This window comes from Erigeron canadensis, chromosome 4 (assembly GCF_010389155.1).
Source record: "Erigeron canadensis isolate Cc75 chromosome 4, C_canadensis_v1, whole genome shotgun sequence".
NCBI classification, from domain to species: domain Eukaryota; kingdom Viridiplantae; phylum Streptophyta; class Magnoliopsida; order Asterales; family Asteraceae; genus Erigeron; species Erigeron canadensis.
Window position 1 is genome coordinate 40737080 of NC_057764.1, and position 69480 is coordinate 40806559.

The window sequence follows — 69480 nt, forward strand, 5'->3', positions numbered from 1 at the left end:
AGTAACCTAAAAACAAAAAAAAGTCTATTCCGTTTACCATTTTCTATCAACTATCAAGAATTTCACATGCTGTTTCATTAATTACGAAAGCAAGTACCTGCATGTTGCTGCGGTGAGATGATGGGGTGTAGACTGATAGATCATAGAGTGTGATAGGTCATAGGAAGTGATAGGTTATAGAGTGTGATAGCCAAATGCCTTAACCGTACGAGATCCGCCATTGGATTTAAAAATTCATCAAAAAGTATATCAAATGACATTTCTAATGAAAGAGCATGAAATTTTAAGAATACCCATATAAATTTTATGATTTATCGATGTACGGTTTTTGAGATAAAATATTTTGAATGAATTAGAGGAATAAATGATTTATGAAAGAGAGAAAAAAAAATGATTGGTTGAGATTTAAGAAAAGAGAAAGAGTAATATATATAGTTATTTTATATAAATTTAGAATTGATAGGGGGCATTTTGGAAAGATACTTAGAATTGATAAGTCTTTTGCTTTATAATATACTATTGATAAAGCCAATTTTATGGTATATTATACAAAATCAATTGCTCTTTATGTTAGTATTTTGTTTGTAAAAAAATCAGCCAATTGTAACGACTAAAGATATAAAAGCTGGTAATGAATTTAAATTCATATGATGGACATGTCAAAAACAATCAAATACAACTACTTAGCAAGGGATGAAGAAAAATGTAGTCATGAATTGATGTGATATGTGATCTTCCTTAGAGCACTTATAGAGTCAACCACTCATCCTGCAAGAATTAGTATTTGTCAGCACCATATCAATTTCACATCAGCTCAATAACTAATCCTCCAAAACACCCACAATGCCGAAACTAGTCTAGGACTCACTATTTATTTAAGTTTACTTTTTCAACCCAATATTCTACCATCTATTTAATTATACACTTTTAACCCTCTAACTTATACAACTTCAATTTTTTAATAAAAACACACTTAAAAATTTCATTAATAAATAACATACAATACAATAAAATAAAACATTACTACATAATACGAACACATTAATAAAAACATAAACACACTTAACACTAACACATGGTCTATAAAACCCACTTAATACTAACACAATACATAAGATTAACACTCGGAGTAGTCCGAGTCCACAGTACTGTCGCCGTCATTGCGATGAATGTACTGATATGGTTCAGGAGACCCGACACGGTCGCCGGGTTGCGGATATGCATACTCCTCCCTAGGGTCAGTCAGATAATCATCAGTACGACCACCACCGATAGCGCCTTGTTAGTATAATGCGTGGTCTAGAGTGGCGTTTAACGTGTTAGTAGCAACGGTAAGCTGGAAAACAGTTTGTGTGAGCCAATCGATGTGCTGCCGAAGATAATTAATGTACTCAACTTCGATGGCGTTATGAGCATGTTCTGCAGCTTCAAGTCGTACAATTTTGGCTGTGGGTGCTGCTTTGTTGGAAGTCAAGTTGTCAATGACATTGTTAATTGCAGATCTATTTGTATCATCTTGAAGCATGTGATCCTGCATCCCCATTATTGCAGTGTGAACGGTCATGTTTGGTATGTTATTTGCCATGGTTTTTTTACAAATGTGTGTTATTTGTGTAGAAGAGTTTGTATTTTTTTAATAGATAAATGGTTTGTATGGTAAATGATTTGTGTAGAAAAGTGTTATATATATATATATATATTGATAAATAGGAACCAAAAGTGTAAAATTTGTATAAATATCAAGTATGGCCGTTAGGGACCATTAGTGTAAAATTTTTGAAATTTTGAAAGTGGTCCGTTACATTGAAATAAGAAAAAAAAAAAAAACGTAAATCACTCGTTTGTGGAGAGACGGGCGCACGAGAACAAGCCGGAGGACGAGCACACCTAACCGTGTACACTCGTCCCCCATAACCGAATAAGCAGGGCCGAGTGCGTTGTGACTACTCTTATGGTATGGAGGTGTGATAAAGTGATTATGTCTTTTCATCATTCATTTCATATTATAATGGTCACGAATTCAATACAAGTTCTGATTGAATAACCCATCCTTACGTGTAACAAGCAATCCACTCGCATCATAAATCAAAGTCTAACTATATATGTATGGCGTGTCCAATGGCTTAAGTACTTCTTTTACCTCCATTGAATTGAATGGACATACAATTAATAATTGTTGTATGCCTGCTTCTTATTGCCCATTTCAGATGCTATCCATCAATGAAAAACTAATAAATTTCACTATTGAAGGAGTGTTTACCAAATCACATAATACAAAAGACCTGCACCAAGTAAAACATAATATTAGGAGACCAAGGCACTACATTATTGCGATTGAACATTCTCAAAAGACTAGATATCTGGTTATTATAATCCGGGTCCACTATAAGCATGATATACCAAAAAGCAGTTTTCAAAGTCTGTCTTGACAGTTGACAACAAAACAGGAAGTATGCCTAAAATCATTAAGATGTGAGTTCTTGTTCAAACGTTACAATAGAACGCCCAAATAAATTTGCTCTCAAAACATGTGCAGCCCAAATAAATTTGCTCTCAAAACATGTGCAGAATTCTATCCGAAGTATATGCAAGTTGTAATGGCTTATAAGAGCATAACTGGGTTTTGACCTCAGCATGTGGACACAGCCCATCAAATGAAAATACCACACATCAACCAAAAGGGCATTTGGCCTAGAGATAACAAGGTGACCCAAAAACTTAGAGGATGTGGGTTCTACACTCACTCAAGAGTTGGGACAAATGTGTGTATATTTATTTCGAAAAATAACAAGAAACCCTGCACTTAAGGCTTTTTTAGACCAAGTCAAACTATCGTTCAAAACTTTCAGCCCACATTAGACGGATCACAACCGTGCCCCAAAATTCTACATCATAATATATTGGTACACTAAGAAGTCTGTTCATCTTAATATACTTGTTACATTACCGAGAACCGGAATATGGGTATGGGTGTAACTTTAGAAGGTGTTATGTCATTATAAATTTCAACAGTGGTGCACAAGAACCCTTATGTCGTAAATTATAAGAAGAATTCTTAGGATCCGCATGAACCAGGCAAGTTGTAGAAGTAAAACATAACCAGTCACTTTCTCTTTTTCAAGATTAAAAAAAAAAAAAGATCAACTACAATGAGAATGTCCTAACTAAATGTTACTATTAGAGGTCACATTAAAAGCAGTTAGCTTGTGTAACGTACCTATACATGACATGTGCCCTCAGCCTAAACTTCTTCAGCCATTCTAGACAGCTTTCTTAAGAGTCAAGCAGCTTGTTGACCGTTGAAAGTTCTTGCCTTCCTCTCCATTCCTCACCAGGCTTTAAGGTAATTGGTTTTTCAACTACTGCAGCCTCCACACATAGCATGTGTTTATATTCATCGTCTCCAAAATCAGCCATAGCCTTTGCCTTCTTATCCCATGGATTCCACACCACTACATGACCCAAAAATGTGAGTGTTTGAAGACCAAATAAAGTCAAGCAAACCACCTAGTTAATCATCTTTTGACTCAAAAGAGTTACACTAAAATAAAAGATAAAGAATCAATGAAAGGTGCAGTCTCACCAGCATCTGGAAGTCCCTCTTTCCGGATGAGAAAAGTTCGTTTCTTTTCATGATCCATAACTGCAATTTTGGTTGGTGTGCTAAGATAGATTTTGTCAACCTGGTAGAAGATAACATCAACTTAAGCTTTAACCATGACCAAGTTATGAAAATTGAGGTTAAGGAAGAGGTGACCAAAAATTACTTCTGATTCAAACGTTAATGAATCCCCTTGTTCTGTAAACCGCTCCCTGTTTTGGCAATTGTCAAGATAATCCAGTGTTTCCAATCCTTCCACCCGAACTTCACTGCATAGGCAATATTTGCAACATATACATATAAAGAAAAGAGTACAGGTGTATAACTGATCCCGCTAAACCATTTACAAACCTTGCTTGAGATGATTAATCGAAGGTAATATGAAGAAATTAATAACTACCATGAAGTACTTTAACATTGACCTCATCAAAAAAGCAAGAAACGTACTACTTTTCCCCAAGGATTAGAGCCTTTTGCTAAAAAAAATGCAAAAAATCTAAAAACATTATGCTACTATCGTGTATGTAAACTTAAAAGGAACCATAGATACTGGAATACTCCGTTAATCCTTAAATCTATTACTCTGTATTTCAGAAAAAATGGCAGGATTCATAGAAACTTTCATCTAGTATGTTAAACTTGAACCACTCTTTGAGTAATTAATGAGAATTATTCATATTGTTAATTAAAATCATTTTGTGTTACTGGTTCACCTAAAACTAACAGACATACTGCCACGAGCTTCTGTATGATCACAAGTCCAGAAATTAATGTCATTTAGCCTCTGGTGTTTAGTTAAAGACAATGACAAAAAACAACAAAACTTTATCTCGAGTGAAAATAAAATTGCAAGAAATAATAATACATGATACAGTCTTACAACAATGATAAAGGATATTCGATCCTTACAAGATCAAATGCAATGATTAGCCAAAATGAGCACGAAATATACCTGATATCTGAAACTGAAAAATAGGTATGATATGCAAACGTAAATGTAAATGGCTTCCCATCCGTGCCAGTATTTCTGACCCGAGAAGTCAACATCAGGTCTCCACCAGGCCCCAAAGTAATCCGCAACCGGAATTCAAAGCTAAACAAACAACAAAAGCTAGTTTATATGTTGGATTGAACCAACAAATAGAAATGTGAACGGCATAGGATATACCTGTGAGGCCATATTTTCAAATCCTCCTTAGTGGGCCGAAGGATCAAATCAATGAAAACTTTATTGGCAGCATCAGGTGGGAATGGAGGGGGGTCATCATCAAAGGTCCATAACCTGTTTCTAGCAAACCCATGTGTTTCAAGAGGTCCTAAATTTGAAAACTGCATAGAGAAAGCAAGTTCAGATACCGATTAAAACAAACAAACAGAGGAAGATGAAAAAAAGGTTTAATTACCTGAGGGAAACATATAGGAATGCCCCCGCGAATCGGCTTTGGAGGCTTGAAGATCGACTGCAAAAGGATTATAATCATATTAATGTACATGAAAAAACTACTAAGAATAGAATGGACTTGAAAAATTAGAAGCATGAATGACGTGGCGGAATGAAGAAACACCTGCAACCAGATACCAAAACTAGAAAAGAAAAAAAATCATCCGAAGATGTAACAAAGATAAATTACCTAAAAAAATACTTTAAGATCAGCTGACAACTGATACTCAGATACTTATTCATTGGCAAAAGTAATTAAGTGTATAACTGTATCTAAGAGTCAGACACCTTACTACTGACAAAAAGCAGCTCTTCTCCGAGCTCATTTTTCCAAGATGTCACATGAGCGCCATACAAATAGACCTAAAACATACAAAGGGTAAGAAAAATAAACATGTGAAGTTTTGAACTTTCATGACAGCTATACTAATATAATGCATCAAGGAGAACATTCAATCTACCTAAATAGTTAAACTATAGGCGAACACATGATATTTCATTATTATTTAACAAAAGCAAAGACAACTATGAGTAAAAGTGTTTGAAAATCAGAAGAATCAACATATGCTTCACATTTTTTTCACCTCGATAATCATTGGACATAGAATATTTCCAAACAGCGTAGATACTAAAAAAGTATAGGCGATATGTAATGTAAGATACAATAATACCAGATTACAATTTTTATTATCTGTTTACAATAATAGCTACACAAAAGATGAGCGGCAACTACTGCCAAATATATATTTGTCGGTCATAACTCATGTTTTGTAGATCCACCCGTCTATACTACTGTATAAAGCATATAAGAAGATCCCACCCCTTGAATCATGCTTGAAAATTCTAAGACCATGGATCTCAAAAACACACACACACACACAAACAAATTTTCTAAAATGTTATCTTTTTCTGATAAAAACATATCCAGAATTTTGTAAATGTGTTCAAATGTTATCATTTTCTGAAGTACTTTTCTATATCTCTTGAGACGGGTAACTGGAGACTTGGAGAGGGATCTCTGTTCAGAAAACCCGGAAAAGGTCGAGCCTTCAGTCTTCGGCTCTAATGTACACGGCATAAACGCTACTCTTGTGTCTGTTTCTTAACTTTTGCCCCAAGGTTTTTACCCTACGTAGTTCGAACTCAGGTCTCGAAAGTTGAAACGAATCTAGCTACAAAATTGAAACGTGTGTACTTTTTGGGTAAAGGGTTACCCCGATGAATATATACAAACAACAATTATAGTGTTGTGTTCTCCCTTTCCTACAAATTGCTTTTCTAACTCTAGTAATTTACAATCTTAACTTACAAGACCTTCCTTCCTATCGGCGTTTAACTACGACATAAATGCAAGGCGAACCTTCAAGGTGGCCTAATCGTTATTAATTTGGACCTCTTTACAAGAGGTCTCAAGTTCGAATCCCCGCAAGGTACAATCTCGGAGAGGGTCAACGAAAGGTTTGAAAACGATCACGTAATATGCCAGTTAGGCCACATAAATCATATTCAGAACTAAAAAAGAATCACCTTTTCCAGATAAACTGAATAGGAATACGACGTAAATTAAGATAAACCTTGTAACTTAAATATTCGCTTAACAATAATAATATTAAACTAAATTATCCATCAATAAACACAGTAAAACTATAACCTAATTTTCACAGCCTCTCAACTTAGATTACTGTCAGTCTGTCACTAAGAGTAGCATCCACATACAGTAAAAAGAAAAAAGGGAAAAAAAAAATTACAGACCTCAACACAAGTGCCATGAATTCCACGAAGAACAACTTTTTCAAGGCCATTAATGCCTTTAATCACTTCTATTGGCTTTCTTTCTGAACTCGACATCTTTTTCAATCCCCTATTTCCATATAATCCCAAGTTTTGCAAAATTATATTATACACACACTATAAAAACATCACTACTTATTCTGTCTGTGTGACTTTTTGCTCTCTGTAGTTAGATAGATATCATTATCTCTGTGATTAATTTCTGGACAAAAACAGTTTACTGAATAATCATATATTTTCCCTGAAGTTTTCTGATCATACACTTTTAGTCCCTTCAGAAGAAAAATGATCACACTCAAAATAAACTTTCTTTTTTAAATAATTATTTATTTGTTATATGTTAATCGACTTAGGCTAAACGGAATGGCGTTGCTGGGGTTCGACTATATACACCACGTCACATTATGTGGCATCCTGGGTTGTTGAGGGTTGACTGGAAAAAGTGAAAAATGAAGTTGCTTGGAAGGCATGGTAGACTTTTTTTTATATTATTTTTTTCATTTAATATTAATTAAAAATACATTTTGTTTCATTTAATACAGGCCTATGTTCTCTAGTTTATATGTAAATGAAGGGGAAAGAAGAGAAAAGGGTTGGATGGAAGAAAAAGAGTGAATTTTTCTTCATTCCAAATCATCCCAAAAGTGGGATGAAAATATTAAACTAACTCTATAGAATTCTCCTTCCAAATTTTTTCTCTTCTTTTCTCTTAAATAAAACTCAATAACCCAAATATTTTTAAAATCCTTCGCAATTTTTTCCTTTCTTTCAAAACAAAAGTCAAACAAAAAGACAAAAGAAAAAGAAAACATGGGAAAAGAACAAAAAGGAAAGGAAAGCAAATTGACAATCTATAGGAGGACCGTCCACCGAGGTGGTGTGCCCGGCGATCGCCTTCTTTATCCCTCCACAGTCCACATCGTTTAGCCTTAAACAACGGCATTGGATTCATAACCAACCTCACCTCAACTACATCTATGACCGTATATACAATATCAGTTTCTTTGACAATATCATGTTTTTAACTATAATTTTACGTTGATAAAATACTCTTGTACGCCTCTATCTTTGACTTTGACCTCAACTACATCTATGACCGGAATTTTTCAAAGTCAAACTTCTTAGAATCTAAACTTACAAAACTTGATAATAATATATATATAATTTGGTAATCTCGTTGTCACATGATCGGAATTTCAATCATGTAACGAACATATAAGTTTAGGGTTTTAGAAGAGGTTTAGATACGGCTTACTTTCCAAACTGTCCTCTATCTGTTTCATTATTTTTAGTAGGCTATTTTGCAGTGATATTAGAACTTCCAACCGAATTGTCACTCTAGAATTTCATGAGTCGATTTACGCTAAAGCATCTCACTATTCTGGTTAAATGAACGACTATCTACACTTGTTCCAACTGACTAATTAAACAACGCGAATATAAACAAAACAGAAAACGCAAGTACAAGATAACCTTTGATCGATCATAATGAATGCCAAAGCAGGTCTGATATACAGAATGGAAGTAACTAAGTCCTAGAAGAACGGAAAACTATATATCTGGACCTGAATAATTTAGACTTAACTGATATTTTCCATCATATCAGCCGTACAATAGGCTTCTTCGAAACAGAAGCAGTATATATTTTCCTATATCATACTAAAACAACAAGAAATGTCCTGATACTACATATAGAAAAACTGCAGTTAGACTAATTTATGGGTTCCAACTCGTGTACAAGATATCGATGAAAAAGGTGATCTGTTGTTCATACTTTCCTTCATATGAAATTGAATGGAAGTGTACATAAACTCAGAACAACTGTAGTGAAATCTTCATCTTGTTTTGTCTCCATTGTGGCATTTTGTAGAATGCTTCTTTAGTCATATTGAATTTCTCCCTGAACTCGGCCTTCGATAGATATATCTGCATATAATAGTAGTTCGTTTATAGTTATCTATATAGATCTAACTGTTGCTTTTTATCTTCTTTTTTTTTTCTTTTTTTTTTTTTTTGAAAAAATTATACCTCTCGCCTAGTTACATCAATATCTGGAGCAGGGTCAGTTGATGATGTTGTTAGACGGTCATATGGGTATGTGACTCCTTCCTCGACTCCAGCCTCCTTCTCGTTTGCATCTTCTTTTTTTGTTGAGGACTCCATTCTACTGCTCACTGGATTAACCTTGGGGGCATCTGATTTTGCAGCGGAATCCGAGCTCACTGATACATCATAAGATAGTAATAACTATCATCAGTCCCCCATTTTGACTTAATTGCTAACTGATTGGAAATGTATCTGACTATAGCTCAAAATCAATTGTATGTATCTAATGGTGTTTCTGCTCACATGACAACAACTTATAGAAGTTGACACGTCAGCAAAAACACCACCAGTTACATACGATAACAGATATACACCCAATAGATGATTAAAGTCGAATAGATACCCTAACTTAAAACAGTAAGAAAGAAGCATTACCTTTAAGCGAACGAGGCATAAGTTTTTCTCGTGTTGGTTTGTCAAAAGAAGCGGTAAGTGATGCTATAGCCTTAGCCTTGGAAAGAGCTTTAGAGGTATCTGAACCACCGCCGCCGCCACTTCCACCACCACCCCCACCACCGTCTTCATTAGCACCACCAACTTTTGGATAAAGTTTTTTTACAAGTGGTGGTGGAGTTGAAAGATTCCTTCCTCCGGGATTATCAAACTTAGAAGCAAGAGCATTAAAGGCTGGAGATCTTCCTCTGGCACGTGGTCGGTCAGAGCTGAATGACACACTCCTTGACCGTTGCGGTTTCTCTGATGCTGACCTTCCTCCAAACGATACAGGAGCTCTTTTTTTGGGTTTCTGATGATGCAATAATTATCTGATTAGAAGAAATAATTATCTTCAATGTTTTAAGAACTATTCCATGATGAATCCTTATTGCATCAATCAACATTAGTCAATAAAGTTGCACACCATGGCCAAAATTTATTGAACATCAAGAGCAACTGCACATTAATATGAAAGAATTTAGAGAAATTGTGGCTTACAAGATTCATAGTTGAACGACCTCCGTCTTTTATCATAGAGAGCTTCCTTTGGAATGAATTTCCATGCATCTGTAGACATCTTAAAGAGTGAGTACATCCTAATTCCTAACCTTTGAATAGCTGTGGCATGCTCCATTTTATAATCAAAAGGAGATAACATACCCCAGATTTAGTTGAATCCCATTTGAAGAAACGTGTTAAAAAAGGCGGCTCGCTTGCTTCCATTATGATGAATATAGGAGCTTGAGGAGATATTTTCTGGAGAAGAACATCTTGTTCTAAAAATTTCTGCCAAATTCAACGCAAAATATATTTCTGTCAAACTACACAACATTGTCAACACTATACAACTTCTAAAGAAACTATTACATTATTTTTTAGTTGTTCTCTTGAAAGGTCACAATTTTTTTTCTCTAATATCAATCTTTGTGACTTATGCTGCCAAATGCACTTTTCTTTTATCTTCCTGTAAAACCCAAAATTTACCGTAGAGGTTAAAATTATACCTCGCCAATAAGTAATGCTTGTGTTTTGGTTTTTGAATTAACCTCCTGGCCAACCCAAATAAAGATGCTTGTGTGACAATCAAGGATATAGATATCTTCTGTCATCAAATCATCCTGGTTGAAGTTGTATATCTCACACACCTGCATCAACAAATCCCGATAAGTCTTTTCAAGGATAATATATAAAATTTATTAGCGGTCGATAAGTAAAACTGCACTCATAATCCACTGTAAGCAAAGATTGGAAAAAACTTGTGAAATGAAGACATTACCTTCAAATTGTCGCCTGGACGTGCAAAATTTGCAGCAGCAAGCATTAAAGACCAAAAAACAGTTAGTAGATTTATGGAAAGTGTATGAAAGAGATACTATATTTCATCAAAGGGTTGCATCAACCTTTGGACAATGTGCACGAGAACAAATGAGGATCACTTTCATGCTCCCTTGGAATTTTCTCAGAAGGGTATTCTTGTTTTCCGCCTAAAATTTCCCAAAACTGGTCAGACTCTGCACCTTCCCTGTGAACTCTGGTCTGCAGATTGGGCTGCAAGCATTGTGATGACAGGTGAACATGAAGTGTATCGCTATAGTCAATAAAGTTAAACTATGTAGATAGAGGTAACAAGATGCATACTTTAATGAGATCAAGTTGCCTCTCGGCAAGTTCTTGGCCGTCGGCAGTAGTTTGCCTTCCGTTCCAGGTAAAGACTACTGAATCTTTGTGTAATATGTAACAGTAGGAAGAGTTCAAGGATGAACCAACCTGAATCAATAACAAACAGATTGATATATCTATTGGTGTTTAACGTTGAACTTCTTTTGCTAGTAATGACATGAAATAATATTGCAAACAGGAATTCTGCAAGTGAACTTACAGGCTCAACTTGAATTGATTGCATGTTTTCTGGTCCAGATCCTTGAACTCGAAATAATGCGATCCCATCCTCTCTATAGGTATCATCTGGTAGTCCCTTCTCTGATATGTAATTCTTGTATCCATTACTGAGACCACCCTGAGAAATGATCATATTAACTCAACAATTTGAACAAAATGAATGTATACAATTTCTAATGCATTCTCTTTCAATTCCTCTATCCTGGTGTTAAAGCGCACCTTGAGAATCATAAAACTCTGAAATATCTGATAGAAGAGGATAGGCTCATTTCCTTCGTAAACGCGTGCCTACAGATCCATCAAATCAAACTGTGAGTGTAATAATATGCTAAAACTAATGAACTACTGTCATAGATATGTACAAAGTTAATCACCTGAGTAGCCAGAAACTTGACTGCCTCAAGCATCTTGTTTGCTAGTGAAAGAGCCGAATTTTTATCTTCCTACAACATACATTTAGTTTTAAAGAATTTATATTAGTGCCTTGGATCCATCTTCATGACACAATACTTGTGTACCCATGGTACTAAATGAGGCCCATAGCAATTCCCTTACAGATTTGAAAAGTAATCGCAAAGAATATACCTGAACACTTTTCTTTCCAAACCATGTCCCGATAATGCACTCCTCTTGGACATCTCCCGAATATGTATATTGAAAGATATAGCAATCTCCAGTGTAGAATTTTATTTGATCTTTCTCTGATAGTAGACTCTTTTCTTTGCCATTTACGCGCCACACCTATGAAACCATGCTGGAAATTAATTAATAATGTATAAATTAAGCTAACACTTGGTTCCCTCCGCAGAATATATATTTGTCAATAAATCACCTAAGTACGAGAATAAAAGAGACAAATCTTTTCGAACCTGCAAAGTTCCACTGCAATCAATATATGGTTGAGGCTCCTCCTCTTCCTCCTCTTCTTGTTTCGGGGTAGCTTTAACAAGACCCTTAACATCAAGCCCTTGGCGTTTTAGCAGTGCTACAAAATCATCAATAGCAGTCAAAGAATAAAAAATATTGCTTGTATATAATCCATTAAAATATTTTTCTTAAAATAGTATGTGATACTAACCGGCCACCTTGCCTCTACCATCCTCAGATGCTACAACATCAGTCACTTGAGGCCATGAATCAAACTTTGCTCGGAAAGAAACTGTTTCAAAATTCTCAATCATGCGGATTATTTTAGACTTTGGTCTATCCTGTTCGCGTAGATATTCCTGTACATGAAGATTAATAACAATTAGTGGAGACATATATGCATTATTGTAAGAAGAATGAATATACTTGATGATGTGAAGTGTACTTCTGCAGCTCCGTTTGCAGCTTTTCTTTCCTCGAGAGAAGTACTTCGTCCCACCCACACATACAGTTCAGTCCCACAATCCAGAAGATAACAACTTTTTGTGTCTAGTAACTTCTTTGTCAACGAATCCGTAGCAACATGTTCTACTTCCCCTTTCTGGACACTTGAGTACCAAATCAAAATCTTATCTCCAAGTTGTAAAACCAATCTCATAAACTCTATTTCACTTCAGACTAATAGAAAATAAGCAAAATAGCATGATTTCATTATATTACCAAAATAGTTGAGTAGGAGGAGCATCAGTACTTTGAGCATCGTTCGCAGCTTTTTTTCTTGGAAGTGGAGCAAATCCACCAAAGAAACCCCAAAATTCCCCAGCTTCGGCATCAGACATCAGTGTCCCGTCCTCTACTCACGAAACCATACACAAAACATTAAATTTTGAAACTAAATCTGATTTTAATCACTGCAACATCAACTTACCGATGGTAGCTATATCACACTTTGAACGATGGTAAGTATCTCTAATATACTGCACAACTTCTAATGCTTTAGCCCTTTCTTGTATGGAAGTGTTTGACCCGTTAAACTGGAATATCTTATTTTTACTGTCTAATATAAAAATGGACTCATGATTGAGAGAGGACCGAGCACAAGGAACCTGAGTTCAAAAAGTTATAACTTAGGTAACATAAAGGTTCCTACTTAATGCAAATCAATGGAGTCGTAAACCACGGACTTAATACCTCTTGTACATGAACCACATGCTTTCCTTTACAAACAAACATACGAGTTTTGTGTTCTTGAGGCTCAGCTTCTTCAGGTATAATACATGGTTTAAAGCAAGAAAGGAACCGCTCTGTTTCATGTCCTTGTAATTCGCGATACTGAACAGCTCGTCCACCAACTGCTGCATCAAGTTCAAGCGATTTTATGGCTACAACACCAGCTTCATTCTGTAACCAATATAGTTTTTTGGAATTGAATGATAATTATTTATTACCATAATAAGCAAATGTAGTATGCATCTAAGGAAAAACTTCATAAATATAAGACATTTTATGTGAAAACTCACTTCACTGGCATCTTTGCCTATCCAATAGTGGATATCATATCGAAAGCCGCCACTTTTTGAAGCATTGGTCTGCAAAGAAAATGTAAAAAATCAGCATATATTGGACAGCCAACTAAGTTACACTTCAGATAATAAAAATCAGCATAGCAATTTACTACAGTTGTGTAAATAGTCTAAGATTAAAGAACACACCTTTAATATCATATAAGTTTCCCCTGTAAAAAATTTACCATAGGAAGACTCAGGGACCGCCACGGGGTTAGAATTCTCAATACGCCATACCTCAATTCCTCTTGAATTGTCAGAAAAGATGTAAGGATTAGCTTCATAAAGAAAAATCTGCAATTTGAAAGCATGTAATCTACCTATATATTACAGCAAAGATAGTAAACTTTTAGTCTTTACATGATTTTAATGAATGTATTACCTATCTTAAATCATTTTAATGAATGTATTACCTGTCTTAAAGCTGCAATAATAAACTTGGAGTAACTGATAAAATTTAGCTATGGTTAACACGCAGTATAATGTTGTACATGAAGATAAGCAGCCCTGAAAATGATTTTCAACTGCCATGTACTACACAATATTGCGCCTTAACCATAGGCTTATGGGCTATGTTTAGCAAACTCCTTTTTAGCAATATACAAAATGAAAAACTTAATTCCTAGTCTGAATGATCTATTTAAGATGAAGGATACTCTTTCTGTCCAGCTCCTTGGAAGGCTGGGTCAACTTCTTTCATAGAAACAGACATGCCGCTTTATGCTTCAATCAGTTTGGATCTTTAGGATCAGAAGCGGTATATTGGTATGGAATACCTAGAATCCACAAAGATTACATTAATTAGCAAGTCATCGCATTTTAGATGTAGCCATTTAAATCATTAATACAGAAGCATAGGTTAGAAGTACTAGATGAATACAAATTCATTTTTCATATAATGGAAACCTTAACCTATAAATTCAGGTTTTTCGATACATATATATATAGCTAGGCAAAGCTCATGCCTGTATATCAGCTTATTTAAGCTCTTGAATAATCTGTTTATAACATATATAACCAGAATTTGGCAAACACCCAAAGCAACTTATCTGTTTATATAACGTTTTTGACGCATATAGGCAGATCAAACCCTATTTCATTCATTGCATGTATTTTGATAATCCTTTATTAAATTTAACTGATGAACAATTAATCATATGTTCTAACTAGTAACATTATTAAACCAAAACTCATGTTGAAAGTTTCATAAAAACTTCCAAAATTCGTAGTTTTCAATATTTAAAGCCAAGAGACAATCAAAACAAATCATTATATACATTAATTAAACTCAATGGAACGCCGAAAAAACCACAACATGCAACAAACATATCAAAAGATACGTATAGGGCTACATTACCTATAATTCTGAATGTTTAGATCGAATTCTAACGTGTAATATACGATGCATGTTCAATGCAACAAGCTAGAGCGAAGCTAAACGAAATGAAGAGGAGAGAGAAAATTTCAAAGTCTATGAGAGAGAATATTGAAAATAAGGGATTGATCGAATCCCCCATCACAAACGGAGAGAAATTACAACCGTTGTGTTTTTTTGTTTTTTTTTATTCATTGTTGAACACCAAATAACCAATGGCTATCTATAATTCATGAAGTTTTTGTTTAGTATTGGTTTTTGGAGGGCTAAAGTGAAAATTCTTTACTTTCATATCAGATATTTTAGTTCTAATTTTATTGGGTTTATTGTTCAAAACTCTTACTTCTTTTTGTGTTTGTTTTCTACAGGTTATCATACCTTTTTATTTATTAAGACCATGATGTCTTATATCATCAAACATGCTTTAACATGTTATATACCTCTTTAAATGGTGATGATTTGTAAGTCACCATTTTTCATTTATATAAAACCAAACATGCTTTAAAGTATTGTATTGTATAACAGAGTGAAACATGTATTAGTGATATATATATATATATATTGTCTATAATGGCTTATTTCAATAAGAGATTTTTATCTGGAAAAATGTTATATGAAGCCCTTAGGGTTTCACTTAACGTGTATTAAAAATTATACCTTTTCATATCAAAAATTCAAAAACACACCTCTTAAAATTTATTGTAAGTGTACAATTATTTAATATACCTTAACGAAAACCCTTTAAGATTTCATTTAACAAAATCCATCTAATAGAGCTTATTATATATATGGTACTTGTACATATGTTTTTGCTTTCTATTTTAACACAATATGCCACTCATTTATTAGTCATTTACAAAGCTAGCATCCATATTAGGGTGTAACTTTATGGACCAAAAATTAGGAAAATAATTAATTAAATGGTAAGATAAACAAAAAAATTTAACCACTTTTACACTTGATTCTCACCAAAATCCCTTGAAAAGCTTTGGTTGACACTGAAATCTAAAGAGTTTGGAGGTTGGGACAGGTTGGGCGATCCACTTTCAAGAGGAGAAGGGAAACAATCCGAAATGGCTTCCCAAGAACGCTTATCAACCTTCATTCGTCGTCCTCCATCTAAGAATGTCGGCTTCACTGGTGATTTGACCATTTGGAGCTTCCAAGTTAACATTGACACAATCTCTGACATGGGTGGTCTTAAGTTTGCATGAGGCTGGAGACATAGCAAAGCCACCCGAATTGTTTGCATTACATCTTTCTCCACATAACCATCATTCTGCATTCTTGGATCTATGAGATTGACCATGTTTGACCTTTCGTACAGCTTCCATGCCTGTATCCATCAAACACACAAAGCCGATAATGACCATCACAAATTATGTCATTGTAAATAGGATTAAACATATCAGTATTAAAATTTTAGAATTGTAATGTATGTGGCTTACATATTCAGGAAGGTATTGCATTTCTAATGGTAAAGTGAGATCGGTATTTTTCCTACAGCTAATGATTTCAAGAACCAAAACTCCAAAACTGTAAATGTCAGCTTTTTCAGATAGTTCTCCTTTAATGGCATACTCTGGGGCTGTATAGCCTCTACAAATCACAGATACACATATACATATAAGAAGGTATCTAAAAAAGTTTCTGTAATATATGTGATGATTATATATAGCTTGATGTTCTATTATTACAATTAGTAACTTACAATGTTCCAGCAAACGCGGTGCTGAGATAAGCTTGGTCCTCAGGAAAGAACCTGGCGAGGCCAAAATCTCCAATTCTTGGTTGGAACTTTTCATCAAGAAGAATATTACTGGCTTTGATATCTCTGTGCACAATCCGGATGTGTGAGTCCTCGTGCAGGTACTGCAATCCCCGAGCAATACCCAAAATTATTTGAAACCGAGTGCTCCAGTTCAGGTACTGATCGTTTTTGCCTATTCACAGAGTTAATAAAGTTAGAAAAATAAGCGATCAAAAGATGAAATGCTAGTGTCGGTCTGATTCGGGTACACCAAATTTTCTTGGTTGCTGTCAAGAACTTCTTGTGTTTGGTCAGCGTTCCGAATATCAGGAGACCTTAGATGTACTGCTTTAACTGATGTAGTTCTAATGAAGTTAATGCATAGAGGTGTCAATTTCAGCCTGCATGCCTAGAAATGAGTTGATTCGGGTTACAGGCCTAATGGGTCAAAAGTGACCTGAAGTATATTTAAATGCTTACAACCACTTGTTTTATTTATAAAGATTAGTATTATCTCATACTCTAACTTCACAAGTTTACAATCATGTGTATTCACTAACAGCTTATATAATCCAAGAAAAAGGGAGAAAATTGTTTGCAGCCCCATTTGACCTGAGCCAACACCCCATCAGACCCACCCATTTTGATGCATCTAGAAATGTATATTAAGTCATTTACCATAAATTATGAGGTCCAGACTCCTATTCTTCATGTACTCATACACAAGTATCCTTTGTGCTCCTTCATTACAACATCCAAGAAGGCGGACAAGGTTCTTGTGTTGAATGCTAGTGATCATCCTCACCTCTGCAAGGAACTCTGCATCTCCTTGTTGTGATTTGTCAAGTGACAGTTTCTTTATAGAAACTAGTCTACCGTCTTGCAATTTACCCTAAAAAAACATTCAGAATCATATACCATCATTAACTTTGAACAGATCCAGTATAATTAAAAGCCATTCAGTCATCAAGCAATCCACCATTCACTTCATCAGATATTAGCATGTTAAGAAAGAATACAGATCAACGCTCACTATTTGTAAAAAAGATTTAAAGAAAACATACCCGATAGACTGACCCAAATCCACCTCTTCCAAGAAAGTTATCATCATGGAAGTTTTTAGTCGCCTTCTTAAGTGCTTGGAATCTAAAATAGCTTATCGTCCTCAGATTCCCACTGAAATAATCTTTTAAAGCCACAACACAAAATCTCACTTTAGTTAGCAGACAAAAATGTATACAAGGCACACAATACATCAGAAACAATATTTGTCCAATTTATAACCTTTGCAGCTCTTCTCACGCTTGGCCGCCTTCCTTAGTTGTGCCGGTCTGACAAATTTCCAGAAGACATACAAAAGAATCAGCAATATTAGGAGCACGATTAACCCTCCAAGGAAAAAGATCATGGATGACGAATGATGCTTCTTAGCCGTGCTTTCTTCATCAAGTGATAATGGTGTGGGAGATAAGGCTGCATCATATCCACAAGTAATAGTCAAGAATTTCTTCATCCAAATGAATTATCTTTCTTTACAGGTTCGGATGCTAATTTTATATTACACCATAGAATTGCAATCCATTACAAGTGTTCATTTAAATGCTTCAAACATTACAAAATTTCAACTTGCATAACAAAAACTACTTATACAGACCGATGTTTGTATAAACACCACCAAGACAAATGATCCTAAACACAATCAAACAAGTACAGAATTACACAACCATGAAAACTAAAAAAAATAAAAGCAACAAGATCATGGTAAATAAATATTACCTTGTTCAAATAAGCAACGCATGCCTTGTTTATTTCACTTTTTACAGTTTTCCAATGCTTCACGGAAAGAAATATGATGTGTGTTATAAGAAAATTCCTTTTTATTCACAAAATGAGGTAGAGACAACATAGAAAAAAGACAACTTTGAGATGATCGAAGTCAATTTCAAGAATCGGAAGTTTCAAAGTTTTTCTTTAAAAATACGAGTATTATAAACAAAAATTATTTGTCAAATCATTCTGGGAGATTGCTGCTGGTCAACTTGTAAAGTTGGAAGTATTAATTAGTATATAGCCATCTACAATGTTGTGATATTATTGGATTTCATATGGTTTCATCCATATACTATATTACTATGTTAACTTATATATTTGAAAATAAAAAGTTGTCATGAGTTCTACAAGAAAAACTAAAACAATGATATTGTGGTAATGTCTATCTCAATGAAGCACAATGCATCTTAAGTGTGAGTATATACCCCCATACTTTGGTACTACTTTTTTTCCTGTGTGCATTGTGATGTATGGTGTTGATATGGAAATGCTATATCAGTCACCCAGTAGAATATCCAAGTGATTTTTTAAGCCTCCTGTATCATGATTATATAAAGTTACTCGCTTTATCGTATTGATGCTATTTATGCAAAATTATATATGATATAGTGAAAACAAGATATAGTGAAAACAAAAAGTTAATGTGTAACTTAAAAGACGAGTGTAGATATCATTTAGTAAACGTGAAACTAGATCTATAATTTTCTCTAAAATTAAAAGTTAACCAAAATACAGTAAGAAATAAGAATTGAAAGAACACATGATTACAACCCAAGAATGGCATCAACCACTACTACTACAACTAGAACCCCGCACAAAATACTTCGAATCGTCTTCTTACTTTCACTAGTCCTATTAACCCTCTTTCTCTTCACCAAAATAACTCTTGATCCATTTTATTACATCTACACAACAGCATTAACAAATTCAAACAACAACATCAACATCCATCCTCAATTTAACATCTCTCAAACTGATCAATTTGAGCTCAAAACCCCAAATCTTGAACCCAACTTAACCAATTTAAATTTCATTAAAGATGACACTTTTTCAAAAACTGAATCTGGGTTTGATGATTCTGAGCCTATAGACGAAAACCCAGGTCATGGAATTGAATCAAATGGTTCAGAATTAGTGAAAAATGATGAAAATGAAAGTGGGAATGTGGAGAAAATTCAAGAATTGGTTAAAAAGAGTGTTGATTGGGGGAAGAAATGTAATATGCATTATGGGAAATGGGTGAAAGATGATGAGTATCCAATATATAAAAGTGGATCTTGCCCTTTTGTTGATGAAGCTTTTAATTGTCAAGAAAATGGAAGATCTGATACTGATTATATGAAATGGAGGTGGCAGCCTGATGAATGTGAGCTTCCAAGGTTGGTACTTTAATGATTGTTAGCATTTATTTTTAGTAATTATGTGTTTAAAGGATTTGATGTTAGTGAGTTTCTTAAGCATAGGTTATGCAGCTAGCGGCGTGTGTCCGTTTTAGTCACGATACTCAGTTTCTTAGTTAGTTTGACCGTTTAAATAAGCGTGTAATTCATGCATTAATTGATCTTAGGTGGTTTGATTTTTTGGAGTAGTTACAGGTTTGGTGAAAGACTTTAGGCATAATTGTGTACTTCTGTGAGTGTAGATTGTAATGTAGACACTAGAAGGATTTATGCTTTTATGAAGTGTATAGCCTTGAATGTTTTTGTGTCGTAGAATGTACCTCTTTGTTCCATAAAAGGTATGCAACATTTGACTAGGTATGTAGTATAGCTAAAATTGTTGGCTTAGAATAATGACATTAGGCTATTCTATTATGGACTGCAGCCAATATTGTCAACCATTAGGTGAAGAAGCATGTTTTTGGTTGAAACATTTACAAAAAGAGAAATGTGGTTTTTTTGTTGGGACAAAAGACTAAAAAGAGAATAAGCGTATCGGTTTTTGTTGTTTTAATGTAAAACGGTGCCAAATAAGGACATTGTGTTATTCTGCACAAATAGGTATATGCATAGCTAATTTTGAGTTATGCCTTTTTTTGTGTGTTTAGATTCAATGCAACTGATTTCTTGGTGAGACTAAGAGGAAAGAGATTGATGTTAGTGGGAGACTCCATGAACCGGAATCAGTATGAGTCGCTACTTTGCCTTTTATATGAAAGCCTTCCTAATAAGAGCAAAATGTACGAAATTCATGGCTGGAAGATAACTAAAGGAAGAGGCTATTTTGTCTTTAAGTTTGAGGTATTTCATATACTTCAAACAAAATCTTATGTGCACAATTTTGTTCCCTTAACTTAGTTTTTATGTTCTAACTGAATTATTTTAGGATGTATATGTTACATTTTCCACTTTTTAAAAGGACATGTACAATTGTACATTATGTATGTTGGTGGTATTCCATTTAGAACTGAAGCTATCTTTTCTCAGGATTATAACTGCACAGTTGAATTTTTGCGATCTCATTTTTTGGTGCGGGAAGGAACTCGAATCAATGGACAAGGAAACTCGAATCCAACATTATCAATGGATAAAATTGATAAATCAGCTGGACGTTGGAAGAAGGCTGACATTCTCGTCTTCAATACTGGACATTGGTGGGTTCATGGAAAAACTAGCAGGGGGTATGTATACTGATTCTTGTATAGTCTTCCATATTTGTGTTCATTTTTCAGATTAGAATTGCTCTTCTTGGTCAGAAGAATTCCTTGTCATTTTGCCTATTTTTTGTCTCTGTAAATAGATTGTATATGCAAATGCCGAATTGATCAAAAGCATTTCTATGGCAGGAAAAATTATTTTAAAGAAGGGGAATACATTTATCCAAAGTTTGATGCTGTGGAAGCATTTAGGAGAGCACTGAAGACGTGGGGAAAATGGATTGATAAAAACATGAACCAAGAAAAATTGATCTTTTACCGAGGCTACTCATCTGCCCATTTCAGGTATGTCTTCCCTAGCTTATTTTCTATATGTAGAAATAGGGGTTTTTTGAAGTCAAACCAAGTTGGATTCATGTTCAAGATGCTTGTTGTGATTATCACAAGTTTAGCACCAACCATCCAACCGTTTCCATTTGGGATCATCTGTTATAAAGGTCAATATATTCATGAAAGTTTTTTTATGAAACATAAGTAAATATAAATTATATGGGTCAATTCGGAGTATGATTTATCTCTAATGGGTCAAATGGGTAAAAAGGAAACATGTCACAAAGGTCAATATTTGGCTATTTGACCACCTGCATAAAATTATTCAAAGTTTGAGATCATTATTGAAATAGTTTGATACTATTATTTTGTAATCATATATGAGTATATGACACACTCATTAATTATGAAAGTCTGAAACTTAGACCAAAAGTGTTCTGGCCTTCTGGGTAACTCGATCTGTACCAACACCTAACCGTTTGTCTCGCTCATTTTTCCACCTCTGATTTTGTATTATTGCTTCTATTATGTTCCTTCAACTGTAATCAATCGAAATATCACCATATTTTTTTAACTTGATTAAAACAGGGGTGGGGAATGGGATTCAGGTGGAACATGCCATGGTGAAACTGAGCCGATCAAAAGTGGACGAATCATCGAAGCCTATCCTCAAAAAATGAAGATAATTGAGGAAGTAATACAAGAAATGAAATTCCCAGTTGTGCTTCTAAATGTTACAAGGTTGACCAACTTCCGCAAGGACGGTCACCCATCAGTTTATGGCAAAAATGTGACCGGTCTTAAAAAGGTCTCTACCAAAAGGGAAGATTGCAGTCATTGGTGTCTTCCAGGAGTCCCCGATGCTTGGAATGAACTCATTTATGCCACACTTGTCGCGAGAACAAAATAGCCAATTAATTAATAAACGTCACGTGACGGTCAAGGTCAGTTTCAAGGAAAACAGTAGTGTTTGTAGCAAAATGTACGAGTTTTTGATGACATAGTACAAATATAGTATACACAAGGTAGAGCAGCTGAATCTCCACCCCCCCCCCCCCCCCCCCCCCCCGATCCACAGAACCGTAGCATCATCAGTTGATGGTCACCAGATTTGGTTTTCATTATCAAGGATTGCCAAACAATTAGATTACTGTATACATGAAAAGGATTGCCAAACAATTAGAGCCCAAATTATTGTTACAGTTGTATGTTTTGTTCTGTATCTTTGCACAGAACTGTGTAGTTTTAATAATAAAATGACTTAAAACTCTGTTTATTTCATCTTACCTTATCCTTTCATTTTGGTACTTCCTGTTAGTTGTTACTTGTTAGCAACAAGTGGTTTTAATCATCGTACAAATGATACAGAAACAGAAGTAAATACAATGCACGAAAACATGATTAATGTAGTCAGAGTATTTCAAAAGTGTTGAACTTGGAGTCCTGTTATGAAGGATTTGGGTTCATGTTGACCTTGTTAGGAGACCCTTGCAGACTTTGTAATTCGCGAGTCATGATTTATTAATCTGATCTGTTTGTTTACGGCATTCCCAGTAATCCGTTGTGTTTGTTCAAAAACATTGGAATGTTTTGAAGGATGATGTTGTCAAAATGGTTATCTACTCGCATCCATAAGATTAAGTTCCTCTAGATAGCGATTTCAACCAATTATAAGCAAGTTTTGCTAGCAGACATACACAGGCTCCACATTAATCAGATATTATTTTCACGAGTAACCAGAAAATCAACACACAAAAATGTGCCATTGAGCCGAACTATTCATAATCTGTCGCTTCATTCCCTATTGTTGATCATTTTTTCAGCTCAAGTCATTATCAAAGCTATTCTCTTCATAACTGCATTACCTAGTACCTACGGGCCTGAGATACATGCCACCATTTTCACTGACCAGGCGTTTAGCTCAAAGCTCGTGTGTACCACTTGGATCCGCACCTATAAGCATAGCCAGCTCTCCACTTTTGTAAGAAGCGGTCGTCTCTATTATTAACCAATAATCCATCAATTATAAGCATAATAGTTCCTGGTTCAAGGATTTTTGTAACATGAATGGTAAGATTAACTAAAAAACAGTAAATGTAATTATTCATCTCTTAATTCAATCGGGTAATTGTGTGAATCAAATATAGTTATATCTAAAAGAAAACAAAGCAAAACCTTCATCTAAAACCTACATCTATCAACTTCATGCGTGTTACACTAAACTAGCCTAAATAATTCTTAAATCACCCATGTCAAGGATAGAACCTTGGACTTCATCCCAATAGGCAAACGTCTTTACGTGAGTGCTTGCTTGTGGGTTAATCAATGACATCGTTTGGACAAAACCAAGTTACATATGTGTTTTTTGTGTTCTTAGGTACACTTATTTTTGGCTTTTCTGCACTTTTTTAATTGCCTTGTTGATTAACTCATATCCAAACACCTAAAGCAGGACCGCAGGATAACACCTTCGCAGTTAGCTAGTCCATTGAGATTAAAGCAGCATCTTTGTAATTCACTAAACAATCACTATATATGAGAGTCAAACTATGCTCCAAAACTTCAATTTATCTCTATCTAAACATCTGAAATGCCTTTAAACCAAGTTTTTTGTATTGTTATTTCATCGTGAAACAAACATTTGTCATATCTGAGGAATCATTTTATAAAGGAAGCATGTGAGTATGTGACCATGCAAGAGTTTGGCTCAAGATCTAAAACTCTAAATGAACACAAAGAAAGTCTTGTTCATATTCGTTCATTTCGTGTAACGAACGTTTCACTTACAAATAAATGAACACAAAGTTAACAAACAAATAAACACAAGTTTATTGACTTAAACACTATAAAAAATTATGTTTAAATTTTATTATTAAAAGTTGAAAAATTAAAACATACAATAGTACATAGTACTAAAATATTACGGAGCAAGAAAACAAAATGGAAAAAGAAATAAAGTCGTCACAGCACTGGCAATCACTCTCCCACTTGCTTCTGAAAGTCAAAGGGATGCACTCTCTTTAATTTGTACATGATGAGAATACGTCACTAGTGGTTGCAAAAGTCACATCAAAAGTAGAACCTAATCAAAACATAAAAAAACGATCCATAGGCCCCTCACCTCACATTGAAGCTATACTTTCTTTTTGTCCGAACTAAATCCAATACTTCTTCTTTCTTCTATCAATCATGAAAATATGTTGTGTTTAAATCGGGTTAGAATTGTTTCACATGAGAACTCTTTTCAAAAAAAAAAAAACAATGCATCCTTCTAGAATAATATGGATATATTTATTTATCTGAAAGAATATTGACCTCCTTATTATTTTTTAAGAAGAACTTATATGTCTTATAACTTGAACACATGTTAACTTGAACACAAGTAAGAAATCCTTTTTAGTTTACTTTAAAATTTAGAAAGGAAAAAAAAACCATTGACTTTTGTGATATAACAATGAAACCAAAAAAAAAAAAAAGTATTTCTTAGCTATAAAGCAAGTGTACGCATTCGTAATCGTATATTCTACTCCATAAAATAAAATAATTTATGATGACAAATGTAATATACACTTCTCAATATCCATTGACTTTTGTCATCCCAACGAACACCTTTCTTTTATCAATTTCCCCTTTTAAATAAATAAAAATCACATCATCAAAATCGAATCTTAAGATTTGAGGGCATAAATAACACAAAAGCATTTATTCCTCTTCGCCTTTCTTTTTACAATTTACTCCCTTCTAGTTCACGTAATATACAAAACAAAACCCTCAACATTTGTAAGGTGGCGGTAAAACTGGTGTGGGTAATGGCGTGGGAGTGTGATGATGCCGGTGTTCTCGATCATAAGTTACAACAAGCATTTTTGAATCCGCTACAACCACCTCTACTCGCTTCCTTGCTGGACATCCTTTTGCTGAGTTACATTTATAATATACTCTGCACCATATATACAATTTCACTATCATCAGATAAAAATCCAAATACATATATCTATTTATAGACTGTTTAAAAATCGATAGATACAAGTTTTTTATGTTCAGGTTATCTCGATAATAAAATTACCTAGGAAAAGGAGATCCTTCAACTTTCTTCTGACCGTATTTCTTCCATGTGTAATCATCAGCTGGTATACTATCTACTTTTGATCCTGTTATCGGAATTTTTTTTACTTTCCTTCTAATTTCCGATTTCCTGATTAACAAAAACAAAAAACGCAAATACATTAATATACGGCGCACGGTAGAGAAATGTAATATTCTTTTGCTAAACTACGCGCCGTTAATTTCTTTACACCAACAAAATTTACCAATTAAATCTTGGTACACAATACACTTCTGTGCTGTGACTCACTGACTCTGCCTAATAGCACCAACGCATTTAATAAAATAATCATTGATTTAGCTAAAATGCGCCGTTTCTTATATACTTCAATGTTCAAAAAGTAACGTTGAAAGCTACAGTAGATCTAATGAAATTTATAGGCGCATGATACGTCTTTAAACTGTGGTTCTACTAAAGTGCGCCAAACAATATATTACTTGAATAATACTACTCGTAGTAAAATTAAGGCGTAGGATAGAAGAAATAACGTACGAATCAACTAACATACGCAGTGAATATCTTTTATTCGTACCTTCTTTTACAGCAATGGCAAGCTGGACGAGAAACCGAAACAGACGGACTGTCGGTGCCGTTTCTTCTCCGATGAGACGACGGCAAAGGCGGTTTCTTGGCCGAGAACGACGGCGCCGGAGCAACAATACCTAACGAAGAACACTTAGAAACACTTCCTTCAGCAAACGACGACGATATCAAAGATGACGACATGGTTTTATCATTAATTGATCTCTCATTTTTTTCTTGAGATTGCGTTGTAGAAGAAATAGAGGGCGCGTGAGGATCCGAGACAACAGCAGGAGCACGGCGAAACCGCGCGTGGCCGCTACGCTTGAGAGCGGAAACAGCTTGTTGGAATGTAGATGAAGAAACAACGTTGAAATTCTCAGCGTGATGGTTGTTTTGAAATAAGCGGTTAAAATGTTCAACTGTGTTGAGTCCAACTAAATCCACAGCCATTTTTTTGTGTAAATGTGTGTATGAATGTTGAAGGGAAAAAGAAGAAAAATTTGTATTGAAATGAAAGAGAGAAATAATGGAGAAAACGAAGATGGAGACTTGGGGGTTATAAATATGAAAGAGAAGAGGAAAGTAAAGTCAAAGAAGATCGGATGGTTGAGATTTGTTTGACTTTCTGATTAAAGTAATCAAAGAATACAGACAAGTGAACACAAGGAATCAATTCAGAAACATAGAAAGTCTAACAAAGACGTACTTACTTTTCTATGATATAATGGTTTTTTTTTTTTTTTTTTTTTCAAATACAGTTATACCCGTTATGTACGGTGGTGTAATGATGACGTTGACGGGTTTTGGTAGTGTAGGTAGCGGTGGCGGCGGCAATAGTTCGGACGGATGGTGGTGACGACGGCGAGTAATTTAAGAACATTATTGATATAATATAGTATAGGTTTATATTGAAATTAATTTAGGTACAAAAATCAATATTAAAATTTAAGTTTATATTGGAAATCAAAATAAAATTTGCTTTGTAAATATAGCATAGGTTTATGTTTTCTAATATTGTTTTAACTAAATGATTAACTTTCTGAATAATTATTTTAAAATTTGTTGTAAGAGCATCCCCAATGATAATAAGCTATTAATACATTTTTTTCTTTATCATACCATTATTAAAACAATATAATTTTCAAAACCTCTTTCCTTCCATTTTCCTTAATTATATTGAGTGTGTAAGAAAAAAAGTTTTTACTTCAATAGGTTGAAGAATGTCAATCTTTTTAAGAAAATAGTCATTACTCCCAATGATAAAAAGTCTTTCAATAACTTTTTTTGTATAAAAAAAGTCATCCATCAACTTACCATTGTGGATGCCCTAAGTTGTAACCATGATGACATGTATAAGATTTTAAAAAATAATAGTGAAACTTACATATTATCATTTTATGGTCTAAAGATAATTTTTAGGATGATATATTAATGAAATTTGATGAAATATACACGTAAACATTACATGATTTTAAGAGGATAAAGATATCATTTATATTTTATTATTCAAGTTTTGTAATGTTTTTTTAATGTAGTTACATTTTACATATTTATAGGTTTTGACTATTCAAAGTTATTTGTATTTGTAGCATATAGAGTTGCCTTGGGCCATTATAGATATAATTATTTTTGTTATTTAATAACCTTATACACCAAATTAAAAGTTAAAGAAAATGTGTATATTTTATATTAGATCTTGATTTCAGGAATATTTTGGTTAAATATAAAGACTTTAGTGTGTATTGTTTTAAGTATTGTTTTGGTGTCACCTAATTGCACATGTAAAATACTTTTTTTTCTATCCATTTGATTATTTTTTTACACATGTATTAAAATATTGTTTCATGAGTTTGTTGGTATGTTTAGCCTTCTAGAAGATTGTTTAATTTGTGTCAATATTTAAAAATTAATCTGTATTCTTTCATAAATAAAAAGAATTCATAATCATATGACATATTCTAATAAATATACTAGTATCATGCTTTCTGTTTTCATATTGTTAATTATATAAATTATACTATATGATAAATTAATTTTAAAAAATGGTACAAATATAAACTCCCAAAGGAAAAAAAAAACAACCATGTTGAATTTTAGGCACAAGGCCCGTTTATATTAGGGTGGACGGAGTGGGGAGGGGAGGGGACCGGTACCGGTTGGCACACCGCGCCGACCCCCCGGTACCGGTGGGGAGGGGAGCGCTTTGGGCACCACTGTGCCGGATCCCATGCCTATTGTTTTGACCGTTACACAATTAAAAAAGGGGAAGGGAGGGGAGGAGAGAGGTGGCGAGGTGCTACTAGCAAAAGGGGAGAGGAGGGGAGGAGAAGAAAAAATCGGGGAGGGGAGGGGAGTGGAGGAGTGGGGAAGCCCTCCCCCCAGCCTTATTAACTATCAAGTGTCTCACGGATAAAATGATTGAATAGATAAATATTGTTTGTTTTGATTAAGCAGATATATAAATACATGTTAGTTTTTTATTAAGCAACAAGTTAGTTGTTAGATGACATGTTTTTATAAAATAAAAGATAAACATTTTCAGTTAATTTAATTATAAAGTATTATTTTATAAAACCTATTAAATCCTAGACAAATTATGTCCATAATCTTGTTTGGATTGTGTTGTATTGTTGATAGTTTGTCCAAGAATTTTTCTTTGGAATGACTATAGAACTCCAATAACAACCAACACCAAATGTATATTTACACCAAGAAATACAACATCGCAATTAAACTATTTACAAAGAAATTAAAAAAACTACAATGTAAACACAAGTACACAACTATATATACTTTACAATTGGTATATCTTTTGTTATATAAGTTTTTTTTGTTTTTTTTCTTCTTTGTTTTTTTATTGAATTGATGAAAATTTATAATCTTTTTTTTTTAAGTGTGGATCATTTGCTCGCAACAGGGGATCTAGCTTACGTTGTCTTAACCGGGTCTCAGCTAGAGAGCCCCTTCACCCTCAATACCTAGTAGAAGAAGAAACTCCCAACTAAACCGCCCGAAGGCACGACATTTAATTGGGATAAAACTATGTCCCCTCTGCAGGACTCAAACCTGCTTCACTGGTGGATTTTTTTTATGAAATACTTTAAAATGTCATTCTCATATCTCGAACTCAAGACTAATATATAATCAAACAAACTAAAGAGAACAAACATTAGTTTACCCTGGGATTTAATTCAAAAACAATGCTCATCCGATGACATATCTCTATTAGGAAGTGAGTTGATAAACCTCTCAACTATCAAATATTTTATGTTTTCTAAATTAACACCATTGTGATCTACCAATACAGTATGTTGATTTAAGTTAACTAATCTTCTCAATCTGCAATTTTGTTTTTAACCATACAACTAATAATATATAATACATCCTACTGACTAAGTCATTTTAAGCAAATTGTAACTAGGTCATTTTGAGCAAATTGTAAATATATGTAAAGATATTAAAATCCACATTTTATGGAAGTATAATACAAGTTTAACTTCTGTTAAAACTAGAATTGGAAATATAAGGGAGGATGGTGTACCTCGGGGATCAAGCAGGTACCAACTGTCACCGGATGTAACACCTTTTCGCCTATCAGGTATCGGCCTTTTCGCCTATCAGGTATCGGTTGGGTGGAGAGGGAATTGGGGAGGGTCTTCCTCAGATTACTCACCGCCCTTTTGCGCTCTCTCACCCCTCTCTTTTTTCTTTTTTAAAATCTTTTATTGCTTTTTTGTCTTTATTTGAGTGGAGAAAGGTAGGAAGAGGTGTTAAGGTATTTCGTGCAAGTGTGAAAAAAGGTGGTGATGAGTAGAAAAGGTGGGGGTGGGAATTGGGGAGGGCTCTGCCCTCGAGTTGCTCACCGCCTTTTTCCTCTTCTTTATGTTTTTTTTTCTCCTTATTTGAGTGCGATGAGCTGAGAAAAGGTGTTAAAGTATTCCGTGCAAGTGAGAAAAATGTGGGGAGGAGTAGAATAGGTGGGGATGGATAGGGAGGTACTCCCCCTTTCTAACATAAATACAAATTAAAAGGATAACGTCAGTGTAGTGGCTGCCTTGAAAATTGAAGTATCCAGAGCGAGTCGTAAAAATGCTCCAACTCCAATGAATTCAAATATAAAGAAACTCTTTTTACAAATGATAACTAACTTCATAACAATATTATATACATAACAAAATTATAGCATTTTTTTAGTTAAATGAAATAAAATACATATTTATTTGTATATATATAGGGGTTGGGTATTGTAAAACAAGTATTAAAGTAAAACAAATAAGACAAAATCTTGACCCTTAGATCATGGTTAATTGATGCACGAATATTCACGAAGCAATTGATGACGGTGATCTTCGGTGAAAAAAACCCTATTATTTTACTTGTTTTACTTTAATACTTACTTTATCTTACCTAAAACCTATATATATATATATATATATATATGGGGATGAGAATATAAGGCTGTCGGGTATCTAAGCTTAGGTGTGGAACACTCACATATTGTTTTTTTAATCTATAAAAATCATGGGGACCCATGCATTTATTCATTAAACAAGAAATAATAAAATATTAGTATGTGAGGGGTTCCACACCTAAGCTTAGGTGTCAGACAACTTTATATTCCCTTTTCCATATATATATACATATAGGGGTGAGATATTTTGAGACCACCTCTTATTTTATGACCAACCAGGATCATTGATTTTTGTACACTAACATCATCTACTACGATATACAAGACTTTTTTGTAAAAACACTAAGACTTTATGGTGACGGGCCCACCAGAAAATCATGTGTAAGTTAAGTTACACATGTGTAAGTTAACTTACACATGATTTTTCTGTGGACCCGTCGCTGAAAAGTCTTAGTGTTTTTACAAAAAATTCTTGTATATCGTAGTAGATCATGATGGTGGTGTGTAACTTACGAAAATCAATGGTCCTTTTTTGGACTTTTTTTAGTTGGTCTCAAATTATCTTTCCCCCATATATATATGGGAAAAGTGAGTATGAGGCTGTTATGCACCCAACTTGGGTGAAAAACCCCTCACATATTAATATTTTAATATTTTAAATAAATACATGACCCCCTATGATTTTTACCTTTTAAAAAAAGGTATGTGAGGGGTTTTTCACCCAACTTGGATACCTAACTGCCTCATATTCCCTTTCCCCTATATATATATATATATATATATATGTATATACACACTCAAGTTTCATGCCTCTTTTGACAATTCGAGTTTCTCCCTTCTTTAGTCCTTGGCCTCCCTTCGCATGTAACAAATTATGCTTGCCATTTCGTAACTTACTACATACATCATACCAAAAATACTAATACTATAGCAATGCAACACCAATAGAACAATAAATTGGATATTTCAACTTTTTGAGTATCGACCTGTCGATCTAAAGTAGAATAACCTTTTAAGTAATTCATTTGATTTAAAAGAAAAACACTTGTCTTCAATACGCAAGGGAGAAAGAGTATGATTATTGGTTATAGGATTAGGTTATACTATTTTAGAGTACCACTATTTGGTGGGACACATGATGGACTGGTTTTTCCATTTGGGGATGTAAGATCATTTTTGGACACATATGTAAAGAAAAAGATGATTCCCATGTTTGGTCAATTTATTCAAATTTCAATGCCCATTTTCCATGATTGTTACTTTTGCTTACAAGCTAAACTCCGCATGTAGATTGTAGGGGTAGATCTCCTAAACTTCCAACAACAAAAGTATCCCATTCTCGGATATTAGAGAGTTAAAATGTAAACATTCTCGTCAAAACTCAAAAGTGGATAGATTGTTTTTATAAAGATATCTGGTCAAATTAGGAAAAAAAGAATAGTGTAAAAAGTGAAGGCTTTCCACAAATTGAAATTTGGCCGAGTCAAATCTGCTCTGTTTTTTTTCCGTTAAGTAATTAACTATAACTTACATTCGAATATCACATGACTACATTAAAAATAGAAGCCAAATAGTATTAAAAGTGGATTGTTGATCGATCCAAATGAACTTCGATAGTTTCTATCGGATATATATAATTTAAGATTGTCATTAAGGTAACCATTAACCTTTTCAAACATATGAATCAATTCATGGTGTAACATAGTTACTAAAACAACCACGGACATATATTTCTATCTAGGAGTATTAGAGTGTATGCTCGAGTTCAATTTGTTAAAAGCCTAAACGAACGAGCATAACTTGGAGATAGTTTGATATTAAAGTTCGAGCTTTGAAGAGTGGAGACTGTACTTGTTTAAGCTCGTAAATATAAACGATGTTAAATGATCATCTTATTTGACACATGTAAAATAATCTAATACTCCGTATAAGTTATTTAGTATAAAACTTTTGTACTTATAACTACTATTAATGAATATATCTATTTCTTTATATTATTATAATAATAATAATTGAAACAGTCTAAAATTTATTATGAAAACTTAGATAATTACCTTATGAGTTATCAAGAACTTAATATGTTTAATCCATGTATTATGAGAAAAATAATCTAATTATCTTATAAACAAGTCAAGCTTAAAACGAGCTTGTGCCTCTAAATTTATCAACAAGCCGCGTTTCAGCTTTACTCATACAACTCCAACCGAGCTCAAATTCAAGCTCCTAAAAAAAACAAGCTCGAATGGAGTTTAGAGGAGTTTGATCAACTTGGTTCGACTAGTTTACTTTTCTATCCAACACATAGCATTACTATCACTTCGTTGATTCTCACTCAAATCCAAATATCAGTCAAGGAAAACTATATAAAATACCATTTCCATTAAACAGAACTTGTAGCTTATTAGAATGTATATATAAGGGCTAAGGAAAAATATAGGTATAAAATAAAAAATTCGTATTCACACGATGATAGTATATATGATAGTGAATGCTTTTTTGAAAAACCTGTCATAAAATCATAATCAACATGTGTTGTTTAATGTTAGTTAAGCACTAGTAATTTTTAATAACAAAAAACCAAAAACCAAAGACATGAGGTCATTACCCAACCAACTAATCTATTATTTACTCGTAAATAATTAAGATATAATTAAGGTGAAATTATATATTGCCGTTAGTCATGATTAAATTAAATCCATAATTGGAATAGCAAGGTCAAGCAGAAACTTCTAATAATGGGACTTCAACTCATAACGTACCAGTTAAATATTTTGATTCACGTGCCCAACTTATACTATATTTTCTTCTTCCTTTAAACAAAGAATAGAAAAAATGCTACCATATTTAAATGGGGCCTTTTACTACGTTTACAGAAAGAGAAATGATATTAGTACCATTGTTTTTTATTATTCTATCACACAGTATTAACATTACAACATACTGTACAAGTTGATAATACATGATAGTAATACATGAATAAAAAGTTATGGTATTAATGTCATTGCCTTTACAGAAAACACGTTTGAGTGGGCAATAGAATTTAGTGGAATTAATGATAACAAGTAATGACAAGGAAACTAACTTTAACTTTACTTAGTACCTTTTTCATTAGACTTTCAACAATATAGTAGTATGATATCAGTGTTTTGTGATTTACTCACGGGTTCTAAGGGGTGTTTGGTATGATGGAATGAAAATGGTAGAAAGAGAATGAGAAAGATTTATCTTGTTTGTTTGCGACGAAGAAAGGGAATGAGAAAGAAGAAAGAGGAATCAATTCTATATTCTCCAATTCCATTATCTCCATTCTCTATAAATTGTAGAGAATGGGTAAGAATGGAAAAAAAATTTTTTTTTTTTTTTGAAGATGTTATATGTAATAAATGTATTGTTATTTAAATTTTTTATATATATATATTCATTCTCTATGGGTATCAAACAATGGAATTCATTCTCTTTCCAAATACTCATTTTCTTTCTCACTATTTTCATTCTCTATTACATTTCCATTCTCTATGATTCCCTCCTACCAAACACCCCTAAAGGTTTACAATGTTATATGGCAGTATAGATTATTGGTGGTGGCTTGGCTGGTGATTTAAGTAAGTGAAGATGGCGTGTAACAAAAACAAAATGAAATGCGGTGATTTGTCATACTTAATTTTATCGATAGATAAAACTTGAAAGAAACTTCTTAATGTTAGATAAGGATTCGTACATTGTTTTATAGTTAATGAAAAAATTGGCATAATTTTATTTTTATTTTCTTCATATGTTACTTCCGAAAATTTAAAAATATGCATAGAAAATCAAAAGTCAAAAGATAATGACCAAATTTCCATAATGTGGAAAGCAAGTGGGCCTTATTGTAATACCAACATGAGGAAGTGGATGACCAAATAATACAATACGAATTAGGTGTTTGCCATTGCATTGCATGATACTATACACTTGATTTTAAATATGATTGACGACCCACCACACCATTTATAGTTTTGACTTTAAATATAAAGTCCACTATCAATGTTTGACTTTATATTATTTTTCTCATTTTGACCTAATTGGTTGATTATATGGTGGTTTGATTTACAAATGAGATATTCTCAACTATATACCAATTACATTAGTTTTATTCGTTCAGTTTCATCAAATATTGAAAAACTTTCAAAAAGTTATTCTTTCTATCATGGTGTTTGTCTTAAAGAATCGAACTACTTTACAAAAGACTAATTTGCCTTCAAGAAATCCCATTTGATGAGATAATTACAAGTCAAAAGTCATACTCTAAAATTATCTTCAATGTGGATGTTTTCACATATTCTTTCAATCTTTCATATTCTTATTTGTCTTTTCTTATCTATAACATTAAAGTATATATGTCCGTTCTTCCTTTTGTTAATAAATTATTCGTGCATAGTTAAGGACACGATTTTAGTTATACACATCATTTTATATCCTTGCTTTCCTTTCTTATTCATAACCTTTATGTCCGTCTTTGCTTGTCCATAAGGTATATTTGTCTATAGTTAAGGATATGTTTTTAGATATCCTTAAGATATCTATTGTATAATATTAATTATTTTGTTTGTATATGAAATAATGATATGTAAAATTGAAGGATTTTAAGGATTATTAAGGATTTTAAAGATTTTTAAAGAGATGACGTGACAACTAAAAGACACATTAAAACGTACTTAGCATTGGAAATAACCTTATTCATAGTATTTTTTGTTTGTTTGTATATGAAACATGTAAGGATGTGTGATGATGTAAAAAAAATTATAGAGAATATATAAGGATATTTGTATGGTTGGAAATAAAAAAAGACTTTTTAAAAATCTAAAATCTTTAAAAACTTACTCATAAAGCTATAATGTGACGGCTTAAGGACGTCTATAATATAAGAGAAAGCCTTACAATATTGCATTTACCAAATCAGAAGACAACTACGGTGTATGTAAATAACGTCATTTGCTTGTTGATTTTGATTTCTTATGAGTACTTATATTGTTACTAAGGCCTAAGCTTATAAGGGAAAGAAATTCTCACATGCCACATTAATGTTACATAATTTTTTACTTTAAGAATTTACTTTGAATTTTATCCTACCATCGATACTACAATTCTCATCAAATTCTCAACTTCTCATATTATCGCAACATCATTTTCATTAAATTAACACAAACATAAATAAAATAAAATAAAATAAAATCCAAAACGTGAAAAATGGAAGGTAAAAGTAACAACGTAATGATCATGAAGAAAGTGGACCCCGTTTTTCAGCCATCCTCGTCGTCTCCTTCAAGACATGAAGCCACGATTTGGCCCACAATGCCGTGGTGAAAGTAATAGTTTCTCGAGAACGGCCACAATTTCGCGCTATAAATAAAGACGTGAGAACACGGAAGATTTGACCGAGACCGGCTTCTATAGCAAGGATAACACTTTGTATCAGGACGGACTATCTTTGCAACGAAATATAATTTTAGAAATTAAAAATGCGAATTTTTTCAAGGTTATAGGAACGCAAAAAAACAAAGCATGTAGCCAGAGTAGCCCCACAAAGTTGTACATAAATTCTCGGCTTTGATTTATTGATAACAATATTATCGATATCGACCTCCTTAAAAAATAAAATACTCCGTAATAAAAAGATCTGAAACAACAAAGTTTAGTTTTATATATAATGGTAAATTTTAATAATATGAAGTTTGCTTTTCTAAATCTCTAACTTAACTGTAACTGTGATTATAAGCACTTGGGATCAATCTAAAGACCTAGTAAAGAAGACCATGATATATGGCGAACAAAAAAAAAAATCAGATAACACCTGATTGAGAGCCTATACATACTTTTATTGACATTTCACCTACACATTTTATACAACAATACCGAATTCAAATTGATTACGAGCCATCCTGCCCACCCCGTTTTCCTAAGTTGGGTTGAGTGTTGACTCTCATTTACAACGGGTAAATAGATTAGGTTCCGTAGAAACTAGAAAACAAAGATGACGAACCTTTTTTCTTGCTTGCTACCCAAAGATATTTTACAGCTCAATAAGTTCTAATTTGAGACCACTTATGAGAACATCAAAATATTTGACCATTAAGTCATCTCGGTTGTGGTGGTTGACTCATTATACAATTTGAATGGATGCCGAAACTTTACGGAAGGAATAAAGTAGTAAAAATCAGATGACACCGTATGGTAATTAAGATTGCATTGAACCAAAAACTTATACTAACATTTCAAAAATTCGTACAAGGTTTTTTGTTTTTTGCAAAGCCATGCTAGTCAATTAGAATTAGGCCCCTAGCTACAAAATGAGAAAGCCCAAAGTTAGATAACAGAGTGGTTTTCTAGAAGGAAAACCGCACCCGTAAACCAATATCCGCGCTACAAAAAGACAGATGCAAAACTGCATAATGCATATATAGACTCCTGCTTTAGCCAATTTTTTTAAAAACAATATCTTTACAAGTTCTAGAAGTCAGTCAAGTGGGTTTAATTGTTATCAGGAGCAATTGATGAGGTTTAAAGGAAGTGACTCACTGATGGATGCTGAACTAATTAATTACGAGTAATTAAAAAAGTAATTATCAACTTGAATATTACGAGTGTACGTAAAAGCCTTCAACGTACAGAAGTCATCTTAGATTTTGGTGTGCAGGGCATTTTATTTGGCATGTCGCGTATTGAGTGTTTTATCAAGCAAATCATGTTTGTTTTTAGCCTAATTGAGAAAAATAGCTACAATTGTGAACATTATTTCTTCATTATTATTTGTGTAATCTTCACCAGCAAAAGAGTAGATTGGCAGGGTTGTTGGGTTTATATTATTTGGGTTTTGGCAACCTCTAGTCTTCTACCCAGTTTTCGTCTTTACAAAATAATAGATAATATGCTCTTCAGATGATCCTTTTTCGGTTTTCCAATTTTTCTCCTCATGGAACCAATTAAGAAACATTTTCCGGAATACACATGGTACCAAGTAGCATTACGAATAGATAACATGAGGAATTCATAATAACACAAAGTCAAAATAAAACAACATAGTACAACCAAAAGTCAAACTCTCTATAGTAAGTCCCAACGCTACTAGTCATGGATGATAGAGTGTAACAATATTGAAGCCTCGTCCGGCTCCGGAGCTGTAACTGTATCCTCTGTGTTTCATGCAAACAAACAAATACATTAAAAATTTAATTTAAAAGATTCTAATAATGACAATCCTAATAATCAAATTATTACATGTATAAAAAAAACGATAATTGATAATTAAACCGGTCCAGCTTGACCGCCAATTTATACGTGTGGGCTAAACGGAAAATTACCTTTTAAAAACTCGGGCCCCAAGGCCCATATGAGAGTAAACAAATTAATTTGCAAATACAATTACAATATTTACCTGAAGTTATCTAAAGTTAACCTACCTCAGCCGAAAGTTGCCTAAAGTTAAACAAATCTATAGAGTACAAGTTTACACCAAAGTAATTGGTTTCAAAGTCCATAATGTCCATAACTTGGAACATTTTCTTATGTGAACTCCAAATACTATATCATTAACTTATCGCGTCAACAATATATCATATACGAAATATTCGTAAAACAACAATTGATGTATCTACCATACATATATGTATTACTAGCTAGTAAAGTATATTATTAAAGTTATACAATATAGTAGATAAATCAATATTCGTGGTACTAATATCACTTCTATATATCAATATCTAATAGAGTAGTATAAATGTACATAATAATAAATTCAAAACCATTAATAGAATGAAAAAAAAATACTTGATTACTTACCAGAAAGAGTTCTAGGCAGTTTTGCTACTATGTCATCAATAATGCTCTCACCACCACCATTCTCTTTATCATTATTATTTTCATGATCAGCACCAGCACCACCACCATTTTCCACCACAACATGACCATCATCATCATCATCCCCTCCTCCGGCCACTATTTCACCTGATCCATGACCAAACTTATTAGCAGAACAACCATGACGATCAGCTGATGATTTTGGGCTATTAACCAAATTGGTAATTAGCTGATTAAAAAAGCCACCACCAGCAGTAGCTGAAGTAGGTGTGGATGATTTTTCTTCTTCATATTTAACTCCATTGATCATTTCATCACCACTATAGCTGTATTGATCTTGATCTTCTTCATCCATCACAACTATCCCACTTGGCCTCTTTCCCAGCCTTCCTACAATTTTCTCACCTTCTTTCTCATCATTTTGATCTCTACCCCTTTTGTTGCCAATACCAATTATCCTCTCATCTTCAAACACACCCCCTTCCATTTTTTACTAATAATTAATTATTACCCCCTAGTATTATATATACTTGCAAAAGATTTTTGTAAATATATCAAAACTTAGTACTTGAGATATTTAGGAAATTAAGATGTTATTATTTCAAAGTTATGATATTTATGAATTTGTGTGTGTTATTAATTGGTTTGACATACAAATTAAGCTGTGTATATGTATAGCTAGATATCATATACTGTAGTATGTTTGTGTGTGAGGCCGGGGGACATATGTCCTTGTATGAAGGAGGCATCATGAAGATCTGTGCATGGTGACTACACGTGCTCTGCTGATGTTGTCCTTGTTAAGATGTTTCACCCAACCATTTCTTTACACGTGTTGATGTTATGAATTGGTCGGTCGGTTCTTTGAATGGATAATATGGATTTTTTCCTTTGTTGTTTTCATTACCTTTCTATTTTTAATTTCTTTTATTTAACCGACTTTGCAAAAGCACTGACTGCTTTTAATACTGACCCTCTTTTTAAAGTTTATACGAGTATTAAAGTAAAGTAGAATATAAACTAGTTTTTTTACCCGGATTTTGCCCTGAAGATATAACATTGCTTATTTAAATGTTTGCCAAAAAATGTATTGTGGTGTATCAACGTAACATACAGTAATCATTTACATGATTAATTTTATGAATAGTTGATGGAAATAAAAAAATACGAATGTTAATTATGTAGCAACTAAAAAAAGTGAAAACACATTAAAATTATACTATTATATGTAAAATACAAAAATAAATGGAAAGTATCATATAGATTAATGTAGAAAATAGTAAAAACAAATGAATGCGGATACCATATTAATTTTGTACAATAAATTATATAAACCAAAAAAACTTAAATTACGACAACTTTAGGTAAAAATATTAGGCAAAAATGTTTTTTTGTTAAACTGAGAGACCGATAAACAATACTAATTTCACACAAAAACTACAGTCGAACGCCTGTTAAAAAAATGGATCTGATTTGCAGCAGCTTCTGTAATTCTCGTAAGACACTAAAATAGCGTCTAACGACCATTAGCACCCGTTGGAGAAAAACACCTAATTCTCTGTTAGAAAAAGGACTTGATTTGCAGTCGTTATTGTTACTTCCGTTAAACACCCAAATAAAACGTAATGGCCGTCAGCTCTTGTTGGAGTTTCCTAATGACTTTTTAACAGTAAGGACTATTGTCGCAACATATTTAATGACAGGGACTAATATTGTTTAGAAAGCATGTATTAGGGGGTTAAATGCTAAAAAAGTTGAAAGTTACATGTATGCATACTTGTATGTTATGCTTAGGAAGTTGTGAAAAAGTACTTGGTTTTTAGTATATAGGTATAATATGCTGGTAGAAAAAAAGAAATATAGTAGATTGGTTGGGTTGGGTCACTGGGTGTGGAATATGTGGGTTTATCAGTGTGTATGTTATCCGGCCCAATGAATATAGAATTTGGTCCTTAATGTTCTTTATAAGTTTTTTTTTTTTTTTTTTTTTGGGTTTCCTTGCAGTTTTTAACAAAAGCCTTTTGTTGAAAAGGAAAACCATACAAAAAAGGTGAATTTTTAAGTGTCAAATTACGTTGCATAAGTTCGTGTGAATTGATTCGACATTAGCTAAAATATCGGATTATATATAATAAGTTTCTAACAAGCTTAGCTCAAGCTTAATTACGGTATAAAATTGCTTGTCAATTTGTAATGTACATAGATTATTGTAAGGATTAACTATTAATTTTATCAATTCCCAAAACATATATACCAGGGAGTCGTTAGCTAAAATATCAACATATGATAGATATTCACACAGAACAAATCGGTTCGACCCAATTACATATCAAGATTTCTTTAAGTAATTTCTAAGTATCTTGAATTTAGTCATAAGAAAAAAAATAATATCTAAATAAAGCCACAAACATACGAGTTTCCTATTTATTTACTGTACTAAATACGAGTAATTGATTAACAAATGGCCGGAATGGAATTGTCAGGAAATAACTTATGTGCAAAAAGTCAAGGTCAGAGTCAGCTATATTATTATCATTATTATTATAAGTCAAATAATAAACACAACTAGAAGGGAGAAAGAACATACATAACAAGAAACACGTAATAAACACGTACACATTTTTAGACTCCTGGGCCATCTTATCATTATCGTAATCCTAACTTAATATTGATTTGATAATATCTATCGATCTATACATCATTGTTAAGGTGTATTTTCTTGTAAGAACACAATTTCATCAATAACGTATTAAATTAGATTTCAATTATAATTCCTGTACGGAGAAGAGATATATAATCTAACAAATTTATTTTCTGGCACGTTTGACAAGTTCAAGTTGCATCTTACGTACGTTTCATTTTATCTCTTTTGTAAGTTTTCTTATTCTTGTTTAGCTTCAGTCAAATCTAAACTTTTGATCTCGTTTAGTCGTTTACTAGATATCGATATTTGTATTATTTAATCATAATTCATGGGCCTTTTCCTTCCATGTTTTTGTAGTTGAAATCTGCATGCATTTTTGTGATGAATTACGGCCCTTTAATATTATAGAACTCTGTGTTGGTTAGTGGTCGACTAATTGTAAAAAATGTTTCAGGTATGGTAAATAATGGATCAACTGATATGTGGAGGGTGCAGAACGTTGCTGATGTATCCGCGTGGTGCTACTAATGTCAGATGCTCCTGTTGTCATATGGTCAATCTTGTTCCCGGTGGTATGTTACTTTGGATAATCTCTTCAATATTTCTGTTTACCGGTCTGAGGCTAGCTATAAAATGATCGATATGTTGTTAGTTTTAGTTGATGTGAATCGTATGTTATTGGTTTATCTTGTTTATGTTATGTTTACTCAAATGCAACTGACTATCAGATTGATACTTATTATTTATAAAATTAATGTGGTCACATATTGACTAATTCTATATGCTATCTATGTTGATGTAATGTCATGAATTGATGCTACTCGTTCTCCCAATGTCGATAAATCTCTTGAGTTTTCCCAAATTTGGAACTCAATTTTGCTGCTCCCATATTCATGGCATTACATATTCATTATCTACAAGTACATAATATCTTTTTCTTAAATGGTCCTGTTCTTTGGTCGACAGGTTCAAACCAGGTTGCTCAAGTAAACTGTGGAAATTGTCGTATAAGGCTGATGTATCCATATGGTGCTCCGTCAGTTAGATGTGCAGTTTGTCACTACATTACAAATGTCAATGTGAGTACAACCACCTATCTTCTTGCTACGAATAAAAATTCACAAACTCACTCACGCAGAGGAGTATAACACGGCAAATTGGGATGCTAAATAGATGTTTTCAGTTGCATAAATAGATGTTTTTTTCTTGCCCATTTTTGGTTTTCGATTAGTGGTGTATTTCACTCTTAAAAATGGCCTGGTGAGTTGTATCAGACTTCAGCGTGCCATTGACCATCGATCTCTTTTCCCTACAGATGAACAACGGAAGAATACCCACTCCTGTTCCTATGCGGCCCAGTGGAATTGCATCATCAGGACCAATGCCCCCTGACCCGATAGTGGGTTGCTTCCTCTTTTTTTCTTCAATCCGAAACCAATTGTTGGTAGACTAAAAGATTGCAAAAAAAATAGGCTTGTTTGATCAAGTTTTAGCCAATGGACTTCATATTACAACAATTTTTTTGCCATTTGTTCCTACTTTGTATGTGAAAAAGACCCTTGTTAAAATGCCATAAGGCCCATAACCTTGGTTTTCATTAAGCACAACAATGTTGGAAAATGTTTGATTTTGACCAGTAAACAAGACCAAAAGCAAAGTCAATGGGAACAAGAAGTTACTGTCTAAATAAGTACATACAATAGATGTAATACATACTTCTCTAATAGTATTTGGGCAAAACTACAATGACCGTTTGATAGAACAATATGTTTTAAGGTTGAATGGATCAAAAGCCTCTATTAGGACAGTTCCAGTGACAAAGGGAACACCGTTTAAACTTTCTACCATTTAGTGCTGAGTGAAAATATGGCAACTTTTCCTATCTAAATAGAAAACCTTTTCATTCTGGGTTCATACATTGTACAACATGGGGTTGGTTGTACATGGCACTCATATATTCTTTTACCATACTTGATATCTTCTGCAGGCAGTGCCGCATTCTCATGACCAAACTGTGGTTGTTGAAAATCCCATGTCTGTTGACGAGAGTGGAAAATTGGTATGTAATTCTTTCGTAGTCTTTTTAACTATTGCCAATTGTTGGTGGAGCGGTTGGGTAACAGGTCCAAATGGGTTGTTTACTTGTTTTTTAGTATGGGTCGATACAGGTTGGGTCATATAGTCATTTTAATCCATTTCTAGAATAAACTATACAAATTCCACGTTTGTATAAATTAAATTAGGTTCATAATCTAGTTTTTTTTCTAGTTATATGTGTATGTAATAATCCATATAAACACTTTGGGCGACTTTCAACCCATTTGACCCATTTACCTTTTAGCTATTTTTGTTTTATTGTACTTGGGTTGAAATTGTTGCATCTATCAATGGTGCTTTTTTTGAAATTGGTCTCTTTTTTTTGTGAGTATCCAGGTAAGCAATGTTGTTGTTGGAGTAACCACAGAGAAGAAAGCGGTCAAGTGAATAACTAGTCATCATCCATGATCTCTATTGATGAATGAAAACGGGCCCTTCTGAAGATTTGATGTGTACAGTAATACAAGTAGAAAAATGGTCATCATTATAGCATTGTTGTAACATAAATTATTCAGGAAAAATATGAGGATATGATCAGTTCTTTGAGTTGAAAGGGGCACAATTTTGGTATATAGCTTCATTATGCGCTCCTTTTCAAGAAAAATTCGTGACCATTCCCATAGACCAGATGCTAAAGTTTTTATTCTGCCAAATAAAATAATGTGTATACATCACTAAAAAGAAAATTGTGAATTGATATAAAACTACTAGTTAGCATTCTTGTGTGCTCGTCGAATTCTGGGCGACAACTGTAACCCTATATACGAGTATAAATATAGTATCGACAACTGTATTTGTATATGTTCGATACATACTAAAGAGTCAAATAACACTAAATAGTTTGGCTCCCAACCGAAATATTAAATTCAATATTTAATAATCAATTTCTATATTTGCAAAAGGCAAACAAATGATATATCAAACAATAAGAAGGTGTTGATAGTAAAGACTAGTTATATTTAAGTAATGATTATCCTTCCTGGTATCATGATTAATACTATGCTTAATCAGTCTCTTTGTGCAGAAACTCACACTTTCACGAAGATATCAAGTTTTATGACATAATTAACCTTCCTGGTATCATGTTAAGTCACAAACCAAGGTGAAAATACACTTGAAACATGTTTGACATTTGCCCATATAGTTTGAAGTTCAGACCATATCACAAATCACAAATTTTAAGTTCCTTCTTTCATCGCCATCATCATATATTATATATACATATAAATTTAAGGCTTCAAACTATATATGATCAAGGATTCAAGGGCATAAAAGCATGAACTATCTACAAAAGCATCCCAAATGTCATTTTAAACATATTTTGTTACATCAGATTTTTTTATTTTGAATTTTAACTCATGCACCTTGAGTTAACTTCATCCTTTTCATGTTATTCTTCTGAATTTGTCTAGCCTGATTTTATTTAGTCTATACATCCTCCAATAAAAATACCATTCTACAAGGGACAATGTACACCTTCATATTAAAAAGGACAACATAAAACCAACCTTGAGTTAAAAGAGTGTTTTGAGAAGTGTCGTCACGGATTTCAATACTTTGTAAGTCCGTAAACGTAACTTCTTCTACTGACATGTGTCGCCAAGTTGGAAGAGCCGTGTCACACTCACTCGGTATCCAATCAAAGATCCTCCTAAATGCAGTCTCCTCTCACTGATTGAAAAATAAAGGTCTAACAGTATTATGCGGCAAAGTTTAATGATCAATTGGCTATTTTAGAGAATACGTAACTAGCTAGTGAGTTTTGCAAGCTGTATTCGTTGTCCGTTTACCAAATTTAAGCTTTCCTTCTTCTCTTCTCTACTACTTCCTCAATCAGCATTCTTCTGATTTGCACTATATATGGAACCGAAAGAAACAAAAAGTAAATTCACATGTTATATATGCAAGTAAGAGATTGCATATAAACACATACCAAAAAAACATAAGGGATAAGCCTTACTTCTTAATCTCATTCTATCTTCTGATCGTGGCTTTTAAATTTGTTTCCTTTCGCAAATCAAAAGTTAGAAAGCAGGGTGTAGCAATGGATGTGAGGCAGGTTATGGGAGCGGTTCTTACATTTTCCATGTTTATGATGCTTGGTAATATGATCAAAAGAGACCATTTTGAAGGTGATGTTTTGGTAAGTGCATCAAATATCATGTCTTCTATTGATCATATACAGTGTGTAGATACCATCTACTTGAACTTCTTGTTTTGGAGGATTATTGTCTATATTTGCTTCATTTCATATCTACAAGAGGCTTAAACGTCTTTCAATATTTCATATAGTTATTGTTAACATCCAAAAGGCTTAAAAGTTTTTCCTAATTATACAATCTGGCATGTTAACATTCTTGTAATCATCCAATCATATTATATTTAATCAAGTTAACTGCAATTCACTACAAAGCAATAATTATGTTTATAATTTTGTGGCATACCTCAGTATATATTGTTACTATAAGGCAAATGGACCAATTTAGCTTTGTAAGTTGCCAAAATCTACTACTAAGAAGTTTATAAAAACCGTCAAAGTATAAACCATTGTAACATTAGTTCGTTTATTCAAATATTGATGATATATTAGTTGTTGCGTTCGGTGCAGCTTGACATCCCAGCGACTGCGAAGGCTGAACAAGACTTCAAAAAACCGATTTCGAATGCTGATCAAGACTACATGAAGACTATGAGGCACAGTCTTTTTGAACTTTCTAAAGGACTACGGAAAAGTGATGCTCAACCCTTGAAGCTTTGTTGGAACAATACATCACTACGTAAGTAACGTCACGAATGCCTACTAGTTGCTAAAAGTCCTTTGACTCTATGGAATACGCTTATGTTGTAATTGGTTATCTGATCATACCGTTTGGTTTTGTTGTAGCGAAAGGAAATGAGAACTCAAAAGGTTTTGTTACGTTTTCATTAACTGATGGCCCAGAATATCACATTTCTCAGGTTTGATCCCCCAACAAATTTGATTCGGAGTACAGTAATATTTTTTAGTCACTTAATGTAACTCGATGAATAATTCATTCAGATCGCCAATGCGGTGCTAGTTGCTAAACATCTTGATGCAACTCTGGTGCTACCAGAGATTGTTGGCAGCAAAGGTGAAAAAAGGTTAGCAGCCCATTCGATCCATTTATTACTATCCCGATTGATATGGGTTATGTTTCATCTCCATTTTGTTCGGGTGTGTCATCATATTATTCTTGTGTGATTTTTAATGAACTCGCCATTTATTAAAATAAAAACAAAATAAAATAGAAATGGGTCCACCCGACCAACTAGGTACAAAGGACTCGTTATGACATGGTTTTCTGTCCGGTTGATTTTAACAACTTGAGGATGGAAATCATTAGATTAATCAGTTTAGTTGGATCTGATGTATGGTGGTTGGTTGGACTGACACCACTAGTTCGATATATTTCAGAGGTTTCGAAGAAATTTATGATATGGAGAAATTCTTAACGGTCATGAACGGTGTGATTCGAGTACAAAGGCATAAAACTCCGGGAACATCAACGAAAAAGCTCGTTAGTGTAAAAGTTCCCTACAACGCTAACCGGAACTACATTATGACCAATATTAAACCTCTATTTCAAAAAACACAAAACGTGCGGGTCGTAACGTATTTTCCTTCGTCAACCATGGGACAAGGCAAAGTCGACAAGGATATGGACCCTCATTCATGTTGGGCAACTTTCGAGGCACTCCGTTTAAAGCCTGAACTGCAAGCAATGGTCGACTCACTTGCTGAGAGGCTAAGAAACCATGGACAAAATGGGCAATTTGCTGCTATAGACTATAAGGGTGCGCTGTTGGGAAAAGGTATTTGTCAAAGTAATGCAAATAAAGAGAGAAAAAATTGCTATAACCCTGTCGAAATTGCACAATTTCTTCAAAGAATTGGCTACCCACTAAATGCGACAATTTACATGACTCAATCAAAAGCGGACCGTAGCATTGGTGCAGTGAAAGATTTATACCACAACACACTCACAAAGGTACGAACTTTTGGTTCCCATTAGCACATTTTTAACAAAATAACCACAGCGGAAAAAAAGATTTGGTAAATGTTCACTCAACATGATTTTTACTACTTCCAAACTTGACAGCATTTACTCACACATTTTTTACTACAAACTCATTTATGTAATCATCATGATTTTTTGTTTTATATCCAAAAAATTGAAACAGGAAGACATAACGAATGAAGACGAGAAGGGGAAGCTTCTCAACTCGGAACTGGAACAAGATATCATCGACTTCCATTTATGTTCAATTAGTGACATTTTCATGCCTGCAAAATCTGGTCTCTTTTATGCTAACGTTGTTGGAAATAGAATAGCAACCGGCAAGATAGACATTCTTGTCCCAGCTCAAATAACATCAGACTTGGCACAAAATCATGTCTCCTCATACATATCAAAAAGAAGTCACCCAGCATATGCTTGTTTCTGTTAATAAACAAAACCTCAAGTTGTATCTAGTGCTTGAATAAGGCAACATTAAGTTGCGTGTGTTATCAAAAGTTTGTGAAAGTATCGTTTTTGTGTTATCATATTGATAAAGTTGTATATAAGTTTCACAAAAAAATTAAAGACACCACCACAAATGTGTAAAAATTCTATGTGCAAATCCAATATACAAAAAACTGTGCCTTAAAAGACAAGTACAAAAGAAAAGAGGTGCATGTCACCCATTGTGATCATCAAGGTTAGTAACTCACTCCTGCTAATAAACCTATATAGTAAGTCCAGTGTGTTAGTACCACATAACTAGTTTACCCATGTACACACGGATAACCCTACCAAAAGCTCACAGTGCTTCATGTGTCATCCACATTTCCTCTTGATGAACCTGGCACAACACAAGAAGAGTAAGATATGTATAACCAAGTAGGCTGTTGGGGTCAATACTCGACATTAATAATGTGATATTGAATCATAAAATTGAGATATTAAGCTGGCAATAAAGCGAACTCTTTAAGATAGTGTGTGCTTATGTTGTTTGAGTACTCAGCAAACTCTCAATTTTATGTTCTTTGATAGTCAGTTCCATCCTAGCTACTATGAATTTATGAAACTGATTATTTGTTTCCTAAAATTCATTCAAATACTAGAACTGACTTTTACACCTATTAGATAATCAGTTTCACGGCATAAATAAAAAACATTCTTTACGCCGTAAAACGAATTCATGAGATCCACCACAAGATATAGAATCAGCATTTCATGAAACCCTTCACTCAATGTTGCAATTTTATATAGAGGAAAAACACGAAAGATGATATGTCCCAAAGACGTACCTCTATTTCTTCGACCGGATGGCATACATTGCTTGAAGAGAATAGAAAAGTATTGACTCAAGGGCCGCACAGGAACAGGTATTAATTTCCCGAGAACCGCAAGAGGCCAACTGGTCACAGTAAGCAATAACAGAAAGGAAGGAATGAATGACGGGAAAGCAATAACAGTAATGCAAAGTCAAACACATGTTTGTCTATTTGACCAAAAAGATATTCAAAAATCAGAAGTTAACATCACAATACTTTATAAAACCAACCTGATAATCCCAATAATAATTGAAACTAGCCACAATTGCCAGCTCAGCCGAACAGTAGTTGTAAATTTCCCCAAAAACATGATTATAATCACCTAAAAGCGAAGAACTCAATACGTCATATATTACAAGAGGCAATATTGCGCGAGTAAAAGACAGAGAAACTCACTTGCAGTACAATAGTAAAGCCAACGATTCCCATGAATAAGCGGTTTTTGGTAACTCCAGCAAAAACGTTCATCTCATCAGGCTTTCGAGCATTAAATTCATTGAAAATCTGCAGTAAACATGGTTAGCAAACTAGAAGTGCAAAGTTAGACCCATTTACCTATATGTAGATCGACTAGTAGTCTAGGATTACATTCTATCATTTAACTGGGTAAATCGGGTAAAACTTAAAAACTTCTCTAAAAACAGAATGTGTTCAAAGTCACCCAGCATGTATTCATAAGCTAACCATCTCCTAAAGCACCACATTAAAAGCAAATTATTATTTAGATTGTATCTACAGTTTCTATAAGTACATTTTTTTTGAACAGCGGAATTGCATTATAAAATTCTTTCTGCAAGACGCTGAAAAAAAGAAACCCAAAGTTACATCAGGTATAACTGGCTAATTTGCCATGGGGACCAATTTAACATTTCCTTCTATAGATACATTTAATATATTAAAGATTTTCCAAAATCAAAGAGGAAAGAAATGTGTTGGCAAATGAATTTCTCCTAACCTGAGTTATGAACACCAGTTTTAACCCCGTTACCCAACCCACCCATGTTGCCACACAGATCATCGACATAAATCATCACCTGAGAGAAGACAAAAGCGTTAAATATGAGTGTGTTCTTCTTTTTAGCAGCATCCTCAGCGTTTTCATGCTCTAAATGCAGAATCTTTCTGCCTTCAAAATTGAGTACAAGGAGGACAGTCACTTGATAAAATGCCTGTAATTTTATCACAATACAACCACAATCAGTATCGAAATAGTCAATGCAAAGCCTTCACATGCATTTTCACAAGCTATACCTGTACCAACAAATTCCTCCACATTATGTTCGTGATGAGAGGTTCCCTAACAAAGAAAAAGAAAAAAAAATGACTTTTACCAAACGACATTACCAAAAAATTAACGTCTTACCTCTATTGGGTCAAACGAATTAAAAAACTAAGCATGATAGAAGAAGGCTAAACGGTCAAAAGTATTCCCCTCTCATGATTCTGCTACATATAACCTCCTAAATCAATTGATTAACGACTTTGGATACTCAATGGATTAATATAAACTTTGTAATCATATTTAATACATACTATTAGCAGGAAGAGTTCGAGTGTTAGGGAAAGGGTAATGCTTCAACACCACCCCAACCAAGATTTCAACTGTCTTGACCCAAACCCAGTTTAAGCCGACGCACCACTTCACTACCTCCATAATCAAATAATATTTTAATATTACAAATCTAACCTTCGGCCAACTGGGGTTCGGTCCATGAGGTGATCTGTTGGTGGTTCAGTAGCTAGAGCAAGCGCACCAAGAGTGTCCATTATAAGATTGACCCAGAGGAGCTGAAAAGAACCATTCATGAAGTAATCTGTCAGTATTTTAGTCTCATATTTTATGTGAGACTGCGAATGCGTGTGTGTGTGTGTGTGAGAGAGAGAGAGAGAGAGACCTGCACTGCATTCAGTGGGACATCACCCGAAGATATAGCAGCAACAACATTAATAACGAGAGCGGCAACATTTACAGTGAGCTGAAACTGAATGAATTTCTGGATATTGGCATAAACGGATCTTCCCCATCTAACAACCTGTAGTATAATGTCAATAGATTAATAACTCATTATAAAAAAAAACAATAAAGGATGAACTAGATAATTACACCATACCTTGACAACTGAAGCAAAGTTGTCGTCTAATATGATTATATCACTGCTCTCTTTCGCCACTTCAGTTCCTTGGATACCCATAGCTAGCCCAATATCAGCCTACAGTCCAATAAATTCAAATTACATCTATGTAAAAATACAAAACTAACAACAAAAAATATCTTTTTAAAATTGGTCAGCTGCAATCATCATTAGTCAAAGTTTGACTTTCTGGCAGTTAACCACTTATCCCTTGTTTCCAACCTCATGTAATGCAGGGGCATCATTAGTACCATCCCCAGTAACAGCAACAACATGCCCTTTCTTCCTAAGTGCTTGCACAAGTAGTAATTTATCATTAGGGGAAGACCGCCCCATCACCTGTTTCACAAATGACATTAAATCCATTTATCTCTTCTCAATTTATCAAAAGAAACACTGATATAAGTTAGTTAAAAAACACACAGATATCTTATCAGCAACTTCTAGCCTTTGATCTTCTGATAATCCCCTGAATGTTTTCCCTTCGATTAGATTTGGTTCTCTTGCATCTGCATTTGACTCCAAAATCCCACATTCAAGGGCTATTGCTTTGGCTGTTTGAAGATTATCACCCGTCACCATTCTTACCTTCACACCAGCCTTTATACAAAGTCGAACTGCATCTTTCACATTCGGCCTACAAGGATCCTACATACATATAAAAGAAAAATATAACGTAATGTGCATCGACATTGCATACATAACATAGATCACAAATAACCAACATGCCATTGTCCTATCGGTATCTAGGTTGCCCAAGAACCAATTGTTGGTGGGTTCAAGTCTCAGTTGAAATTGAAACAAATATGTGATAATGGTATAACAATATAACAAGTGGATGTGCCTCTTTTGCCTTTGAGGAAAACATCAGTGACACATAGTATAAAAACCAATATAATGTAATAATAACCCAAGTGTACGTACCTTCAAACCAACGATTGCTAACAAAACAAGATCATCCTCAGGCATTTGCCAATGCTCTAATTCCTCTTCATCAGTTGGAAAAGTTTCATCTTTTACAGTTCGATATGCAATAGCAACACAACGCAGACTTCCAATAGCCATAGTTTCAATTGCTTTTTTAAAATACTCCACCTGAAATCAATATTAACAAAATGAGCAATATAAGAAGAAAAAAAAGGTGAAGAGCTATAAATGGTTATTCAGCAAGATGAAGATATTATATAAATTTTGCTAACCTTATGAGTATCCAAAGGCACTAAGGTCCCATTGGCATCCATGTAGCTGGTACATGCAGCTAACACAATTTCAGCAGCTCCTTTCCAGTGTATATGAACTTCCGAATCGGGCTATAGAACAGAAAAACAACTAAATAAACCACACTAATCTCATAGGATAATACATCATAGTGCCAAAGATGAAAAAAACACATATATTTACCCTTTTCACTGCAACGCCGCCTCGTTTTTTCTCTGAATTAAATGGGAATGCATGGACTATTGTAGATTCTGACCTGATGACATCAAAATTCATTCCAAGCTGCATAGTTTGTATAAATGATAAGCATCATGAATGTGCAATACATGAAACAAAAAAAAGACAATTAAAACTTAAGTATAGGTGCTATCTACTATGTACTAACATTAACCCCCCATTGGAGAATAGCTTTTTCTGTTGGCGATCCAGACACTTCAACATTACCACCACCCTATCAAACATCAGAAACAAGTACTAAAAAACAATATCTAGATAGATAAAGAAAAGCAATTATATGCATTTTTAAGCTGTTACCTCGGGCAAAAAGACACTGCCAGTTGTATTTTGAGCTATGGCTTCGATGAGAAGAGCTACAAGTTCAGAGGGTAGTTCTGACTTGTTATTTGGTGGATCAATTTTCTTCCCGCAAATGTATGCCTCAACCACGGTCATCTGAAGAAAATAGAAAACATTATGTTATCTTTCAAAAGATCTACAACAAACGTAATAAGATTTAAGAAAGAAAAGAAAACTCACCAAGTTTAATGTCAATGTTCCAGTTTTATCACTGCAAATTGTAGTAGCAGAACCCATTGTCTCACAGGCAGAAAGCCTTCTAACCTGCACTTGGGGAATTAGCATCCATATATTTGATGTAATAGCTGAACAGATAAAAATGTTCTTAAGAGATAATCAAACATACCAGTGCCTTATCTGCCATCATTTTACGCATAGAATATGCAAGCCTGTAATTAAACAACAATGTCGAATGTTTAAGTTAAGTGCAACTTTTTTTAGAGAAAATAAACACTAAGGAATAACACAACTAATTATATAAAGAGAATCTTACGTTAATGTGACAGCTAAGGGTAGCCCTTCAGGAACCGCGACAACGACAATAGTGACCTATACATTCTTCAAGAATCAATAAAGTGGAAACACAAAACTTAGCAATTAGTAAGTGCTCTGGTTGTCTGGTTTACTTTAAATGTCAACCATAGTAGATAACAAATTTGAGATTAGTTTCTTGGAATGTAATTATCTTTGACCAAATGTCTATAGTAGGAAATAACTAAAGTTGTGTTTATTGTATGTAAGCAACTTGAAAAAATGTTTATTGTACGTAAGGAAAACATACGTGGCAACCATCTACAGGTGCCACTTGTCAGATTTTAATTGGTTGAAATAAAATTCTTACATACAATAAACATTTTTTCGAGTTGCTTACATACAATACACACAACTTTAGTTATTTCCTACTATAGACATTTGTTCAAAGTTTCTTACATTCCCGGAAACTAATCCCAACAAATTTCAAAATTGATAAGATTTTGTTTGTTTCAACTTGTAAAACCAATATTTCGTGTATAGTATAGTTTCTTAAACAACCTTTCTGAGTGGAAATATATATTCGGCCTTTAAGTAGAAAAGTAGTTTTCTTTACTCTTAAAAGTCGACTAGAACACATATTAAGGGAATCCGGTATTAACATGGTATTACAGATACATACTGCAACAGTGAAAATTTTAATTGCACCATCCACAGCATCACTTAGACTAGTTTTGCCAGCAGTGAACTGTACACTTCCATCTGTGTTCTTCGAATGCCCAGTAAAATACCTACCAACCAAGAATTAAAACCTTAGAAATTACCATCTCAAAGAAGAACTAATATCACAGTGTAACTATGTATTACCTGACAAGAAGGATAATGAGAACAGCTATGGCTACCACAAGCCCAACTATACCTATAAATGTGGCCACTCCATTCAACCTCACCTATCATACAGTCAAAGATGTATCACTTCGAACGCCTAGCTATGATTATTCTTTGCCAATAAAAAATGATATTGTATGTTTTAATAACTAACCTGTAATGGAGTTTCCTCACCATTATCCTCTGAGATGCTAGCCATTAGTAAACCCCATTCTGTATTTATTCCAACACTAGTAACCTAAAAGCAAATACAGAGACATAAGTAACACTTAGGAAAGTTTAAACTGCTGATTAAAAAAAAGGAATATTGATCTCTTTTTCTTTTTCATACCAGCATAGTACCATATCCATCTGCAACCTTGCATCCAGACATTAAGAATGGTGCTTTCTGGTCCTTATGAACCTACCCAACCAAAAGAAAACAAATTTACATACCCAAAAAGAATCATGCAAAACATGTAACAAAAAAAGATCAAGAAACTCACAATTTTACTCTCTCCAGTCATACTCGATTCATCAATAGCCAAAGAGTGACCAGATATTAATATCCCATCAGCAGGAACCTGGATCATAATCAATTGTGAACATGGTGACAAAATTAACATGCACATCATGATAATAATAAAAATGGCGTAGTTTTCTGACCTGGTCACCGATTTTTAAAGGTATTACATCACCAACAACGATATCGAATATTGAAATTTCAATCCTTCTACCGCCTCTTACAACCTATCATTCTCATTTTGTCAGCATAACTAAGATGGTAGTACATGCGATATAAACAACATGAACGAGAACTCACCTCCAAGTGTATATTCTGCTTCTCTTCATTTAAATTTTGAAATTGAAGCGACTGTTTATAATCACTGACAGCTAAAAAATTACAAGAAATACTACCATAAGATATGGAAACAGAAGAGAAAGCTACTTCTCAAGAAAATTTGGATCATAAACATCAGTCAATAGATAACATAACCAGAAACAAAAATTAAGAGGTCAAAGAGAGCAAATATTATTTTTGGAACAAAGGATAGTTAATACTTTATAAAACAAGTTGAATTGCATCTGCTAATAAAGAATAATTAAACAGCACTTCTATATATATATATGTATATATGAGGTCGAGGTCTCTCTATACATATGTAATGTCATACCTGTAACAACTATAACAATGATAACCGCCAATGCAATACTCCCACCATCATACCAACCTTCTTTAATCCCCTGTAATAGATAAAGGTGAAAAGATGACAAAGATGTTAAGGGTTTTTTTTTGTCTAACAAAATTTTATATGGGTATGTTTTTTCAATTATCTATCTGTGTTTTCACTGTTATGTGTGCAATAAATGTTTCAAGGAGTTGAGATACGAAATCAATGGATGTCATAGTTATGTGGAGACGTTCTATTGGATACACATTGCCTTTTGAGACAAGTTCGCCAAAGAAACATAAGTTTGTGAAAATTGTGAAGAATTAATGTTATTGGTGCCAATTTCACCATCGGTAATCAGAACATAACATTTGTATTTTATTTATATGGAAACAATTAGCATGAAAATTAGATACCATCACAATAATGGGCAAGTGACCAAATAAAAAAAAAAGTGAGGAGATAGGTCGCATGTTCCATCATATGCTGGGAACCAATATTTTTTTAAGTAGGCACAATGCCTAATAAATTAGAGTAGTAACAGTAAATAGCAATAATCAACTTTCTTTTGCTTACCTCAGTCTTAATACCCAATGCTAAAGAAGCAGCTGCAGCTACCATCAAGATAATTAAAGTAGTATCTCGACAAGCATCAAAGACAAACCTCTATTAAATCAAAAACATATGAATATCAATTATACACATTCAATCTTAAATAATGTCATAGCATGCTCATATTAGAAAAATTCGGGAAGTAAAATGCATACCCAAAAGCTTCTTCCCTTTTTCTTTGGGTACGTATTTGACCCAAAAACATTCTTCCTCTCCAATATATTTGACTCATCATCCTGAATCCCCTTCTCAGGATTTGTCTTAACCTTCTCCGACAATCCTTTGACCTGATGCAAAAGATCAAAGCATTACATGATGATAAAGCCAAGAGTAGAGTAGTAATTTTGAGCATAAGGACACAAAGAAATATCCAGTTAACATGATAAACTTGCCCCGCCGTAAGTTTGCAGAGCAGAGAAATCGTGATCTCTGGTCATTGTAGCAAGTTGATCCGGGCTAATGCTATAATCACCCGTAGGAATAGGAGATGGAGGTGCTCTCTCTGTTCCTGTTTAAGAAGGGCCATTCTAAATGCCAATCGAATAGTACAAAAAAAAGTAACGATGCATACAATGGTATTATTCTCTTCATAAATAAAAATCATGATGCAGGTTGTAAAATAGTTGGATAAAGCACAGATAGATAATGGTTACTAAAACAAGTCATTTATAGTACACGTTGCATTGACCCACACTTTATGTCCCATTTTCTCTTCTATTTTAGATGATTAAAACGTGAACAATCATTACAGAAATGGAAGCTTTACAATAATAAACACTACTAAATGTAGATGATTTGGGAAGTAATGCATAAGATATAAAGTTCAGGTGACTTTCAGCAAAGCCCATACCGACACATTCAAACGTATACCGTTCAATATTGTAACATCTAGCAGACAAGGTGTTATTGTATCTCAATGCAATGTCTTATTAATAAGCTATGTACCATTTGATTTTGTTGCGGCAGCTTGAAAAAGATAGGCAGCCTGAAAGAACAGTTATAACAGATCATATATACTTGTATATCGAAAGGGTATATTGAATAGTGAGCAAAAATTATGTGGTAGAGATATTACTCGTATAACTTGCGCATGTGTCCTTATCTTGGCTATAATTTGTTTCTTCTCTTCTTCTTTTTTTAAATCTAAGGTGTAGCGAAATCGACGAGAAGCATTGAGCACAAGCGCTGCTTGCTATAACAGAAGGCCAATAAAAATAGAATTGCATTTAGTTTCTGTGGTATTGTATGGTTTATAAAATACAAAATAAGTATAAGCAACTATCTTAGCAAAATATATTTATAGGTTGCTCCTTTGAAGTCGATATTGTCACCGCAAACCATATAAAGTTTGCTATTAACATAGCCTACCTTCTCAGCCAAACCAGAATTATTTGTCTCCACATCATACATCACGGTAACTTTTTACGTTGTTCGGATATACAGATGCTGTTCCTAAATGAACTTAGACGTCTACCATTCCCATTTCAGAAGACGTCTATCATCTATAGATACTTTCATTCCCATTTTAGAAGATGTCTCATATTTTTACAAGGAATGTCAGTATTGGTCAGTTTATCTTTTGGTTTCGTAAAAATAATCATAATCTGAAAAACACTATAGTGACTGATTATCTAACTATTACCAAAAGCACAACCAAGCACTACCTACATTCTAATAGGCAGTTTGCAGAATGAAGCTCACAGAGAAAACATGTTGCACTTTTTGAGACAATCCAAAATCAAATTGTGGCAGTATAACACTAACTCATTAGATCCACAATATTTGACATGTACAAAGGAGTAAGGACGACGATCCAAATTTTCCATTATATCATGACACGAATACAAGAACGCAAGTATAACAACGAACTCTTAGAAGTCACTTTTTATTACTTTCTTTCCAAATGCTTGCAAAATCGTAATTTATAGCTGTACTAGCACAATGCATTTGCCTAAACTCCAATGTACCTACCATCATTCCACCCAAAAAGCACAAATATATAGTTTTAAACTCACGTCAATCATTTATCTACACTAAAAAGAACCATACCAAACCTAATCAAACACCCGTACTAATCCAAGATCCACTTACCAAAACACATTCACATTACACGTCAGCTCAATATACCATATACTAACAAAGTACCTTACTACGTCCAAAATTTAATAAAACGTTCACATTATGGATATCCCATGCTAAACCAAAATCCGCATTCAAAATCCCATCAGTAAACTGCATGTCATCTCCGTATACCATATCCCCCCATATAGCATGTCACTACATCCTAATTACACAAACGTAACAAAACATCCACATAATCAATCTACCCGTATAAAATCAAGATCCTCTTATGGAATTTTTTCCATTCAATATCCGTCATATCCACAACATCCACATCACGGTAAAGTAACAAAACGATCACATTATCAGATTCTCCGTATCAAAAACCAAGATCCGCTTACGAAATTCCACCATCATATCCACATTGTAAACATCTCAAAACACCACATACAATCCATCTCAACATCCACATTACACTAGAATGACAAAACGCCGTATAATTCAATTCGATTACACATCAAATATAGGGTCAAAACATTATTATATAGAATCATAATAAACAAAAACACACAATGCAACAAGAGAATGAGAAATTACCCTCCATCTTCTAAGGCGGTCGACTGAAGCGCTCTTTGTTCTCACGATATCGAAAGGATCGGAAACGGACTCGTAATCCTCTTCAAACTCACCTATACCGGCTTCCACATCGTTGTGATGCCTCCGGTACGGCGAACTACCACCGCCACTCATACTACTGATAATAAAATCACTGAATGTGTGTAAGTAAAAATTCAAAAGTCACAATAATAACCATAATTTTGTTACTTTATAATTATAATAATAATATTGCAGGGGAGATGACACCGTCTCAATTATTACTATACAAATAATAATAATAACACACACAGATAATTTCATTTTTTTTTTTGGTCTGATTTATCAACTTTTTTATTGATGAATAATGGTAGTATCAGTACTACAGTATTTTATTATTTTATTTGATTAATAATTTCTAGGGTTTCGTATTAAATCCACCGACCAAAAACCATACTGGCACTCTTTACAAGATACATATATATTGTAGATATATATATGTATATAAAGTACAGGTTATATTATATTATATAATATGATATGACAATATATATGATATAATAAAATAATAATAATAATAACAATTATATTATAGATGAACCTGTATACAGAGGGGGGAAAAAAGGGGTTGAAATTGTGTGTTGTTTATTAGGAGGAAGATGAAAGGAAATTGCTGGCACTGAAAAAAAGTGAACTTCCAGGAAATTTCTTCCGTTTAAGTGCAGGCTTGTACTTATATACTCGCTTTCAAATATGAATACTAAAATCAATTAATTAATAAGAATCGCATCACATCGATCACGTGTATATACGCGCAATTCTATTTAGGTGCGTGAAAAAACGAAAGTAAAAAAACAAAAAAAAATCGAACCAATAAAACCAAAATTTGCATCAAACCAATGGGTGCGGTTTTCGTTTTTTAAAACCAAAATTATCTATTCAGATTTTGGTTTTATAAGAAACTAGATATGTCACCTGAGCGATGTCTCGGGAAACATTTCGCTCATTGTATGGGATGATATGTAAAATTTGATATTGACCTCTTTAATATTTCTTATATTAATATTTCGTGCTTATTTGTAATTTTGAGGTTGATCGAACCGTTTTAACCTATTGTACAAATATATAAAATTCACAAAGTTAGTAAAATAATAGTGAAAATTATATGTATACAGAAAATAAAATTAAGTAATATATGTATTTGATAAGAGATGTTTAGAAAATAATCAATTATATATATGGTTGTGCGTCATATACAAATAGTCTAGGAAGAAAGTAATAAAAACAATATTTAACAGAATGGCTAAAAAAAGAATAAGTTATGCAAGTAAAAAGAATAGTAGCAAACCTGATAATGGAAGGGGATTCCCTCAAGTTCCCCCAACTTGACTATCAAGGGCCAAGATTTAAAGTTAATGATTGAATCTTAGCCCTTGATTTTCAATCAAGGGTCAAGATCCTGTCAAGTTGGGAGAACTTGAGGGAATCATCATCCTTCACAATTCGAACTCATGACCAACAGACTTAAAAACACGTGCTTGAGCCAACCCACAAAAACATATGGCTGCTAATTATTAGTCTACGTATTTATATATACTGAGCTCCTTGCTGAAGCTTGTTTATTATGTTTCTACATTTTATGTTGTTATTTGCGTACTATGGTTGCTAGAGTTTATGTTTTGTGCTAAGGTATTATTAGGCTGTACGTTTGCTACTCTTCCCTACTATTAAGATAGCAATACCCAGCGGAGCCAGCTGACAGGTATATCGTCTTATCATGTTCTCGACAGACAGGTATAAACATTTTACCCTTTTATGGCTTTTACATCTTCTTGGCCGGAGGTCCTTATGGAATCAGTCTCTCTACCTTTGGGTAGAGGTAAGACTATCTACAGCTCACCTCCCCATACCCCGCTCAAGGATTGGGTACAGTTGTTGTTGTATTCCTTATGAAATATCATCTCTCTATATAACTTTTAGAGGATATGTTTTTACTTAGTTGGTAATTATGAGAGCATGTCATGTAAGATTTTTCATCATGTGTAATTTTTTCATTAATTTCCTATTTTTAAGCATCTCATGTCATTTAAATTATATTCATAAGCATTTATCTTAATCATTATTAATTAATAAAATAAATAAAAAGTAAAAAGTCGTAACATGAAGTCGGCTGCAATATATTTGTGTATCTATATCTATATTTTTTAAACATATTATTGACAAAGATAAAGATATTTTCATTCTCGATTTATATTTAGTATATTACACACGATATTCATCTATAAATTATATATTATATTTAATACTTAAATTTATATTTATATGTTGTATACATTTATACTATATTTTTAATGAAAATTATATTTCAATGCCTCCTATAATCACTATATTTATGAATTGTCATATTGAGTTGTTCACATTGTTACAAGTATAATGATGTTTTTATAGTTTAAACTTTGTCTTTTAATAATCCATATAAAAATTATTAATTTTCAAATGTGGTTATTTCTAGCATTTTACCCGCGTAATGTGGCGACGATGGCGGTAGCGGCGGTGGTTGGTAGTTGTGGTGGGGGTGACGGGGTGGTGGTCTTGTGGTTATTATTGTAAATAATTAATCTAAAATGGGTAGTGTAGTTATTTTAAAAGTTAAAGAGTATATATTGTAAATTATTTCATTAAGAGTATTATATGTATTTTAAGTTGGGATGTTTAAATTAATTAATTAAAAAAGGAAAATTAATTAGTTCATTAAGGGTAGAATAATCATTTTGCATGGGACATTTTTATGACATAGAGTGTTAAAAAATGTTAAGAGAGATAATGTGGTAATTATAATAAAGTAGTTATTTACACTATCAGTTTGTCCCATGCATCGCATGGGTTTAATCTAGTTAGATATATAGACGTAATTTAGTTGTTAAGAGAAGATATATGATTTTATCTAATTAGAAGATTCTACATTTCAACAATATATTTATTTATTTTATTAATATATATATTATCACCTTTCATCCCTATTTATATAATGTTTTTTAAACGGATTTGAAACATAATAAATGTTAGTTCGTCTTTTTCTATATTTTATTATTTATATTGATTAATATATATTGTAATTAAAATGCGAATTAAGAAAAACATGGATATAAATATAGGATAAATATAACAAAAAAATATTGAATTGACTCATAGGTAAAATCTTACGTGGCAATTTTTCAATATAGTTTTAGGTTGTAAGAGACTAAGAGGGCTTTAGAAAGATTGTTAAACTACTGTTTTATTACAAACCATATGGATAAACAGTAAATACTTAAATAAAAATAATAATGAAATATCATTAGGTATATAGACGTGATTTATTTGTTAAGAGAAGATATATATCATTTTATCTAATTAGAAGATTCTATATTCCATCAATATATTTATTTTATTAATTAATTATATATATATATATATATATATTATTATCTTTCATCCCTATCCATATGATGCTTTTTAAACGGATTTGAAACATAATAAATGTTAGTTCGTTTTTTCTATATTTTATTATTTATATTGATTAATATATAAAATGGCAAAAAAGAAAAACATAGATATAAATATAGGATAAATGTAACAAAAAAATATAGAGTTGACACATAGGTAAAATCTTACGTGACAATTTTTCAATATAATTTTAGGTCGATAAGAGGGCTTTAGAAAGCTTGTTTAACTAGTGTTTTATTACAACAATACATGTTTATAAAAGAGATTACGTAAAAAGAAATTTAGGGGGCATGAGGTATAAGGAATGTCAAAGATAATGAAAAGTAATGTTTGTTACAATATAATGTAATCAATCATTACCCAATTTTGGGTAATACTTCATTAACTCAACAAATTGGGGGTATTGCAAATTCATTACCCAATTTACGATTTCTCCCACTATCCAATATTCATGCTCCTACAATTTCTTCACATTCAGTTATTTTTATTTGTTTATTTATATATGCAGATTTATATATACTATTTGGAAAAAAAATATATACTATATATATATATTTTTTTAATTGTCTTCTTATGCAATATACGTATAACTTATTCATAATAGAAAATTATATAATACATAATAACATAAACTTTTTTTTATTAAAAACTTAATTACTACAACTAACATTTATAATTATACTTGATATAAGTATAAATTAAAATAATTTTATGAAAAGAACTAAGCAACGTCAATAACAAAAATAATGTTCATTGCATTCCTTAGTATAATTATTGTCTTTCTCTTTACCCTTCATCAACTTAGAACCAAAATGTCAATTATTTCGGACAACTATGATATTGAGTTTCAAATATTAAAAAATATATATATATATATATATATTGAGTTTCAATACATGAGTTTGACATGTAAATTATATTATAGTTAGCTTTTATTAATGAACATTCATTTCTTACAAGGCATTTTTCTTTTCTTTTATCTTTATTCCTTTATTATAATAAAACATATTATTTTCATCTCTTTTTAAATTTCTAACCTTTAAAATATTTAAATTATCTTCAACGAAATGGTTTTCTCAACACACCCTATATAACCCCAAGATATTTTTCAGCCTCTATAAGTCTCAAACTAATCATTTCTTTTATTCACTAATTTCAAAACGCATGCATTCTTTTTATTTTAACTATTTCGTAATACTTTTAATGAATCGTAATTTATTTTGATTATCTCCATTGGATTGTAACAAGTATAGTAGTATTCTTTTACAAAAATAAAATAAAATGTAAAATAAAAAAACAATTGATTCAACCGACCGATCCAACTCATTGAACCGGATTTTTTGGGTTGCCTGATCCCGTTCTAAAATCAGTTTCAAAATATTGCCTTTTCATGATCATTAGAGTACTCACAACGCCCTCGTTCTCGACTAGTCCTCCGTCCGTTCTCTAATGGAGGACGAGTGCACACCGCTAGGTGTGACTTGTTTGTCCTCCATTTTCCACCCTTCCGTCCCCCGAGGGACGGAGCGCGTTCTTGTGTTTCTATTTTATTTTTATTTATTTTTACATTTCCAACAGCTAATACAAAATTTTCAAAAAAGTTACACCTTTAGTCCTTTTAACGGCCAGATTTCATTATTTTAATAAATTTACACTTTTGATCCCTATTTATCATATATATATATATATATACCATTTACTTTCCTATTTTCTACATAAAAAACACACTTTTCTAAACAAATAAAACATATTCATAAACACATACACTTATTCAAAAGAACCATGCCAAACAACATACCAAACCTGACCGTTTTCGATGCAAAAATGGTCATGCAAAATCACATGCTTAACGATGATAGACACATATCTGGAGTTAACGATGTGATTCAAGGCATAACTTCCAACAAAGTGACTTACACAGCCAAAATTGGACGACTTGAAGCTGCAGGCCGGATTCGTAATGTCGTCGTAGATGAGTATATTATTTATCTTCAACAGAATATCGATTGGCTGAATCAAATTATTTTCCAACTTACCACAACCACTACCACTTTAACCGCCACTCTAGACCACGGGTTATTTTGGCAAGGCTCTGTCGGTGGTTGTCGTCCTTTAGATTACCAGACTGACTCTAGGGAGGAGTACGCATCTCCTTAACCCGGCGACGTTGTCGGGTCTCCTGAACCCTATCGATACATTAATCGCAATGACGGCGACAGTACTATGGACTCAGACTATTCAGAGTGTTAGTATTATGTATTTTAATATTATGTAATGTTTTAGTATTATGTGTATTAATTATTATGTAGATTCTAGTATTATGTATGTGTTTTAGTCTTTATTAATGTTTTATTATGCGTTTTCATTTAAATAAAATGAAAATTATTAATGTAGTATGTGTTCTTTATTAATGAAGTATATGTATTTTGTTATAACTTTGGAGGGTTAAAAGTAAAAAGTTAAGATAAAAGTATAGAATTAAATAAATAATGGGTCCTATACTAGTCCTGACATTGTGCGTGTTTTGGGGGATTAGTTATTGGGCTGATATGGAACTGATGTGGTGCTGACAGAAACTAATCCTTGAAGAATGAGTAAAGGGTTGTGAGTGCTCTTTAGCTCTTATAAAAAAAAGTAATGCTTGTTATACTAACTAGTGGGGTCTATGTCTCATGTGTTAGGACTTCAATTATCGTGTTAATATAATTTTTTTATGTTAATGTATTTGTGTTGAATTTACAATCATCTAATTAAAAACAATTTTGTCTCGGATAGGTTTACTCATATAGGCAATTGCATATCTTTTGATTTATTTGCACATATTTTACATGCATAAATGTATCATTGACTAAAGCCACGTCACTCCCATCAGCCGCGTCACTCCCATCAGGAAATAAAAAACGACCAAAAAGAATCATTATCAATGTGATTCATATAAATGGAGAATCTTATAGGGTAGTACTTGCAAGAAAAACGTCAAAAAGGAAATATACTTATCCATAGTATATACAGTATTATATTATGTCAAAGGAAGTTTATTGTGTGGGAAAATGATTCGTACTGCAGACTTTACCTAAGCTTAGGTACTGCTACATAAAAAAAAGTTACAGATTAAAACTTTGAATTTGATAAACATACATACCCTTGAATTTTACATAAACCCTCACTGAATTTTACATAATCTCCTTGCTTCCCTTAATATAGATACTACGTGGTTTACTTGACATTTGTCACTTGTACGTTAAAAAGAGAATGCAGTGCATAAAGTAAAAGCCAAAAATTATTTTGTCTAATATGACATGAAAACTATTCTTGTCTTATACACTATGAACCATTTATTCCTTTATCTTTTTTTGTTGAAGAAAACTTTGATTAAAAGGTAAGACAAGAATATAATACAAGAAGATTCACATTTATTAGAGGGGTCCATGAACAAGATTTAAATTAAATTAGATCAAAGTTGTAGATTAATATAGATTTAATTTAGGATTATTTTTTAAATGTCAAACTAATATACTTTTACTCTTAAATTATATGTACGTGTGGAATGAAACTAATAACTTTAAAAAAAATTCTTAGTAGTTAATCTCTATAAATATAGGTTGCTGATGTATTTTATACGATCATGTAAAAATTATTTATCTTTCATTTTTAGAAAGAGTTAGACAAAAGTTAGTTATGAACTGACCAATACCCATAATGAACCATATCTTTAGAAAGATTTGGATGTGAAATATACATAGTACCCTTAATTAATTAATTTTATTCACCAAACTCGTATCTTCTAAAATATATATACTACATCATTTATATCAATTACCTTTACATTAATTATACACGCTACTCTCATCGCATTGCACGAATATTGTGCTGGTAGTATTTGATATTTGCAATACTTTTAGATCGGGATTATTACTATTTATATTTTTGATTGGTCAAAACAATTATATTATATTTTGTCATGAAAGATAGAGTTCAAAATCCTTGTTTTGGAATATAACACAATGTAGTACTAGAATGTTAGGTTTAAGATATGGTACTGAGGGGGCATTTGCTTTTAGTTTGGAACATAAATGTTTGTTCATCAAACAATAGGTTGTCATCATGAGAGGATGAATGATTGATTTAGGGATTTGTTGATGATTCTTCGGAGATATAAAACATGGTGGTGCTTAACGCCATGTAGCGTGAATGTGTTTGCGTGATGATTGGATATAATATAGTGGGTGCAATCGTAAGGGGATTTATAATTGGTTTGGTTATTTGTTGGCGATTCCCCGAAGGTAGGGTTCGTGTCTCTTTACACCAATCAAATGTATATATGTGTTCAGATCTGTTCGATTGTGTTTAACATGCTCATGGAGGGATATTATCATATCCCAACATTTAGGGATGCCCCTGCTTGGTTATTGTAGGATGTGAGAGGCTTCAGGATGGAAGAGTCACTGTCCCGCAATATATCAGTATGTTATTGATATGTGAGTATATTGTTGTAGGTCGGTAGAGCATCTTTAAGGAGGAGAAGATGTCCGATATATGTGTGTTTTTTTTGAGAGGAGGGAATGATCCTTTAGGGTTAGAAACCATCTATATATTTAGGGATGTTTATCTTGGAGAATACGTTAAGGGTTTGGAGAATATCCCTAATAATATGTCAGATCTGGATATTTAATGTGGTCGGATGAGATAAGAGCAAATTCCCTTAATTTAGGAGGAAAAGATTGAGATAATCTCTTTCATTTTTAGATGAGACTTATAGCGGGTAGCTTCATCACGCAGGTTCGGTTTCGTCACAGCGGGTGACATATACCATCAATGAATATGTAACAATTTTATCCAGCTACCTTTTTTCTATATGAAAAAGAAAACCGGTTCAGCTAATTTCAAGCTTCGACTATAAAAATAAATATAAAAATAATAAAACTAAAAAAGCAACAAGAAAAAAGAAAACCAAGAAAACCAAGAACAATGAGTCTCAACTTGGTCTACCAGAAACAAATTTTTTCAGGCCCAGCCCAACAAATTTGCACCTCTATTAGTTCAGAACGCAAGCTCATGTTCCGATCCATAATCCCATATTTTTAAGTTGTAATATACTAGTATTGTACCCGCACATGCGGCAGTGATGACAGCAACAGTGGTTTAGTGGTGTAAGTGACGGATGGTGATCGTGACATCGACAATTGGTGGCGAGTGGTTTAACCATGTAAGTTAATACAATGGTGATAGTGATATTTTAGAAGATAAGGATTTAGAGTGTAAATTAATAAGATAAGGGTTTAAAGTATAAATTAATTTATTAAGGGTAAATTTGATAATTTCTAACAACCCTTTCCATAAGGGTTGTTAATTAAGGCTGATATAGTAATTTTCCAACTAACTATTTTCTAACATTTTCCAAAAATGGAAAGGGAAGAGTTATTATAAAGGAGTATAGATAGGGCTCTTGACCTTGAAGGCCTGAACATCATTAATAGCCTACTATTAATAGCCTACTATCATTTTTATATTTTGATGAGTCAAATGTTAGTATTATCATTTTTTTCATAGATATAATGTATCTTTAATATATATTAAAACAAAACCATTAATTATAAATTAGAAAAATAATGACCATTGATTAAATTCTATTTTTTATTCTCCACAATTTGATAATTTTGGTGACATCATTATTGACTAAAAAATTAGTCAACAACATTTTTGGTCCTCATAGTTTTATATAAAGAAATGTGTTTTATAAAGTCTTTTATTTATTTATTTTAGTACATTAATGGTACTCCGTAGTCTTTAATGTATATAACTTATAAATAAATAAAATCATTTATATAGTATATTATAATTTCATGTATACAAAGTTTTATATATATGTATGTCTAACGTGGTGTAAATGATACGAATATTGGACAAAATTTTCATTTAGAATGAGTTGATACAAATATTACATGATTTTTTTTTTATTTATGATGGGATTGCACAAGTTAAAATAACACTTTTTGTACTTCTAATTTATAAGTGAAAGTTATGTAACTTAATGTTAATAATAATATGTATTTAAAATCTCATAACTAACATAATGGTGAACTTGAGCAGCGTTTCAGGGTCGCTAGCTTGGGAAGAAAAATTCCTCTACGGGACTAAAGAGTTTATATGCATTTACCTTTTTTTAATACATTTATTGAAATATACGTGTTTCATGCATATATTTTAGTTTTATGGCTGACAACATTATTTGTTAACATTTTTTTAATGATAAAGAACATGATATTATTATTGTGATTCAAAAGTTCGTAAATATTTATTTAGATGTTAATCATTTTTCGTATACTAAAAGTTTTTAATGTAAAAACAATGTACAAATCCTACGCGGGTAATAAGCTAGATAAGCTATAATACATCATCAAAAGTAATAGTGTTAATATCACCTTCCTTAAAACGCAAGTAGTGTGCTACTATTATTTCGTTGAAATTTAATTTAACACTAATAAATTTACTATGTAGTTAGATAATGACAAATCAACCTAATTTATGTGCCTAAAAATCAACTCAATCATAAAATAGTGACTTTGAAAGAATCAAGTGATCAAATTAAGAAAGAGACTTAGTTAGTCGAATTCACATATCAAATTTTTAATTTTTAAGTTGATTTTTAAACATATCTATAATTTTATTTATTATTTTCTTATTAACAAAGTCTAAACTAAAAGAATTTAAACCGTCGATAAAAGGTCGGCCACATACTTTTTCCCCCTTTTCAGATGCCATGATGAGTAAACCAAAGACATAATTGGCTCATATATATGAGCGAGGTCTTGTCAGATAATATCGACCATAAAAGTATAGCTATAGATTTTTTTTTTTTTGAACGGAAGTATAGCTATAGATGAGTCAATTCAGATAAAATGTATAGCCAATATATATATATATTTATTAGAAGAAGGTGTCTTAAGGAGAGAAGGTAATATGGGTCAATTAGAATCACCGTGTGTCAAATTAAATTAAAAAAACGCGGTGACAATTTTGTGAAGCTTCGTCAGCTTGGTCAGTTGGTTTGGGTCAGCTTGGGGTTCGGTCAACTTGGTCAGCTGGGTTGGGTTAGCTTGGTCAGCTTGGGGTGGGTTGAGTCAGCTTGGGGTTGGGTTAGCTTGGGATTGGGTTAGGTCAGCTTTGGGGATGGGTCAGCTTGATCAACTTGGGGTGGGTTGGGTTAGCTTGGGATTGGATTGAGTCAGCTTGGGGTTGGGTCAGTTTGGGGATGGGTCAGTTTGGGGTTGGGTTGGGTCAGCTTGGGGTTGGGTTAACTTGGGATTGGATTGGGTCAACTTGGGGTTGAGTTGGGTCAGCTTGGGGTGGGTTGGGTCAGCTTGGGTTTAAAGTCAAAGTATTTACATATTTGTCACCGTGTTTTTTTTTTAAGTCACATGTCAACTTTTGGTTGATTAGAAAAACATTCTCTCCCTTTCTCTCTTTAACTCACATTCTGATTTAATCTCATATATATAGAGAGGAAAGTTATTTGTAGTACATGTGTAACTACATGTGTAATTTAACTTACACACTTCTTCTTTCTTCTTCCTTCCATCTCCGACCACCACCACCACCACCATGATCATCTCCGACCACCACCATGATCCTCCGGCGACGGCGACCATCTCCGACGAGACTTACACATGTGTAACTAATTTACACATGTGTAGGTACAACTTTTTTTTAGCATTATAGCGTTTAAAATTTCTAGATTTTTTCCTTCAC

At 33.1% G+C, this 69480-nt stretch overlaps 9 protein-coding genes across 13 annotated transcripts; 3 read left to right on the plus strand and 6 right to left on the minus strand.

The window, feature by feature from the left end:
• Window positions 1-1965: 1965 nt before the first annotated feature.
• On the minus strand, window positions 1966-6995 carry LOC122595676 (putative glucose-6-phosphate 1-epimerase). Of its 2 annotated transcripts, none has more exons than XM_043768096.1 (9): window positions 6795-6995; window positions 5331-5405; window positions 5005-5061; window positions 4770-4930; window positions 4554-4694; window positions 3768-3870; window positions 3584-3683; window positions 3218-3452; window positions 1966-2282 (listed from the first exon to the last, which is right to left on the minus strand). In XM_043768096.1, the coding sequence occupies exons 1-8, from the start codon at window positions 6888-6890 to the stop codon at window positions 3274-3276; spliced, it is 912 nt and encodes a 303-aa protein (XP_043624031.1). In that variant the 5' UTR covers window positions 6891-6995; the 3' UTR covers window positions 1966-2282; window positions 3218-3273. The 2 variants fall into 2 exon arrangements, with proteins under 2 accessions (XP_043624031.1, XP_043624032.1); XM_043768097.1 differs by having other exon boundaries at window positions 5336-5405; window positions 6795-6880.
• Window positions 6996-8645: 1650 nt separating this feature from the next.
• Window positions 8646-15139, minus strand: LOC122598034 (villin-5). The gene is made up of 23 exons (XM_043770640.1): window positions 15063-15139; window positions 14362-14481; window positions 13853-13952; window positions 13661-13729; window positions 13332-13541; window positions 13069-13246; window positions 12861-12993; window positions 12586-12748; window positions 12352-12499; window positions 12143-12258; window positions 11859-12014; window positions 11648-11716; window positions 11493-11561; window positions 11254-11391; window positions 11013-11141; window positions 10775-10922; window positions 10651-10664; window positions 10379-10519; window positions 10035-10160; window positions 9873-9941; window positions 9315-9684; window positions 8862-9055; window positions 8646-8759 (listed from the first exon to the last, which is right to left on the minus strand). The coding sequence occupies exons 2-23, from the start codon at window positions 14415-14417 to the stop codon at window positions 8646-8648; spliced, it is 2910 nt and encodes a 969-aa protein (XP_043626575.1). The 5' UTR covers window positions 14418-14481; window positions 15063-15139.
• Window positions 15140-16032: 893 nt separating this feature from the next.
• LOC122597621 (cold-responsive protein kinase 1-like) lies at window positions 16033-18343 on the minus strand. Its single transcript, XM_043770197.1, has 6 exons — window positions 18115-18343; window positions 17895-18016; window positions 17509-17722; window positions 16792-17023; window positions 16529-16679; window positions 16033-16416 (listed from the first exon to the last, which is right to left on the minus strand). Exons 1-6 carry the CDS (start codon window positions 18341-18343, stop codon window positions 16033-16035), a joined length of 1332 nt encoding a protein of 443 aa, XP_043626132.1.
• Window positions 18344-19409: 1066 nt separating this feature from the next.
• Window positions 19410-22877, plus strand: LOC122596460 (protein trichome birefringence-like 5). Its single transcript, XM_043769041.1, has 5 exons — window positions 19410-20039; window positions 20708-20900; window positions 21087-21280; window positions 21446-21601; window positions 22175-22877. Exons 1-5 carry the CDS (start codon window positions 19438-19440, stop codon window positions 22494-22496), a joined length of 1467 nt encoding a protein of 488 aa, XP_043624976.1. The 5' UTR covers window positions 19410-19437; the 3' UTR covers window positions 22497-22877.
• A 2361-nt stretch (window positions 22878-25238) lies between these two features.
• Window positions 25239-26729, minus strand: LOC122597881 (WRKY transcription factor WRKY51-like). Its single transcript, XM_043770459.1, has 3 exons — window positions 26224-26729; window positions 25653-25781; window positions 25239-25526 (listed from the first exon to the last, which is right to left on the minus strand). Exons 1-3 carry the CDS (start codon window positions 26664-26666, stop codon window positions 25358-25360), a joined length of 741 nt encoding a protein of 246 aa, XP_043626394.1. The 5' UTR covers window positions 26667-26729; the 3' UTR covers window positions 25239-25357.
• A 10869-nt stretch (window positions 26730-37598) lies between these two features.
• On the minus strand, window positions 37599-39144 carry LOC122598231. The gene is made up of 2 exons (XM_043770834.1): window positions 38443-39144; window positions 37599-37796 (listed from the first exon to the last, which is right to left on the minus strand). The coding sequence occupies exons 1-2, from the start codon at window positions 38945-38947 to the stop codon at window positions 37729-37731; spliced, it is 573 nt and encodes a 190-aa protein (XP_043626769.1). The 5' UTR covers window positions 38948-39144; the 3' UTR covers window positions 37599-37728.
• A 2004-nt stretch (window positions 39145-41148) lies between these two features.
• On the plus strand, window positions 41149-43750 carry LOC122596784 (protein LSD1-like). 3 transcript variants are annotated; one of them, XM_043769416.1, is made up of 6 exons: window positions 41149-41331; window positions 41559-41676; window positions 42071-42183; window positions 42420-42503; window positions 43092-43163; window positions 43538-43750. In XM_043769416.1, exons 2-6 carry the CDS (start codon window positions 41571-41573, stop codon window positions 43586-43588), a joined length of 426 nt encoding a protein of 141 aa, XP_043625351.1. In that variant the 5' UTR covers window positions 41149-41331; window positions 41559-41570; the 3' UTR covers window positions 43589-43750. The 3 variants fall into 3 exon arrangements, with proteins under 3 accessions (XP_043625351.1, XP_043625353.1, XP_043625354.1); XM_043769418.1 differs by having other exon boundaries at window positions 41149-41308; XM_043769419.1 differs by lacking the exon at window positions 42420-42503.
• Window positions 43751-45245: 1495 nt separating this feature from the next.
• Window positions 45246-47702, plus strand: LOC122597622 (protein MANNAN SYNTHESIS-RELATED 1-like). Its single transcript, XM_043770198.1, has 6 exons — window positions 45246-45344; window positions 45810-45978; window positions 46086-46159; window positions 46242-46324; window positions 46638-47211; window positions 47405-47702. The coding sequence occupies exons 1-6, from the start codon at window positions 45246-45248 to the stop codon at window positions 47669-47671; spliced, it is 1266 nt and encodes a 421-aa protein (XP_043626133.1). The 3' UTR covers window positions 47672-47702.
• A 120-nt stretch (window positions 47703-47822) lies between these two features.
• On the minus strand, window positions 47823-58929 carry LOC122596473 (calcium-transporting ATPase 10, plasma membrane-type-like). 2 transcript variants are annotated; one of them, XM_043769053.1, is made up of 34 exons: window positions 58847-58929; window positions 58249-58405; window positions 56666-56782; window positions 56536-56575; window positions 55983-56098; window positions 55746-55877; window positions 55555-55644; window positions 54982-55051; window positions 54630-54700; window positions 54473-54556; window positions 54313-54390; window positions 54159-54230; window positions 53982-54065; window positions 53807-53889; window positions 53622-53730; window positions 52962-53017; window positions 52815-52857; window positions 52649-52732; window positions 52427-52564; window positions 52278-52343; window positions 52076-52174; window positions 51874-51984; window positions 51599-51769; window positions 51098-51322; window positions 50897-51013; window positions 50654-50752; window positions 50438-50575; window positions 50230-50330; window positions 49794-49839; window positions 49577-49711; window positions 48939-49046; window positions 48773-48864; window positions 48516-48625; window positions 47823-48067 (listed from the first exon to the last, which is right to left on the minus strand). In XM_043769053.1, exons 2-34 carry the CDS (start codon window positions 58399-58401, stop codon window positions 48036-48038), a joined length of 3270 nt encoding a protein of 1089 aa, XP_043624988.1. In that variant the 5' UTR covers window positions 58402-58405; window positions 58847-58929; the 3' UTR covers window positions 47823-48035. The 2 variants fall into 2 exon arrangements, with proteins under 2 accessions (XP_043624988.1, XP_043624987.1); XM_043769052.1 differs by lacking the exon at window positions 58847-58929 and having other exon boundaries at window positions 58249-58478.
• Between the last annotated feature and the right edge of the window lie 10551 nt (window positions 58930-69480).

What these genes read in the sequence shown, in the direction of transcription:
- LOC122595676 (XM_043768096.1), bottom strand. Translation starts at nt 6,890, where the DNA reads ATGTCGAGTTCAGAAAGAAAGCCAATAGAAGTGATTAAAGGCATTAAT. An exon ending in TTTTCAGTTTCAGATATCAG is followed by an intron (nt 3,871 to 4,553) that starts GTATATTTCGTG and finishes TTGCCTATGCAG; the next exon opens with TGAAGTTCGGGTGGAAGGAT. An exon ending in CATTAACGTTTGAATCAGAA is followed by an intron (nt 3,684 to 3,767) that starts GTAATTTTTGGT and finishes ATCTTCTACCAG; the next exon opens with GTTGACAAAATCTATCTTAG.
- LOC122598034 (XM_043770640.1), bottom strand. Translation starts at nt 14,417, where the DNA reads ATGTCTGTTTCTATGAAAGAAGTTGACCCAGCCTTCCAAGGAGCTGGA. An exon ending in ATTGCAGTGGAACTTTGCAG is followed by an intron (nt 12,015 to 12,142) that starts GTTCGAAAAGAT and finishes ATGGTTTCATAG; the next exon opens with GTGTGGCGCGTAAATGGCAA. An exon ending in TTGATGTAACTAGGCGAGAG is followed by an intron (nt 8,760 to 8,861) that starts GTATAATTTTTT and finishes TATTATATGCAG; the next exon opens with ATATATCTATCGAAGGCCGA.
- LOC122597621 (XM_043770197.1), bottom strand. Translation starts at nt 18,343, where the DNA reads ATGAAGAAATTCTTGACTATTACTTGTGGATATGATGCAGCCTTATCT. An exon ending in GCGTGAGAAGAGCTGCAAAG is followed by an intron (nt 18,017 to 18,114) that starts GTTATAAATTGG and finishes TGGCTTTAAAAG; the next exon opens with ATTATTTCAGTGGGAATCTG. An exon ending in TCTGGACCTCATAATTTATG is followed by an intron (nt 17,024 to 17,508) that starts GTAAATGACTTA and finishes CTCTGTGAATAG; the next exon opens with GCAAAAACGATCAGTACCTG.
- LOC122596460 (XM_043769041.1), top strand. Translation starts at nt 19,438, where the DNA reads ATGGCATCAACCACTACTACTACAACTAGAACCCCGCACAAAATACTT. An exon ending in CATGGAAAAACTAGCAGGGG is followed by an intron (nt 21,281 to 21,445) that starts GTATGTATACTG and finishes TTTCTATGGCAG; the next exon opens with GAAAAATTATTTTAAAGAAG. An exon ending in TACTCATCTGCCCATTTCAG is followed by an intron (nt 21,602 to 22,174) that starts GTATGTCTTCCC and finishes TGATTAAAACAG; the next exon opens with GGGTGGGGAATGGGATTCAG.
- LOC122597881 (XM_043770459.1), bottom strand. Translation starts at nt 26,666, where the DNA reads ATGGCTGTGGATTTAGTTGGACTCAACACAGTTGAACATTTTAACCGC. An exon ending in TGCCATTGCTGTAAAAGAAG is followed by an intron (nt 25,782 to 26,223) that starts GTACGAATAAAA and finishes TTTGTTAATCAG; the next exon opens with GAAATCGGAAATTAGAAGGA. An exon ending in GAAGGATCTCCTTTTCCTAG is followed by an intron (nt 25,527 to 25,652) that starts GTAATTTTATTA and finishes TATATGGTGCAG; the next exon opens with AGTATATTATAAATGTAACT.
- LOC122598231 (XM_043770834.1), bottom strand. Translation starts at nt 38,947, where the DNA reads ATGGAAGGGGGTGTGTTTGAAGATGAGAGGATAATTGGTATTGGCAAC. An exon ending in ACTGCCTAGAACTCTTTCTG is followed by an intron (nt 37,797 to 38,442) that starts GTAAGTAATCAA and finishes CATGAAACACAG; the next exon opens with AGGATACAGTTACAGCTCCG.
- LOC122596784 (XM_043769416.1), top strand. Translation starts at nt 41,571, where the DNA reads ATGGATCAACTGATATGTGGAGGGTGCAGAACGTTGCTGATGTATCCG. An exon ending in ACTACATTACAAATGTCAAT is followed by an intron (nt 42,184 to 42,419) that starts GTGAGTACAACC and finishes TTTTCCCTACAG; the next exon opens with ATGAACAACGGAAGAATACC. An exon ending in TTGACGAGAGTGGAAAATTG is followed by an intron (nt 43,164 to 43,537) that starts GTATGTAATTCT and finishes GTGAGTATCCAG; the next exon opens with GTAAGCAATGTTGTTGTTGG.
- LOC122597622 (XM_043770198.1), top strand. Translation starts at nt 45,246, where the DNA reads ATGGATGTGAGGCAGGTTATGGGAGCGGTTCTTACATTTTCCATGTTT. An exon ending in CAGAATATCACATTTCTCAG is followed by an intron (nt 46,160 to 46,241) that starts GTTTGATCCCCC and finishes TAATTCATTCAG; the next exon opens with ATCGCCAATGCGGTGCTAGT. An exon ending in ACCACAACACACTCACAAAG is followed by an intron (nt 47,212 to 47,404) that starts GTACGAACTTTT and finishes AAATTGAAACAG; the next exon opens with GAAGACATAACGAATGAAGA.
- LOC122596473 (XM_043769053.1), bottom strand. Translation starts at nt 58,401, where the DNA reads ATGAGTGGCGGTGGTAGTTCGCCGTACCGGAGGCATCACAACGATGTG. An exon ending in CTCATTATCCTTCTTGTCAG is followed by an intron (nt 53,731 to 53,806) that starts GTAATACATAGT and finishes CTTGGTTGGTAG; the next exon opens with GTATTTTACTGGGCATTCGA. An exon ending in TGATGGCAGATAAGGCACTG is followed by an intron (nt 52,733 to 52,814) that starts GTATGTTTGATT and finishes CCCCAAGTGCAG; the next exon opens with GTTAGAAGGCTTTCTGCCTG.